Source organism: Glycine max, chromosome 9, assembly GCF_000004515.6.
Source record: "Glycine max cultivar Williams 82 chromosome 9, Glycine_max_v4.0, whole genome shotgun sequence".
NCBI lineage: Eukaryota > Viridiplantae > Streptophyta > Magnoliopsida > Fabales > Fabaceae > Glycine > Glycine max.
In genome coordinates this window covers 37,334,591-37,406,679 of record NC_038245.2, presented here as the reverse complement: position 1 = coordinate 37,406,679, position 72,089 = coordinate 37,334,591, and the positions used below count along the sequence as shown (strand labels likewise).

The window sequence follows — 72,089 nt, the reverse complement described above, 5'->3', positions numbered from 1 at the left end:
AGAGCTATTTTTATTGTGGAAAGTGAAAACTATGAATCTAGACTATATAACTATAAATAAATGTTTTAAGATTAAAAGTTAGTCGGTGGTTACATGACCACTTAATAAAGTCATCAAGTGCTTTTTTTAAAATAAAAAAAAATAACCATTCAAATATGATTTAATAGTGTAGATTTAAAGTTCTCATTTTTCAATTAAAAACTTCTGTCACTAGAATCTGGTATTTGTGGTGACTCTTTTGTTGTTTTAATCAGACTGGAGAGAACCATAATGCAAATGATTTTTTGAAGTCTGACTTTTCAATCTCTAATCACGCTGTGGAGTCCCTTGAAAAGGTACATTTGTTGCCTTTGTCTCTTTTGTATGGTTGGAATGTGTACACATGAATTTTCTAAAATTTGATAAGTAAATATGACATATATCACACATTGAATCTTCTTTTTCTGTTTTTACTAGACTAGATTAGTATCTTCGCATATTACTAGTTAGCATAATAATGTAAAACATATAAGAAAATTAAAATTCCCTTTTAACACATTTTTATGTCTCACTAACCCCATGTATTTTTTTACTCGATCTTCATATTGCAACAGTCTAACAGAGTTTGTGAGGTAATTATTAACCCAACCGAAGGCACATCAAATATGCCAGACGAGACCTCAACAAGCTCTAACAAGAGTTCTAACAAGGTAATAAGTCTCACCGAAGTAATTAAGTTTAGTTTTTAACAATTTGCACGGTAATTCTTCTGTATTTTTAATCCCCACAGTTTGCATGAAGAATATTTTCCCTTTGGTGAGTACAACTTAATGAACCAATAAAACTCTTCAAAGATTTTTTATATGGAAAAAACTTAAGATGCAATTTCTTATGTGGTTTTGGTATTGCTTTTCAATTAGAGTTGAAGTTTCATTTTGATAATCTATGTTGATTTTTAATGTGAATTTTTATTAATGTGAAACTCCATTTTTTATATAAAAAACAGCATAAAAGCACATAGGATTTAAATTTAATTCTTTTTTATACTTTATATATATATATAATATGAAAGATTCAAGTTTGTTTCACCCATATATATATATATATATATATGAAAGATTCAAGTTTGTTTCACCCACATAACCCAACTTCTGTGATTTCTAGATGGGAGGTGATGACGAACATGCGAACATGGAACCCTTGGACAGGTTCGTGATGAATGATGTTTCCTCAGGAAATAACTCGGCCACTGATGAGGCGAGTCAACATACTAAAAAATGTTCATGCTATTGAAATTGGAATTTGGAAATGCTTCTAATATTGAATTTTTACTTTAATAATAATGCAGGATTGGGATTTTGAACTGATTGAAGCCCTGTTCGGTGAGGAGAAAAACCAGGGAGAATGAGAAGGATGCTTCATGGACCATACGTTAAATGTGTGTACATATATTTTATATATATATATATATATATATATATATATATATATATATATCAATGATTCTTCACAATAATAATGTAAGAGAAAATGGGAATAGACATATATGAATGGATTTCTCTAAAAGCGGTTCCACTGAACAAGTAGGACTAACATTTCAAAATCAATAGTATAACGTTTAACAACACTGTTCACCCGCACTTATAACCTTCTCCTTCAATTCCAGTATCAAGTGGAGCACACTTATAACCTGACTTTACCAATTTCAATAATGAGGAGGTTACCAGTGGTGCTTCACGAGTATACCACATATGTGAGTACTTCACCCTAATTAACCAGCGCCAATAGGCGTTGGTATAGAATGTTGTGTAAGTTATACTCTTGATTTTGAAATGTTAATCATACTTTAGTGGAACTGCTTTTAAAAAATCCCTTTTTATACATTTAGTCCCATTTTCAAACATAATTTTTGTGAGGAATCAATGAACTGGATATATATATATATATATATAATGTGCATATTCTATTTGCAAAGTCCTTTATCAAACATTCAAACATATATATAAAAACCAACAATTCATTCGGTTTGTACAGTTTTCTCTCATTCTCTCCCTGTGCTATCTTTGCATTTGTCTACGGAATCAAATTCCAGTTCTCAAAATGCGTATATAATTTCATGGTCCTTGAAGCAACCATTTCATTCCCTCTAGTTTGTCTCGTCACCAAACAAGGCTTTAACAAGTTCTAAATCCCATTCATGCATTATTTTTAGAGTAAAAATTCCATAGAAATCTATTTGCTTTTCTAATATTAGAAGATTTTTTTTTTAAGTTTTAAAAATTTTCAAATGAGTACCACTAGATTTTGACATTCTTTTTAAAAAGTTCTAATTAAATACCACAAAATTTATTAATATTATTTAAATTTTTTGATTAAATTCTGTAAGACTTTTTTTATATCACAAAAAAGCTTTTAAAACTTAATTAATCTAATATACTCATGTATAATTTATTTAACTAACATATGAATTCAAACATGCACATTATTTTTCTTTCCAAAGACATAATTCTTAGCGATCCTCCACAACCCACCACATCGGGATGCTTCACGATTTCCACATAAAATTATAGGAATAGTCCATCATACCCATGGATTAACAAATTCTTTCATGTACATAACACACTTCACACTTGCCCCCACGATATTCTACCAGGCTGGCCCACCACACATATTTAATTAATAATATATTCTTCTTTCTTTGAAGAAATAATAATAGATTCTGCTAATAGCATAAAGCATCTGACCAATAAACCACAATTAATTCGTGTTAAAAAACGAAAAAAAAGGCAGCTGATTCAATATTCAAAATAGGTACCAAAAAGATGCAATTTTAAGGGAGAAAAGGTGCACAATAGAATGGAAAAGAAGGTCTCAATTGATTTTACAAATTGAAGGCACCAGGAGTTCTTTCATTCAATTTGAAACTGCGCAAAAAAAATAAAGGGTTTTTCATGCTACACCTTGAACAGTCTTGACCTCTTAATTTGCTTGATCGAAACCAATAGTGTATTGGACATATAAATTAACATTCACTTTTTTTTTTTGGTGAAAGAATCAACATTCACTTTTTTTGGGTGAAAGAATCAAGATTCACTTGTAAACAAAAGCTCCCAAAAAATTAATGAATTTGGCTTCACCTTAATATGTTCTAGCCATCTTAAAGCATCCAGTTATATATAAGAACATAATTCAATCTATCTTATAATTGATTCAATAGGGTTCATATGATTTACACCTTTAATTCGATTGTGATCATAGATACAAGATTATAACATATTATCACATGAGAATAAAGAGAGAAAATAAGATGATAAAAATTGTGCACCTGGTATAAATAATTGATTTGTCTTATTTTCATGAGATTTGAGCAAACCACGTAGAAAACTGGAATGAGAGAAGACTCTCGTGAATCATAATTGGTTGATCAAATCAAAGAGAGTATTAGTTGTCTAATGGGACAACTATTAAGTAAGATATCGTATGAAGGCAAAGACTTCATCAATTGAATATTCCAACCCATCATGGACTATTCAGAACAAGCTCAATCCAATATAGATATATATATATATATATATATATATATATATATATATATATATATATATATTCACCAATAGGTTAAGTGCAATCAAGAAATGATTTCGAGAGATTAATGTTTTGATTATTCTAATTAGAAAAATTGGAATCAACCACTATTATCATAAGTAGTTGAAAAAAAGCACTTCATACCTCTATTTTTATTATTTTTAAAAAATAGTAATAATAGTTTTTTTTTTCAGGAAAAATTACAGCAGTAATTATAGATTATCGTGATTAGTGTCATTTAATACAGTCTTATTTAAATTTTTTATTGTGAACTTAAAAATAAATGTTGATTATTTATAACCCTTTTATCTTTATTTTTTTATATTTTAGATTGTGTTATAAATATTTAAAAAATTGTTGGAGATGGAAATATCATTATTAGGGTAAAATATGTTTAGGTACTTGTAAATTTTGAAAAATATTAATTTTGTCCTTATAAAAAAATTTAAATTAATTTGGTCCCGGTAAAAATTAAAGATATTTTTGTTGGTTTTTAGTGGTAACTCCGTTAGACGATTCCTTGACATGTCTAAGAGACTTAATTACTTTTGCTCTTCATCTTCTCAAGCATACTTAAAAAAAAATACTAGAACTCAATGTTATTTCATCTTTCCTCTTAATTTCAATAGAAAGTGCGAGAAAATCACTCAGAAAATGACGAGAAATTGCATTTTTTTGGGGTGCTTAGCTGTCGGAAACTATTTAATTCATTTTGGGGGTTTTAACTCCTACAAATTGTTTAATTCATTTATAATCAAATTACACGTATAAGTTTGTTAGCTATGTCAAATTACCATCTAAGAACATCTCCAACGCAGGTGCTTCATAAGTTGCTTAAAATTAAGCAATGTTGCTTAACAAGTTTTTATCGCGAATCCTCTTGAAAGAGAGGGGTGCCTTCGGGAACGCGAACACAGGTGGTGCATGACTATCGTCAGCTTGTGCAATAAGGATTTCGATTGTGAAATTTCATTGCTCTGTTAAAAGAAGGATAGCTACACTAAGTCAGTATACTCAAAAGACATTGTCGGTACAAAATGGACATTGTAGAAAAAGAAAAAAGGAAACTAAAAATAGAAGAATATAGAATATAATAATGAATCAAAATCAAATAGAAAAAAAAGAGATAAGATACGTTTTCATGGTTTAGGCTACTCCGATTTCGCTCGCTGCTACTAAGGGAATCACTTTTGCTTTCTTTTCCTCTGGCTACTAAGATGTTCTCTTGCCTGTCCATGGATTCAGCAACAGTTCAAAAGGTTGACCTATATCGAAAATCCTCATATCTATGCTTATTTTCAAGTCCCCAAAGCATTTTGTCTCTTACTATGCCCTTCCTCGTCTCTAGGTGCCTAGGTATCTACCATAAGTTAACGGATTCTTTATCTACCTACTAATTACAATCTAAGATAGGAAATGGCACTTCATACACCTTAAAGTTTATAAGATAGGAAGAAAATAATATATATATAGATAATCTATTTAATCTGATCGATAAAATAATATGTATTAATATTCTCATGTTTAATGAATAATTGAATAGCGGGATTTTTTGAGATTTCATATAATCTATTCAATAACTTGATAGTGTGTTGCTTAGATAAGTTGCTTATATAAGCAATCGTTGCTTAACTCATTCTTATCAATTAAAGAATCCTTTTTCAATTACAAAATCTAATGCTGCTCAAGTTAAGCACTATTTCTGAGAACTTTAGCATTGAAGTAAATTTGTGTAAAGATTTTAAATATATGTGTCATTTAAGACTCACAAATTTAAGACAACTAACTTATTTAAGCAATCATGCATTTATAAATGCTCTAACAGAGTTACCACTGAGGATCAATAAAAATATTTTAATTTTACATCGACCAAATTAATAAAAAAAATTATGAGGATGAAATTAATACTTTTCAAATTTTACAAGAATTCTAAACATATTTAACCTTTATTATTAACGATAATTTAATTAAGAAAGAAATTTAAGCACATCTGATAAGAGTAAAAAATATGTCACACCTAATGGACCTTTTATGTAATAATAATAATAATAATAATAATAATAATAATAATAATTATTATTATTATTATTATTATTATTATTATTATTATTATTATTATTATTATTATCTACTTCCAAATATTTAATTTAATTATTTTAATAACCAAGTCACGGATCGAATCTTCCAACTAATATTTCTAAAAAAAATTAATAAACTAATATTTACCGATTAAAAAAATAAGTTGGATAAGTACTAAAAAAACAAACCAGATAGTACTTGGATAATGAAAGCGATTTTGAATAACAGAGAAAAAGTGTCGTCTATCCAAGGGAAGTGGGAAGACATGATGATGAAAGAGAGATTTTGTATGACAGATATCTACATGGAACTTAGGAGAAATGATGGTGAGGTTATGCCTTGGAGGAAATTGATGTACTGCAATGCAGCAAGACCTCGAGCAGTTATGACCTTGTGGCTCACTTGCCACCAAAAGCTTGCAATGCAAACTCGGCTTGTGAGATATGGAATGGTTGCAAACAACACCTGTTGTTTCTGTGATGCAGAAGAAACTATTGCCCACTTATTTTTTGGTTGTGCCACTATGAGAAAAGTGTGGAAAGATATTCTGGTGTGGATCGGTTTTCATCATGAATCAGATACCTGGGATAGAGAAATCATTTGGTTACTCCGCTACGGATCTGGCAAAGGGTGGAAGGCGGCTTTACTAAGGTTAGCAGTAACTGAAACCATCTACGGTTTATGGAACTATAGGAATGAACATTGCTTTGGGAAACCAAAAGATATAGATACTATACGAAATAACATTATAAATATGATAACATACAAGGGCTGGTATAGTAATAAGATGAGAGCTCGCATTGCAGAGCTGATGTTATAGGTTTAGAGAGGTTCTTTTGAATTTGGGTTGTTTGAACTTTTGGTTGTGTTGAGGCTGGATCATTGGATCGCCACGCTTTGTATTTAGTACTTTTTTGAATTAATATACTTTTATTAAAAAAAAAGCCATACAAAGTGAATATTTTAAGATCTAGACTAGGAAATTGCTTGGGGCACCCAACAAATTTCGTAAATGCCGAAAATACTCTTATGGTATTTTCGGTTATAAATAGCAGTATAGTTTTTTTTATTTATTTCTGTAGCGCCATTTTTTTTCTGAAAAATTTCCGTAAGTCAGTGTATGTTGCTTTCGTTAAGGGTCTTTTGGAAGCGTATTTGTTCTTCAGTGGTGTACGTGCGTTGGTGAGGAGTACACAGTGGATTTTGGCCGCTTTTCATTGCCGAAGAAGATGAGGTATGCAAAAAACATACGGATTGGTGATTTGTATGGGTCATACGGATCTCTAATCCGTATGACCCATACAGATTTTTTTTATTTTTAATTGTCAAATTAATTATTAATAATTTATTTAATTTATGTCTTTACTAATTGTTGTAATAATATTGATATAGTAATGATTAATAATTAAATCAATTTATATGAGAATGATTATGTATTTATTAGATTTATATGACATTTTAATGAAAAAGTCCTATAAAATATTTATTGTGTAAACAACTATATTTGTGTGAATTGAAATTGAATTTGTTAAATGTTTTATTAAGATGGATGAAGACTAGTGGATGTATGATAGTATGATGTCTGAAGAAGTTGAAACGAATGTCGAAAATGAGGAAGATGTTGGCGTTAAAGTTGATTTCTCTGATGCCTTTAATACTTTTGAGGTATTTGTGCAATTTGTTGTTGTTGGCACAATAATTATATTACATAGATGTTTACTCATGGCAAACCTGATTTGAATTGTGTTGTAGTTATTTGGTAGCCGTGATGAAGTTTTACAATGGGCTCGATCATTGACTCATGACATTGGATTTGTTGCCATTATAATGAGGTCAGACACCAATACCGGTGTTCGAGGAAGAGCCTCATTTCTGTTGATAGCTTATGAAAGGAGTGGGGAGTATATGCCAAAGAAACATAATTTGGTAAGAGCATGCACTGACAGTAGAAAATGTGGATGCTTGTTTAAGTTGCGTGCGAAGCCAGTTTCGGGAGGAGACGACTAGATGATGAAGTTAATTTGTGGGATTCACAATCACGAAATGACAAAGTCATTGGTTGGGCATCCATATGCAGGTCGACTGACAAAGGATGAGAAGAATGTTGTTGCTGATATGATGAAGTCCATGGTGAAGCCAATAAATATTTTGTTGATGTTGAAGGAGCACAATAACAACAATTATACAACAATCAAACAAATTTACAATGCCAGACATGCTTACCGTTCTTCCATAAGAGGGAGTAACCCCGAAATGCAACAATTGATGATGCTGCTTGATCGAGATCAGTATATTCACTAGCATGATAATGTTGTACGTGACTTGTTTTGGAGTCATCCTGATGCAGTAAAGTTAACCAATTCTTGTAATTTGGTTTTCTTGATCGATAGTACCTACAAAACAAATAAGTACAAACTGTCGTTGCTTGATATTGTTGGTGTTACACCAACAAGAATGACATTCTCCGCTGGTTTTGCTTACTTGGAAGGAGAACGTCTTAATAATGTTGTTTGGGCTCTAGAGTGGTTTCAGGGTCTTTTCATGAGAGCTGATGCACTCCCTGGAGTTATTGTGACTAACAGAGATTTGTCTTTGATGAATGCAGTGAAAACTGTATTCCCGGATGCTACAAACTTGTTGTGTCTGTTCCACATTGACAAGAATGTCAAGGCAAAGTGCAAAACCTTGGTTGCTCAAAAGAATGCATGGGATTATGTGATGGAGGCTTGGGGGAGTTTGGTTGACTGTCCCAATGAGAGTTCTTTTGAAGAGTACCTTAAAAAATTTGAAATGGCTTGCTCGCTATGGCCTATGTTTGTGGACTATGTGTGTCAAACATGAGTCATTCCACACAATGAAAGATTTGTGAAAGCATGGACAAACAAAGTGATGCATCTAGAAAACACAACCACTAACAGGTATGAATATTAATTTTTGTTTGTTTTCATTTGTTGAAGTGAATATTTAAATGACAATGATGCAATTGTTTACATGTTTTTGTATATTTCATTTGTAGGGTTGAGAGTACTCATTGGTCACCAAAAAGACTCCTACAAAACTCTGTTGGTGACATATGCAATGTTTGGGAAGCAATGAATAATATGATGACACTTCAACACACCCAAATTAAAACATCTTTTGAGACAAGCATGCACGTGGTTGGACATGTGTTTAAAGTAACCTTGTACAAAAAACTACTTGGCATGGTATTAAGGTACGCTTTAAATGAAATTGCTGCTGAGTATGAGCGTGTAGCTTATGCAGGCAAAAACCCTTCATGATGTGGATGTGTCATCAGGAGTACCCACAGTCTTCCATGTGCATGTGAGTTGTTTAAATATGTTGTTAGCTCCATATCACTAGAGACAATTCACATTTTTTGGCGGAGACTTAATTTTTCAGATTAAGGGTTAAGTGAGACACAGGTGACCATAACTGAGGAGATGGAAACCATATCGAAATGCTTTGAGTAGCTTGATGTTTGTGGTAAAATACATTTGAAGTCAAAGCTGCGAGATATTGCTTACCCTGATATGAACTCCATGTGTCCTCCTCCAGGAAAAGTGAAGACCAAGGGTGCTCCAAAAAAATCTGCTTGCCAAACATCAAAAGTAAACAAAATGCGATCCGTCTTATTGGGAGTATGTTGATGCATTACACTCTGTACAAAATAGTAATTTCTTAGTGAAATGTAGTGCATCATCATCTCAGGACCCAATATAGAGACAGAGTATTCCAATGTTGAATCAATTTCATCCTTGCATCCAAGATTCTATTGAAAACATTATTGATGTCAAAGCAGATGGTAATTGTGGTTATTGTGCAATAGCTGCGTTATTGGGTATAGGTGAAGAATCATGGTCATTGGTGAGGAACCATCAACATAAAGAACTGAGTAGCTGGTCCGAAGAGTATATGAACCTGGTTGGTGGCATAGAGAGATTTGAAGAATTAAAGCGTTCTCTACTTGTTGATGAGTTATCTAAGAATCATAATTTTATTATTATGTCATTTTTTTTGTTAAAATAACATTTTAAGTAACCACTATTTGTTGTTTGTTACATGTAGGTTACGATGGACAAGTGGATGAATATTACGGATATGGGATACATCATTGCTTCACGATACAACATAATCGTTGTTTCTCTTTCACAAAAACAAAGCATAACATTTTTTCCTCTTAGAAGTCAGTCGCCGCCAGATTCTTCTGTTCATTGTGTAATATGCATTGGTCATGTGTATGGAAATCATTTTGTACAGGTAATTGCATAATTATGAATTTAGTTAACATGCTAAAAATTTAGTTGCGTATCTAACGTTCAATTACCACTGTCGTTATGTAACAGGTTTTGTTACAAGACCACTATCCTTTACCACCAGTGGCGTTGCTGTGAAGTACACATTGTCATTCTCAGGCAAAGCAGTGGTCCACTTCGTACATAGCTAGAATGCAGCGTTACACAAGTTTGTCTAGGCTGAATACTGAATTTGTTGATTTAGGTGAACCATGAACATAAAATTTTATTAGCATTGACGTTTTTGTAAATTATTATTTGTTTCACATTCAGAATTTTGCTTTCAATCACTATTTTTAAAAGACTAATGATCTTAATAAAGAGATGAGAAGGAAGGCGCAAGGTACTTCTTCTCAGTCAGAGGTGCTTATTACTGAAAACAGGGGGAGAAGCCAGAAGAAGATGATGAAGGGTGATAGAGACGAAAGCAGGAGCAACTCTAGGTCTCAATACAAGAATGTTGAGTGCCATTATTGTCACGGAATAGGACATATCTAGAGGAAATTTTTTCTATGGAAGAAGGAGAGTAAAGACAAGAAGGGTAAGCAAAAAGAGAAGGATCATGATGATGACCGTGTGACTACTGCTATCAGTTATGATCTTGTTATTCTCCATGACCCTGATTTGCTTAATCTTGTATGTGATGAAAGCATCTGAATAATTGATAGTGGTGCTACATTGCATGTTACAGCCAGGAAGGAGTTCTTCATATCTTACACTCCAGGTGATTTTGGAGTCTTGAAGATGGGTAGTGATGGCGTGTCCAAGGTGATCGGTGTTGGTGATGTTTGTTAGCAAACCAACATGGGAATGCAGCTGCTACTTAGAGGAGTGAAACATGCTCCAGATGTCCGCTTTAATTTGATCTTTGTGCAGGTACTTGATGATGCTGGTTATGATAAACCACTTTGGTTTTGGAAAGTGGAAACTCACCAAAGGTAACTTGGTTGTGGCCAAAGGGGATAAAATTTCAAAGTTGTATTGGACGAAAGCTTTGGTTGCTAGAGACAGTGTGAATGATATGGATATGGATGCATCTTTGTGGCACCGAAGGCTTAGTCATATCAATGAGAAGGGGATGAATTGTTTAGCCAAGAAGGATATGCTTCCAGGACTGAAGAATGTAGATTTGGAGAAATGTTCTCATTGTATGATTGGTAAGCAAACTGGAGTATCCTTTAAGAAGCATCCTCTCTCCAGAAAATTTGAGTTTCTTGAATTGATGTTTTCAAATGTTTGTGGCCCTTTGAAGGTGAAATCCTTTAGTGGTGCTGATATGATGACTAAGGCATTACTAAAAGGGAAGTTTGAAGCTTGTTGTGAGATCGTCGATTTGGTGGTCACCTCCACATAGTTGTGAGGGGGAGATTTGTTGAGTTTTTTGGGCTCCTCTTCTATGTGGAGTAGAGGCCCAAATGAGAAGACTCATTTTGTCTCACTTATTTAAGTGGAGAGGGGTCAGGTTAGAGAGTGAGATATAGTAAGAGAGACTCATTTGAGAGGGGAAAACAATTACAAATCATTGAGAGAGAAAAGAGAGGGAAAATTATTATGATTTTCGCAAACCCACTAGAGAGTGTTTTTTTCAGATTGCAACTTTGGATTCGTTTATCATTGGATCAAGCTAATATTTCGCATACCCACTAGAGAGTGTTTTATTGGTGCTCCTCACATGTTCTTGCAAGTTTGGGGGAATTTATTTTTGCTACCTATTACTCTGTTATAAAGTTGTTATTGTGTTGGCTTATTTGCCCCATCAAAATTTGTTGTGATCTCTTCCGTTTGCATGATAAACATTTTGTTGCACTGATTTGCAGCAGGCCACGTTCTACATTTTATATGAAAGAAACATGACATGCAAATTGTTGGAACTGAAATGATCTTTTCCTATGAGACTCAAGTGGCATGGAATCATAGATCATAAGGCTTGTTGTTGAAAGTTTTATTTTAAAAGACAGTTCCCATATTTAATCATCTTCTCTGCAAATCTAGTTCAGAAATTTTGTAGACCCAAAGAGACAAAGAAAAGGGTGGGTAGAATTAAATAATTAAAGTGGGTTTGAAAATTTTGTAGACATGAAGTCGAAACTGCGTGGGTTCGTCGACGATGGGTTTTTGGTCGGAATAAGTTGTCAGAGGTTGAGTGGCATGGAAGGGGTGTGTGTTGTTCTGGAAGAGTTATACAAAAGGGGAGGGTTTATACGTTTTTTTGGAAAATTGGGGAAGAAAGAGACAAGGGAAGTGCATTTTGTAGGGTAGTTTGGGTAAAAAAAAAGGGAGTGTAATAGTATAAAAGGAAGGTGAAAATAGTAATTGCCTCAAAAAATTAATGATACATATGTTGAAATGCCATGAGTTATATGCTTTTGGGCTCCAAATAACAGCATTTATAAAATAATTTGGGCTTAAATGACTTACCGTAGTTATAATAAAAATTATTTTATAAATGCTGTAAGTCATTTCACTACTTAGAATGCATTTAATAATTTTAATTATATGCTTCAAACTATTTGGTAATAATTTTGTAGTACCAATTAATTGGCTTGTTGCGTAACGATCGATAAAGGGTATATAACTCTTAAAAAATAATACAGGGTAGAAGAGGTGAAAAGTAACTTGGTGAAGTTAGCTTTCTACCATCATTTTGTTCTCATGCCAATTTTTGAGTCTTTATTATATGTTACTAGATTAAAAATTATGTAAGTCTCACCACTTTGGAAATTGATTTTTTTTAATCATTAACTAGCAACTAAACTATTCAACCCAAATTTAGTGACTAATTTATCTCTCACTAATTAGTAATTGAAACTAATTAGTAATTTTAAGTGTTTTTCATTCAGTGATCATTGGCTACCTTCAAATAGTGACTAATTTTTTAATCTCTACAGTCAGCGATTGATTTTTCTGTTGCTAATTAGCAACTAATTTTTTGTTGCAAATTTTATATATAACGATTGATTTTTTCGGCTACTGAATTGAGTTAACTTTTAAAGATTAAAATTTTGGCCACTATAAATTAAAATTTATTTATTTTAATTGTTAAATAATTACTTGGGAACTGTTCAATTTTTGAAGTAACTACGCCCTACCTTATGGTCTATACATATGGAAAAAAGAAAAGATAGAATAAAGTTTGTTTCAATTATTAATATATTTTTTCAAATTAAACTGCCATATATCTTTTCATGGAGTTATATCCTTTTAAATATGCGCCTTTTAGTTTTAGATTACAAACAACAAAAATGGTGAGTCCTAAGCCTCTCTATTTGGGTTAGTTGAACTGGAAGATGTTGATATTCATTAGTGTTGGAGTTGGACCCTCCCATGCATGCATGGTGTTCTTGATTTCCTTGCCCATCATTTCAATTCCTATTCCATGGCGAAAGAAAGAATAATCACGAAGTGTTGATAACATGCTCCTCCTCCACCTCACGTAGCTCAATCTAACATATCAAAAAATTTGCAATAGTGATACCTTACTATAAAAGATATGGACCCTCTTATACAGGACACGCGTCACATCGTGCTGGCAGGGCCCGTGTTTCCCAACAACCAGTATGTGATACCATGCCACATATTGTGATTATTCTTGCACTAAAAATGTCTAACATATATTTCAATTTTGGGGTGCATATACTGTATAGTGGGAGGAAAAAGAGAAATAGACAAATTAAAATTTTTAATAAATGATATGATGTGATGTAAAATAACAAAAAATAGGTAAAACTTAATTAAATGTCCGAATATAATAAATATTCTTTAACTCGATATTGATATGATAAACATTTCATATGAAGAAAATGTTTATTAATTTAGTTTGTCTAACAAATTTGTAATGATAATATTTTATCAAGTTTATTTAAAAAATAGGTAATTTGATTTGAGTTATAAATAGTTATTAAGTTGTTTGTGTTTATGTATACTAGGAGATATATATTTTAAATAAAAAAGAAAAAAGGTTTAGAAGTTAAAAAAAAGTAAGAAAAGGAAGTAACTAACTAAAAAGTAGTGGAAGAATTATTGAACAAAATAAATTGATGGAGGGTAAAACGGTCTAAAAACATTATTAATAGTTATAGATAAAATGTGTGAAATCATGTTAAATTTACTTTCTTCTGCTATTTATATTTATATTTTGTGATGTTTGGCTAACAAGAGGTGAATCATACGTGAAAAGAAAAAAAAATCATAATGTGTTGAGATTTTGAATGTATGAAACCGGAGAAAATATATAAACTCGTCTTGGATACCTTCAAACTTGACAGAAAAATTGGTTAGTTTACATTTTATTATATTTTTACTTGATTTCATTTATAAATTGAGTTTATTAGAGATGCAGTGTTGCTGTAAGAGTTTTATATATACGGTCAATGATTGCATCCGTCTGTCTCATTTAACAATTTTCCCTTATTTGAAAATATAATACACAGATTTGGGTAGTTATATGTTACTCAGAGAGCTCAACCAAAGCCAGTAATTCCTAAATTAAATGAAGAAGTATGTAGTGACACAAAAGCTGTTGATGCAGACATTGAAGGAGAAGATGTTGATTCTATTAATCCAATGGTTGATCAAAGAACTCAGAAACAAACACAACTACCTGTTAGATTTCAGCACTTTGAAATGCTGTCAAATAATGCAGTAAATGTAGAAGGAGATTTGATGCACTTTGCTCTTTTGGTTGACATTGAGCCTATAGATTACTAAGAAGCAATGAAGGAGGAGGCCTGGAAAAATGTTATGATTGAAGAGCTAAAAGCAATAAAGAAGAAGCACACTTGGGAACTAACAAAGTTACCTTTTAACAAGAAACCAATTGAAGTGAAATGGGTGTTGAAGCTTAAACTAAACCCTGATGGATCCATACCAAAGCATAAAGCAAGGTTGGTTGCTAGGTGTTTTTTTTGCAGAAACCTAGAGTAGACTACAAGGAGGTGTTTGCACCTGTGGCCAGAATTGAAACCATTAGGTTGGTGGTGGCTCTAGCCAGCAAAAATAATTGGTCTTTATTCCATTTAGATGTAAAATTAGCATTCTTGAACAAACCATTTAATGAAATAGTATTTGTTACTTACCCTTCCGGATTTGAGATAAAAGGGAAAAAGAAAAAGGTCTATAAACTTCACAAGGCCCTGTACGATTTAAAGCAGGCTCCAAGGAGTTGGAACCTGAAGATTGACTCATTTCTGACCAACTATGAATTCTTAAGGTGCGGTGTTGAGCATAGTGTGTACTACAAAAGAGGAGTCGAGTCAAGCAAGGTATTGATTTGTCTCTATGTAGATGATTTATTGGTGATTGGCAGTGATCACAATGAGATTGAAAAATTCAAGAGCCTAATGAAGTCTGAGTCTAAGATGACAAATTTGGGGAAATTGACCTATTTTCTAGGGATGGAGTTTGTAAAAATAGCTGATGGAACTGTGATGCATAAGAGGAAGTACACAAGTGGTGTGTTGAAGTGGTTCAGCATGATAGATTGCAACCCAACAACTACACCAACGAAGTTCAAGTCCAAGTTGGAAGAAGCAACTGATGATGAATTGGTGGATCCAACATTGTATAAACAACTAATTGGATCACTGAGGTACCTCTACAACAATAGACTTGACCTATGTTATGTAGTTGGCTTGGTGAGTAGATTTATGCATGAGCCAATGAGACCACATCTCATTGCAGCAAAGAGGGTACTAAGGTACTTGAAGGGAACACATAGTCTTAGTGTGTTGTTTCCAAAGGCAAAAAAATAGAAGGGTAGAGGTTTGATGGGCTTCTCTGACTCTGATTGGCGTGGGGACAAGAGTGATAGAAGGAGCACTACTGGATACTTATTCAAGCTCTTTGATGCACCAACTTCATGGTGCTCCAAGAAGCAACCAGTGGTGGCTCTCTCATCATGTGAAGCAGAATACATAGTTGGTGCCTTTGTAGCATGTCAAGCTATATGGATTGACTCATTAGTGAAAGAGATTCAAGTTGAACCTCAAAAACTAGTGCAGATCCTCATTGACAACAAGTCTGCAATTAATCTAGCCAAAAATCCGATCTCACATGGTAGAAGTAAACACATTGAAACTAGGTTCCATTTCCTAAGGGATAAAGTTAGCAAAGACTTAATTGAAGTGGTGCATTATCCCACAGAAGTGCAAGTTGTAGATGTACTTACAAAGTCTGTAAGAGTTGAGAGATTTGTGCACTTGAGGATGGATCTAGGAGTGGTAGAACTATTGGATTAAGTGGGAGTGTTAAGACCATTGTAATCCAATAAGGACGGTTAGCAACTAACCAACTAATTTTTTATTTGCACTACTAAAAATCTTGGTTTTTACAACACACTAACAACTTCGGTCCGCCTAAAACGATGTTGTATAATAAGCGGTGGCAATTGGGTAATTATAAAGATAGCAAACAAAGACGGTGATGTAGAAACCCGTCTTTGAATCCGTGAATCATATCTTCGACAACATTCGTGTTGTCAACACGACGTGGTTGGCACATGATTATACTCATGTGCTACAGACAACACTCACGTGCGTCGAACCCTAGCCTTCGTCACTATACCCTCCAACAACACTCACGCGCCATAGCTAGCCTCGAACAAGACTCTCGCGCGCCCTATCTAGCCTCAAACAAAACCTCTGAAGACCTTCCTCAGTCACAGAGGTCTCCCTTCCTGAGTTCGCATCATCACTCAACTCCCACCGTTCGCGGCGGCGCACCCGTAGCCTGTCGTGACTCACCACTTTCGCGCGACCAAATTAGGTTTGTTGTAAGATTTCTTTTTGGTCCCTCTTTTACGGTTTTACCTATTTTCACTTTTCATTATTTTTTTTCAAAATAGACAAACAAGCAAACAAAGTACTTTGTGTGGTGTTTGTTGAAGTTATGAAAATTGGATGTTCGTGAAACTGATTATTTTATATTCAAACTGTTTTGAAGTGAAAATAACACAAACTACTTTGTGTTATTTTTAGGCAAGTAGGAGAAATGAAGTGATGCAGAGGTAAATACTGTTTGCTAATGCTAATTCCACGGGAACTGCTTTTCTGGTGAAGATAAACCTTTACAACCAAATAGTAAGTTGGTATTTCACTCCCCTGAGTATTTCATTGATCAATCTTGGTCTTGCTGATACAGTGTTTGTATGTTGTTAGTGTTTTTATTACTGCTTTGGTAGAAGTAGAAGCTAGGTAGGTGAATAAGTAAGGCTATACTTTTCTTTGGCTTTTTATGGCTTTACTGTTTCTATGCCTAGGTGAATAAGTAGTCATAATATTCTGATTAAGCTTTCTATTATACAATAAGCAAGGTTTAGTGTTTTGCAAAAAAAGTAATGCCTAAATTAGTGCTGAATAACCAGTAACCAAAGAAAAGCAGAGGTAAAACTTTTAAAGAATAACCAGTAACCAAAGTTGTATAAAGAATAAGCAGAGGTGAAGAAGCTAGGTAGGCTCTACTTTTGAAGTGGTTACTGGTTCAGTGTTGAATAACCAGTAACCAAAGTTAAATGTCCATTTACTCTTACTCTCATGCTAGTTCATAACATGTTATATGTTTGTTCCTTTTACAGCCTGAGAATCAATTCATTAGTTTATGCATGGAAACGTGTTAAAGAATGATAATTAAATCATTTTTTTTATCTAGTGTATGAGCATGTGAAATAATAAACGAGGTCACTGCTTGAGGGTATTGAAATTGAAGGCACTAGATAAAGAAAGAAAACAGAAAAAAAACGGTGAGAATTGAGATGGGAACGAGATCACAATCAACAAAAGAGAAACATGTTATATGTTTGCTCCTTTTACAGCAAAAACTTGTCCTGCTTTAAACTGGACCTCCATATGCTTATGTTATCAATTACTTTAATGAGTTTCTGTTTGCAGCAAAAATTATAAGGGCCCAATGATTAAATTTATTCCAGGTGCTTGATCGTGCCAACATGTAGCCTTTATTTGTCCATACTTCAAACTCTGCTTTATTGCCAAGTGTAGAAGCAGTTACTTCCCTTCACATCTTTATACAAATATTTAAGTAGGCTTTTCATTCTCCATAGGTCCATATAACCAAACTTGTCTTCCACCAAGTTCCAGTGTTTGCCTTGCATTTTCCTCATATCCCTATGGAAAACAGTTGCAACTTAGATAATGCTTAAGTAGATGTACTTGTATTGTATGATCACTTATATGGGAATTTTAGATTTGATAAATAGTTCTAAAAGAGAAGGTTCTGTACTACACCTTTTAGTTCTATAAATTGCAGTTTTCATTAAGTTAACTTTTATTTGCATATGAGCAAATGAGAAAACAAATAATGTCAATCCCATTCATACACAAATTTTACATGTTCAGAGAAAAAGAAATGCCTTTACCATTTTTTAGAAGACCCACGCTGTTAGAAATGCTCAAAATTGATGGGTCACAGCTTCAGTTATTTGAAACCCATTATAGTAAAGCTCCACTTGTGCTTGAACACACAAATATCTGTTTTTGATAATCACTGCCCACTCTGGTTTGTCATTTACCAAATTTCCTATTTTTGATTGGCTAATTATAATTCCAGCCTTAATTTTGCAATATGTTGCATCCCCTGAAATATGATGAATGAATTAAACATTAATTATATTTAAAAACTTAATTACTATTTTGTTTCTCTAATTTATTTTTAAGTTTGATTTCATCCTTTTATTATTAACATATTCAATTAGATCTTTTAATTTTTAAAAATGATTCAGTTAGATACTTTCATTTGTAGAAGTTTTAATAATGTACTTTATTTTTTTTATAATAGTTTTAATTTGATCCCATTTTTATTTTCATTTACTTTAAAAAATTAAAAAAAATAAGATCAGATTTGGTTTTAAATAGGACCAAATTAAATTTATTTAAAAAATAAGAGATCTAATTGAAACTTTTAAAAATAAAAGAATTAAAAATTAAAGGACCTAATTAATTTTTTTTTAATAATAAGATGATTAAACTAAAATTCAAAAAAAAAAATAGAAGAGGAAAATAGCGATTAAGTAAAAAAAAAGAAGCTAATTGCTCGTAAAAGGTGTTATGTGACATATAATTATGTGTGATATGCTAAGTGTCATCAAGATTAAGTTTATCAAACAAGTTAGTCTCTTTTAGCATGATAAATCAAAGTTTGAGATTTTTCATTTCACTTAAGTAGATGTGCTTGTATTGTATGAACTAATAAATATAGTCTTTGCTAGTTAAGAAAATCATGTGAATAAAGTACAGAACCTTCTTCACAATTGTCCAAACAACACCTTCAGTGCATGGTGGAGTTGTAAGAGAACCAACATATCTGTAGTACGGTCTGCTTTTAAACTTGATCTCTCTTGGGTTGATTACTCCTACATCTATATCCTTGTCCACACTTGATTTTATGTCATTGAGCAGCTGCCAGAGAGAATAAAGTTTTTGTTATAGAAAAAACAAATTGAAATTAATAACTCAGTCATTTCCAGCACCATATTACTCACTCAGTTACAATACATAAATTCGCAATTAACCACATAATCATTTTTCCAGCATCAAATTAGATTCTCTTTTATGACTTATGTATAATCATTGCGTTAAATAATGTTAATAGCAAGGTTTTAAATTGTGGTCACAATTAAAGCTTTGTATTCTTGATATTGTAGGAAAGTATGGATAAATATATCTATGCAGCTGATATGGCTATAATTGTAGATGCAAAGATCACAAAATCCTTGAAATTGCAGTCAAAATTGTAGTTGTGGACCATTTTTTTAAATGAAAAAATAGTTTAACCACATTTATTTACTTATAAAGCAAAGTACAAAGTTTCAGCATTGAATAGAATTTAGAAGCCCTTTTTTTCATTTTTATCTATAGACTGCTTCTTCTAAAATTTGAGATTCATAGAATCACAGAAGGGGCAAAGTTATCTTACAATTTATAGGGAAGAGAAGAGAACTATATACTTAAATTTACATATTTGCAAACATTTATCTAAACTAGATATAGAAACATGTAGTAATCTATACACTGTAGTAATGTAATTTTTTTTAGGGTTTTAGCAAACTATATAGGTATATTAATGAGGTTTGCTGATGAGTTCATGTTCATGTTGAGTGATGGACTACTTGAGACTGTGGGGATCTTGTTCATGTTCACCATTTACACAACTACGTAATTTGCTTTGTACTAATATTGACCAATCAGTTTCGCTTAATTTGCAGGACTACCAAAACTATTGAGCAATACCATCGTAGCTCTTTTACTCCTCAAGACGAACACGTTGAATGTGAAACTCAGGTACGCATGTGTTCACTAACTCAAGTTAGTAGTGAATTATTTTTCTTAGATAGAATTAATGCAAAAAGATAGCCCTGTCTACAACAATATATATATATATATATATATATATATATATATATATATATATATATAAGTCTTAACGATATGATACATCTCTATATATAACAGCAATCAATTAATTTGATCTTGTTAGTGAATATTTATTAATTTTTTGTTTTGGCTATCAGAGCTGGTACCAAGAGGTGTCAAAGCTAAAGGCAAAGTATGATTCTCTTCAAAGGACCCAGAGGTAATCACTTATGCCTATTCTAAAGAATAGACTTGTTTTAATATATATCTAATATCTAATACCTTCTGATGAATATATTATCATGTTTTCAGCAGTCACATGCATATGTATCTTAATCACAAACAAAAGGAGTTAATTAATATAGTAACAAAGGTTAGAAAATCATAACCACCCATGTAAAGTTAATTAACTTTCCAATGTATTGTTGTTTTAGGCATTTGCTTGGGGAAGATGTTGGACCATTGAACATAAAGGAGCTGCAGAATCTTGAGAAATAGCTTGAAGGGTCTTTAGCACAACCAAGGCAAAGGAAGGTGCGAACACATATTTGTAGAATTTCTCTTTATTGCTCTATGGATTCTTGATGGTACTATACCTTAATTAGGTTTTAAAGCATGTGCCTATAAACAAGAACTGACAACAATCTTTCCAGTACTTTAACTAGACTATGCATCATATTGTTTGTGATCATATATATATATAAAAGTGTATGTGTACGTATAATCACTGTTTCCATATGATATAAGGCTGAGGTAAGGGAAAAAAATGATATAGAGGAAGGAGTTTACTTGCCAAAAGATATGTAAAGTTAACTAGTTTTTTATTTTTCGTGTCAAAGTCCTTGAGATAGTTGGGATAAGCATGTTCCTTGATTGTTTGGGGCAGTGTTTGGGTGGTTCTTGTCTCGGTTTTGGAGGGATTCCAACCCCGACGAGAATTTGGGAGGGAGTTGATTGTATAGTGGGGTTTTTTGCTTTAAGTGGTATACAGGTTTTTGGTTGGATGTTAATGATGTTGGGGTATGTTAGGGTAGTGAAGCTTTACTAGTAGGATCAGTGGGAACTTTTGTGAGGACTCTTATGTTTTTCTTGTTGTGCAAGGTTCTCCCCACTCCTTGTGGGTATCCCTCTGCTCTATATATTAATATTATTATTTGTCTTCCAAAAAATGAACTTACAAAAACATGAATTTGAGAATTGAAAAATATAAATTTTAATTTGAAAAATTGAAAATGATAAATCTTAAACTTGAAGGACTAAAAATATATTTAAGGAAAAAAAATATGAAAAATTGTAAAATTGAGGGTGTAAAAGATATAATTATGAACAAACTTGAATTAAAAGTAACATTTTTTCATAGAAATTATGGTTGTACCATTTTCTAATAGCTAAGAGAAATAAGAAGAGGATAGAGGGAAGTGTAAAAATCAAATGAATGATATAATAGAAGAAAAAAATGAATTTAAAAAAATTATAAAATCTATTCATAAGAATAATATAATTTGTTTTCAAGCTCACTCCAAGCCCACTTCCAGCAAGGTAGTGAGCGGTACCACATATGCTTTGCTGCCAAAGTATGTGCGTGTGTCACAATAGAGTGTGCATTCTTGTAAACAATGTGCATTCTTTTAATCCCTTGTGAAAATTGCAACGATATAAACAATGTGCATTCTTTTAATCCCAACACAACATTCAATTTTCCCTTGTGCATTTCTGAGCATTTTCTAAGAGATGAGCATCTGCAGAGTCATTAGTACTGGTCATTTGACTACCAGTAGCTCTAATTTTCTTTTGTCCAATTTCATTCGGAAGTTCAGACTTGTCATCTTCTTCTGGAAGTTCAGACTTGTCATCTTCTTCTGGAAGTTCAGGCTTGACATCTCCATCATCAGCCTTTATATAAACTTGCTCATCACTGTGAAGTCAAGGATAAAAATCAGGGAAAAAGAACAAAGAAAAAAAAGTCAAATTTTGAACTCCTCATGTGATGAACATAAAACAAGTAACAATTAACACATTTATTTCGACAGAATATGCATTTAAATATCATAGACAATTGATGCAGTTTTAATAGCACACAAGAGTATCAAGAATATCTAGGCAGCAGCTCCTATGTCTTTCTGTTTAATTATGACTATTAGAAAACATCAATATTCAAAGGGCTCTTTGCAACTGGCAGCACGACTTTCATGATGATATTTTATGCCAACAACTACATCTTTCAGGCTTTAGAATAATATGCGGCTTTCTATCTATTTTGTTAAGAAGTGCCCCATTAGCTAGGAAAATAATCCAAGTAGTTGTTATAAGACTTGAGCAACCCTCTCCTCTCGAGCTAACTTTTATGATTGAGTTAGGCCTGGTCCATTTAATGGAAATACTTGATTTGGTAACTGTCAAGAATATAGGCAAGTATTATGGATTAAGGAAGCAGCGACTCCTAAAATCAAGGGGTGACTAATAGGGAGCTTGATTCTGGGTGGCCAATTCCTATTAATTAGGATGTTGATTGCAGGGTGATAGATTGACAATTAAACATTTGTATACCCTTAACCCATCCTTCTATTATAACAGATGCAGTAGGGACACTCCCCTTTCTTGAGGTGTTGAGTGTTAGACACGTTAATTCCCACACCAACACCAGTATGCCACATGTTAGACACTACTCATTCAATGTTCACTTAAAAAAAAAAATTATTGACCCAAATATACTATATGACTCAAACACTCAAGTCAACACCTCCATCTCCATATGGACAGACATTTTAAGAAAACTAGTATTATAAAAAAAATATTTAGTTTTTAGCATTAAGAAAAATTCACTTTAAAATGTAATATAAAATATTAAAAAACAATGTCTCTTAGTATGTTTTGTGAGGCTCATTATAATAGAAAGGTGCATATACAAGAATATACAAATATTGGTTACTATTTTAGATCTTTTATGTTTCTCATATGTATGCGTGTTTTATAGAAGTGTCCCACACTCCCACTATCCTATATTTTTTACATTGACCATGTCAAAGCATTTGTGTTAGTGTTGGGCCTAGTGTCCATGTTGGAGTCATCTGTCAGAGTATAATAAGCATGAGGAGTGAGGACTAAGGCACAGTGTGCTTCATCCCACAACATTTTTACATCTTCTCTTTCTCTCCCAACACAATGACCATGGAAAACTACTCATTTAATATAATACAAATTTAAATAATTTCTTATCTATAATCAGCATGCTTTCTCTTTCCACCAGCCACTTTGGCATTGTCCTTACAAGCATTTGCTTCAATTTCATCTCCTGAGATAATTTTATTATCAACATTATAAGGTTTAAAAACCGGTATAAATGCTTTGAAGCCACCAATATGATCAATGGTTTCCCACAGTCCAAGTGTGGACTAAAATAAAGAAAGCAACAGGAATAATATTCCCTGTATGGTGAGTACCTTTCAAAAAACATTCTTCTGAACTCAAGCACAGGACATCAGTTGCTTGATCTTTTGTTTCATTCTTGTCTGCACCATCAACTATAAGCACATTAAGATTATGACAATTAGTCTAGCTTACAGAAGAAGAGCACAAAAAGTTGATTTATGATATACTTTTCATTCAACCAAAAAGCTAGTGATATACAATTTAATTTACCAGATAAGAAAGAGCCCACTGACAAACCAAGTTGAAGACCCATTTCGGATTCAATTTTGGATGGACTAGTTTTGGTAAGGGACTCGTCGAATAACTTGGTTCCGTCAAAGCCACTTGGGTCATCCCTTGCTCCACGGACACTTTTCTTTAAATCATTATGCACTAAGGATTTAGAAGTTACGCTACAGGATATGTTGTTTGACAAAGACAGTTCCAGTTCTTCTTCCTCCATGATTCGTAACGTATTTGTCTCTGTCTTCACTTCCCCACTTTGCTGACCATTTGTGTCAGACATTAAAATACATGATTCAGTCATTGGGTACCCACCAACTTCAAAAGGCAATAGGATTTTCTCACTTGTTGCTGGAACCCATATTGTTTGGTTAACCATTGAAACAACAACAACTGTCTCTCCTGTATCAGCAACAGACACAGACACTTTTCCTGAAAAGGAATCCTTAGCATGGCATTCACTGTTACTATTATGATCATCTGCATTACATTCCACGGTTGTCCTCTCTACTGAATTGGATGTTCCTTTAGAAACTTCATCAACAACACATCTAAAACAAAACCCTGAATTAGAATACTATAAGATAGAAAAATATATCAAATCAGCAACAACACATCTAAAACAAAACTCTGAATTATAATACTAAAGGACAGAAAAAAATATCAAATTTTGTCAGCAAACAATTTTATAATTCATGTGATGGAAGCTTACCTAGGGATTTTGTTAAAGACACCCCTTTGCTAGTTAGTTTTATTTTGTTATTGGATAAAACACATTATTTTCATAGTTAATTACATCGTAAATAATTTCTAACTTTTGTTTAGATTACAATCATCCGACCATGATTTTTGTCATAGGGAACCATAGACTTTAAATTAGCAGCTACAACTTATTACACTCTATATTTCTATTTATAAGATAGTAGCCAATATGTACCAAGGATGTTAATAAATACAAACCATATTGAGCTTTGAGATTAAAGGAAAAGAAAAAGCAATTAGAAGAACAAAAATACCCAGTAGAATGACCAGTTTACCTGGGGCATAACCATGTACTGTCTGATGTACCTTCAGTATCAAATCCCACACAGAAGGCATGATACCAGTCAATAAAAGACACCTATTAGACTTAACTATGCTTCTAACAGTGTTTGTTATGAACTTATCACAAATACTTTGACAAGTTAGGAAACACTTTTTTCTGCCAAATGTCCCTTACAGATGAGGTCTAAGCCTATGCAAACATGCAATTACACATAGCTGACCAATCCAACCCCAACATCCTAGTCATAAAAGATAATAATAACCTGCTGAAATTTTAGTCAATGACATCTTAAACAAAAACAAAAATAATTTCAAACAATATATCTGAAACCTATTAACCTAATCTGTTGATTTAAGTTTACCATATATCACATGAATCACAGGCTATTGATGTATCGAGATCAGAATCTCCTTCAATAGTAGCCAACCCATTGCGAACCTTGCAGCCATCACCATCCAAGCAAATAACTGCCTACAAAATGATGAAATACATAAGGATTAGTGTTATGCGTTAAATGTTCAAAATGACAAGAATGTTGACAATTATATTAGTCCATGAACAAATTATCTGCAAGGATTTTCATTATTTAAAAATGTTGAGGAATTTATAAATGTATTAATTGTGTTGGAGAATCAACTTATGATAAGAATCAAAAGATATTTGCATAGAGGATATATGCTTATGCAAAAATACAAGAAATACTAGAAGTCAAGATTTTTTGCCTGCAATTCTAAAATTATATTATATGGAAAAAAATTACATTTTCATCAATGTAGTAAGAGGGAAATGACAGTGTGCTATTCTTCTCTTCAATGGACCAGTCATCATCTCTGCAATCATGAAGGAAAACAGTTAAGATTATATAAATTTATTTACTGCAAAAACATGATCAAACTGTAAAGCATTTACTCAAAATTGAGTAATGAAACTGTGAAGAATTTACTTAAAATTCAGTCATAGTGATGGATGGCTAGAATTATGCAAAATTCATGACTTTCAACTCTGTAACATCACATTTTTTTTCGTATATAAAATTTTAGAGAATAATGATGTTTTATAATTAAATAAATAAAGAAAAATAGTTATAATAAAACAATGGTTTGAGAGAAAATAAGAAGAGTATTTTATTATTCATTTGATGGAGAATAAAATAGAGTTTCTTTTTTTTATAAAATAATAAAAATAAATAAATAAAGTAAATAATAGGTCGTGAATACCCCTAGTTATAAATAGGGACATGCTAGGTCAGTTTTCAGACTGACTTCTCAGCCTCCTCTGCCTACCAATCTCGTTTTCTCTCTCTTCCACTCCCAAAACCCTCTCTTTTTCCCGCAGGCCATCAAACCTGTCTCAGAAAAATGACGATCTCAGACTCATTCACCGTTGGATCGTCGTGAAATTTAAACAGCATGTTTGCAACCCATTTCCGAGCATTCTCACCGTTGGTAATTTCGATATCACGTCTAAGTTAAGAGAAATACCCCTCGCATTGTAACATTTTTCTTTCCCGCAGAAACCCAGAGCTGTCTTGGTAAAACTACGATCCCGGTTTCGTTAACCGTTGGATTGTCGTAAGATTTGGATATGTTGTTTGAAATTCAGTTTCTCACGCTTTGACCGTTGGGATTTACGAGAAAATGTTCGTGGAGGGAGAAAAAGGAATCGCATGAAGATAGTCCAAATGGAGGCTTTAATCCTTTCTCCGTTTCTTTGACGTTTGGGAACTCTATCGGAGCAGTCGGAGGAAAAATTGGAGGAATCTTAGGGAACCGTTAGAGATGACGCTATCGCTGTAGGGAGACACGTGAGTCCGCTTAGAGATAAGGGATGAGTTATTCACAGTTGGAGATTAGTGAGAACATGTGTAGGGATCCTTAGAGGATTAAATTGGGGTTTTATTTTGGGATGTTTGTTAAATTGCAATTTTTTCTTTATGATTATAAATAAAATATTGATGTCCTAATGAAAATTGCTTGATAAATTGTGCTCTTGATATTTGTATATTTCGACCTATGATTTTGATATAATTGTATAATATTATTTGAGGGGTTTTAGTCCTCATGTTGTGATAGTCTTTTATATAAATTGTTATATTGAGATTATGAAATGATGATTCAAACTGTGAGTATGTGATAAATTGAACATGTGACGGATGATGAAATACATGTGTATTGAGATGAGATGTGTGTATTGAGTTGTGAACTATGAACTGTGCAATCACACAATTGTAAGACCCTTTAAGGGCGACGAGTATTGTGATGGGATCCACTGTGAGAACCCGACGAGTTAAAACGATTTTGAAAACAATTGAGTAAATGTGTGTATTTCATAGTTCATAGATAAAGTGTATATGATTCATGAGGTGTGATAACATGTTAAATTGAGATTATACCATTGTGATTGAGATTAAGTGTATGTGATAAATTGAGTATGTATATGATTGAGATATATATGTGCATTGAAGTGTTGTGTGCATTGAGTTGTGAACTATGAATTGTACAATCACACGATCATAAGTCCCTTCAAGGGCGACGAGTTAATGCTAAGTCCCTTTTAGGGCGATGAGTTGATGCTAAGTCCCTTTTAGAGCGACGAGTTGATGCTAAGTCCCTTTTAGGGCGACGAGTTGATGTTAAGTCCCTTTAAGGGCTATGAGTTAATGATAAGACCCTTAAAGGGCGACGAGTTAAAATTATTTTGAGAACAATTGAGGAGTCGTGTGTTTTGTATAGTTCATAGATAGAGTCTGTGTGCTAAAATGTTTTCTGGGTTGGACCTGAATCAGGAGGGAGGGGCCTTGACGAACTCTTCGGAGTGTAGGCCTTGGGGGTCACACGATTTGAGTGCTCCTTTAAGCCTATGTTGATCCTATATGGTTGGAGCATTCTCGCAAAACATTGTGACCCTGACTAGTCTCCCTATGATATTACCTAGTGAGAGTGACTTGACTTATTATTGTGTGGTTTGTCTTGTCATGTACTCCTAGGCGCCCGACGAGGTTTATGACTGACATGGTACCACATGCATATAGGCTTGAGTCTTAGCATAACTGTCGCATACGCTTGCTAATTGTTTATGAAATTGATGTGTTATTATGTCTTGATCGGAGTGTGTGATTCCTGTGTATAGTGATTGATGATTGAAAGGTGTGATTGATGATTGAAAAGTGTGATTGATGAATGACAAAGTGATGAAATAGTGTGAGATATGCTAAGCAAATTGTATTTGGCTACTATATGTTGTGTTGTTTCTCTCTAGTAGTTAGAAATGTGATAACTCACTCCCGGTTTGCTGTTTGTGTTGGGATCCTGTGATGATCTTGAACTTTGTGTTCGGGGGAGCAGATGAATAGGTGGATGACTATGAAGAACCTCATGTTAGAGGGCACGGGAACACCACGCTCTGATAGGATGTGACATTAGGATATAGGTTCTATATTAATTGTATGAAACTTAGATGGCCTTCTTTGAGCCGAGATGACTTTATTATTTATTTTGACAAGTTTGAATATGATGTAGAAGAAAGTGAATGTGAGCCTTTTACCCATTTGAAAGGTTTGTATTTAAAAATGTTTTAAAAAACTTTTAATTAATATTTGAATTTTTATTCCTTTATTAATATATATGTGAGGGGTAGAGGGTGTCACAAACTCAAACACCAATTCTGAAAATCCTAAGCTTAAATTGAGTAATGAAAATAAGGCTATCAATCATACACACATAATAGAGGAAAAGTTACCTGAAGAATGAATCATCTTCAACTTTATTGTTTCCAATGGTATCATATACCTTCACAATCATGAGTTTCACATGTTTAGTCAAGCACCAAATTTAATAGTGTTTTCAAGGTATTAGATGCATTAAAAACACAAAATTTCATAATAATATTAATCAAAACAACAAAGTAAATGGCCTAAAATAGAATTAATAAAGTGAGCAAATTCAATTGTAACCTGACGATTTATACTAAAGCAATGAAGATAAAGCAGCATTCCGCAATTTTATATCACTCACTGGAACACAAGTGATTAACTGAAACTCATTCTGGCAAAGTGGGCAAAGATTAGTGATGGTAGCCCAGTTGTCAATGCATATAAAGCAGAACCTGTGAAATAAATGTACCGAGTCAAAATTTCAGATATTTCAACATACATACTGAAAAATGAAGAAAATATTATCAAAATTTAATGGGACCAAGTGGAGGAAAAGAATGAAAATTTAACATAACGAAATCATGGTGCAAACTAATAGAGGCTCTCCTACAAGCATTTAATCCCAATACAACATTCAATTTTCCCTTGTAGCTTTCAAATTTAGCACCTCCATACAACAAAATAAGCTCCACCATTTTAAGACTAACTCCCCAAATAATAACCATATATAAGACTATTTTATGTTTCCTCCAGCATAAGAACCTGAAAAAAATTGTTTGTTGCTGTTGTATTCTTTTAAGCTAATCGTCACAGACCACCTATTTGATACTATGCCACTTTCCCTTTGAGCAAAATACATTGTATTCAACTTTTCATTGACACCTCTGTCTTCACACCAGGGCCTAATCCCCTACTCCACTAGCCACTGCCACTACTATCCTAATTTGACACAGTACATAATGTTATCCCCCTTCCTTTACATATCTGAAATCAATGTAAAGACTCCAATGCAGCTTCCCAACAATATCTAACAAGGCAATTCCATCGGAGGATTTTGACCCTTCAAGTTTTCGATAAGAAATTTTAATTTACAATTGTAATAAAATAGTGTTCCTACTTTCCCAACAATTTTTCAATTTACAATTGTAACATTAATATATTAATTGCTAAATCAATTGGGCTAATTGTAGAATATGCCAAATTGAATCACCGCACGCCCCACTAAATTAAATGCAAAATGAAAGCCACTCACAAACTTTTCACATGACAATTCACCAACAAATTTCTCATATCCATAATAAAAATCAAATTTACATCTTTTTTAAGATATAAATTCATTCTTTAGCAACTACAACAACCTTTAAATAAATATTTCATTGGCAAGTATCATAATTTGAATGACTCGGAGGATATTTCGGAGTGGTCGGTTCGGATGATATAACACTTCTCAAATGTGTATACTATATAAAAAAATATATATTTATTATAAATTTTAATTAATAATATACTAATTTGTTTATTAAAAAACGTGGGTAACAAGAAGCAAAAGATCATTGACTATACCTAGGCTTGAAACTGAAAGTATAACAAGCTATTAGTTAGCCATTTAGTTATTCCAGGTAGCACCAAATCATCTAGCACTATAATCCAATGGGAAGCTAATTCCTGTGGCTGTTAAGAAAGGTGATACTGTTATTTTGCCTGAATATGGGGGAACTGAGGTGAAGCTTGATAACAAAGAGTATGTATTTTTTTTTATGATATGTTTTATTTATTAGTTTATTTTATACCCTCATTCAATTCTTCAACTTGATCCTGAAGTTTAATATGGTAGATATAAATGTTTGAATGGAGTAGAATTATTCTTGAGGTCCTATATTTTTGTAAAGAAATTGTTTCTTTTAATGATTACACTTAAAATTTGATAGTTTTGCCTACATGATGCCTAGAAGATTCATATCTTGTTACAAAGTTGATCCCTTCAGGTCTAAGTGAGTAAATGTTATTGTGTGTGTGTGCAAATTGAGAGAAAGATTCAACGAAGAGAAAGCCTTACCATAAGGGCATGTAAGAAAGATATGAAAACGGAGAGAAAGAAACTGAAAGGAATAAAAAAAAAAGTTGGGTGTGGGGAATGAAGCCTGGTCCGCGAATCAATTTTTTTTTTTGTGTTAAGAGGGTAAATTTCCATTGGAAACTTTCACTCATCTCAATACTCTCCTCCTCCTCCATGACCTCGAGCCAGACAACATTCCTCTCAACCTCACCTTTGCAACGAAACATCTCAAGTTCTGAACCACACCCATGACATGTGTGTGTAGAGAGATCCTTCAAAATAAAGAGAGAACCTAGCTAGGTACGTAGCTACACCTATGATCCTGTGGTTTGAAGTTTGAAGTATAAACAAATGAAGGAAGTACTTTTGAGGGGAATGAAGTATACGGCTTAAATTTACAGTATTTCATAGTGTAAACTTTATACAAAGATACTAAATGTGTGATTGTCTCATACATGCCAATGACCTTTAGCTACTTTGCTAGAACTCCTTCCTATAGAAATATAGATATAGAAGATATTATGTGTTTTTTGTTTGTAGGTAGTTTCTGCTGAAAAATATGTTAGAACCAATGAATTGTCCCACGTACTGAGGAGTTCAATCTACACTGCTGTCTTTGCCTTGCCATTATTGTCATCCCAATCGTAGCTGTTATTTACCATATTTTTTAGGTTTGTATTTCTTTGACTCACAACAATGATAATTGCATGCATCTTTATATATGACGTGATGTATTATATAACTAAATTATGAGCATTGTGAGTGAACCTTAGTTTCCCGTTTGAAATTCTATACATCGATTAATACAGATAGTTTGTATTAATCGGTGTATTGAATCTTGAATTGCCCGTTTGGACAGTTTGGGAAGAATCTTTTTTTATAGTAGATTATTACGTATAGGTTAATTTTCTTTTCTTAAATTTGTCAACATTTCGGTATACTTCATTTCCCTTTGTTCTCTGAGTGCATACTTGAATGTGGTGGATAACAATACATCACCACTTTCATCTCGTGTACTTGGGGACTTAGGCGAAATGCTGCCAAAATTTTGACAAATTTAAAAAAGACAATTAACTTGTAGTATTCAATCTACTATAAAAAAATTACTTCCTGAATGGGATAGGGCCACACCTTTACTTAGAAAAGTGAGCTTCACATGCATGTTACATAACTTCATATGTGGTGCAGCAAACGGACAACATGGATCGAAGTTGGATGAGAGCATCACGCATCACTGCTGAGTATGAGACTGGGGTGGAACAGTTTCTCCAATTTACCGAAATGCATGCCCCCTCCTTGCACGGAAAATATTTTTGTCCATGTGTCAAATGTGCAAATGGTAGACACCAGTCGCTAAATGAAATAAGATCACATCTAATATGTCACGGGATGATTCCAAATTACACAAACTGGATATGGCATGGGGAATTGCCAGACAATCCAACATTGTCTCACACTGAGGCAGCCGATGTAGATACGGGTTGTCGTATAGAAGAAATAATTCGCGACCTAGGGCAGGATGGTTTTCGGCAAGCACATGCTCCTTTGTATGAGAAAATAGAGAATGATTCAAAGACTCCTTTGTATTCTGGGTGTACAACATTCACAAGGTTGTCTGCGGTCTTAGCTTTGGTCAACTTGAAGGCACGATTTGGCTGGAGTGACAAGAGCTTTCTTGAATTGCTAGTGTTATTGAAAAAATTGCTTCCTGAAGATAACACATTGCCGAAGAGTCAATACGAGGCGAAGAAGATCTCATGTCCATTGGGAATGGAGTACCAGAAAATCCATGCATGCCCAAATGATTGCGTGTTGTATAGAAATGAGTATGCAAAAATGCGCACATGCCCAACATGTGGTGTATCTCGCTACAAGGTCAACAACCATGAAGAGAGTGATGTTGCAACCGTAGAGAACAGTCATCCCGCAAAGGTTTGTTGTTATCTTCCAATAATACCAAGGTTTAGGCGATTGTTTGCTAATACACATGATGCAAAACAGTTGATGTGGCATGTTGAAGGCAGAAAAATTGATGGATTGCTCTGACATCCGGATGATAGTCCGCAATGGAAGGCATTCGATGCTTTGTATCCTGATTTTTGGGAATGAGGCCTGAAATCTAAGGCTTGGTCTTGCCTCCGATGGAATGAACCCTTTTGGTAACTTAAGCACCAGTCACAGTTCATGGCCGGTTTTGCTGATGATTTATAACCTTCCTCCTTGGTTGTGCATGAAGCGGAAGTACATAATGCTTTGCATGATGATAGCGGGACCAAGACAGCCTGGTAATGATATTGACGTGTATCTAACTCCGTTGATTGAAGACCTGAGAACAATGTGGGAACACGGGGTAGATGTTTGGGATGGGAATTTGCAGGAGACCTTTAGGTTGCGTGCAATGGTTTTTTGTACCATAAATGACCTTCCAGCATATGGAAATTTAAGTGGTTACAGTGTGAAAGGCCATCACGCATGTCCTATATGTGAGAAAAATACAAGTTTCGTTCAACTAAAACATGGAAAGAAAACAGTATACACAAGGCATCGAAGATTTCTGAACTAGTTCCATCCATATCGACGATTGAAGAAAGCTTTCAATGGATCTCAAGAAAATGAAAGTGCGCCAAAACCGTTACATGGAAAAGAAGTCTATGATTGTGTGAACGACATCATAACTATCTCTGGGAAGACACAAAAAAAACCAGCAGTGAGACAAACATCTGGAAGAAAAGGTCCATTTTCTTTGAGCTTCCTTATTGGTCTGATCTTGATGTTAGACATTCTATAAACGTCATGCATGTGGAGAAAATTTTTTGTGATAGTTTAATTGGCACCCTTCTTAACATTAAAGGCAAGACAAAGGATGGTTTGAAGTGTCGTCAAGACTTGGTTGACATGGGTATACGAGAGCAGTTACATCCAATAGCGAAAGGTTCGTGAACGTATCTACCCCCAGCATGTCACACAATGTCAACAAAGGAAAAGATGAGTTTTTGTCATTGTTTGCGGAATGTCAAAGTCCCTGAAGGATACTCTTCAAATATCAACAACCTTGTATCCATTAATGATCTTAAATTGGTTGGCTTGAAATCTCATGATTGTCATGTATTAATGCAACAACTACTGCCTGTAGCAATTCGGGGAATCTTTCCTGACAAAGTTCGGGTAGCCATAACTCATCTATGCTTTGTTTTTAATGCTATATGTAGCAAAGTCATTGACCCTGCAAGATTGGATGAATTGGAGAACGAGGCTGCCATTGTCCTTTGTCAAATGGAGATGTACTTTCCTCCATCATTTTTCGACATAATGGTTCACTTAATTATTCATCTAGTCAGGGAGATCCGGTTGTGTGGTCCTGTATTTTTACGCTGGATGTATCCAATTGAAAGGTACATGAAGGTGTTAAAAGGGTATACCAAGAATCAACACCGACCAGAAGCTTCGATTGTTGAAAGGTATATTGCTGAAGAATGTATCAAGTTTTGCTCGCAGTACATTGAAGATGCTAAATCTGTCGGGGTACTTGAAACTCGTCATGTGACTACACCAGGGGGCACGTGTACACTAGGCTACAATGTTGTGACAATGACTCGCCACGAGGTCTCACAAGCGCATCTATATATATTGAATAATATAACATAGGTCATTCCATACATAGATGCCCATAAAAAAGAAGTCGTTGCACTTAGCCCAAAATTCAGCATGATGAGGGTTTTGCAAGAGCACAACAAAACTTTCATGAACTGGTTTAGACACACAATATTTGTTGATGAGGCTACTTCCAAAACATTACGATTGTTAGCTCTTGGGCCAAATCTAAATGTTTCGACGTGGAAAGGGTATCACATCAACAATTATTCCTTCTACACTAAGTCACAAGATGAGAAAAGCTCAATGCAAAACAGTGGTGTGACTGTTGATGCTGATTCGGATCACTTTTGTACTACATCAGACAACAATCCCATTCGAGCATCCATGCATTACTTTGGAGTCATTGAACAAATCTGGGAGCTTGACTATACTGATTTTAGACTGCTTGTGTTTAAGTGTAAGTGGATCAATGCCCGTACCGGTGTCCGGCAAGATGAAATGGGATTTACCTTAGTGGACTTCAACAAGGTGGGTTACATGGACGAACCTTTCATTATGGCACAACAAGAAAGACAAGTATTTTGCATCAAAGATCCTTACGATTCAAGATATTCACTGGTTCTATAGGGAAGACCTAGTGGTTTAAATGACGCACATGATCCAACGATGCTTGACATTTGTGAGACACCACCTTTTTCAACAGCTATGCCTAATATGAATGATTCACACTACGTTGACGATGTACACGCAAATCGTAAGGATCATGATGAAGGACTGTGGGAGAACATTCATATGTAACTAATTCTTATCAATGACATGTAATAACCTTATGCCTTTTGTGTTTTGTTATTGATTAATGTTCATATATTTCCTTAAGTAAGTTTATAAATTTAGTACATTTTTGTTTATAACATACTTCTTTTTCTTTGACAGGTTCATGGAAACCCCACCAGGGTCCCCTTCGCAGTCAAATATTTAGTCACCAGCGAAGTCTAGGAATACTAGAAAATCAACAAGGCTACGGAGGTTGACTATACGAGCATTGGATCAGCCAAAACCAACTATTTACGTGGATGCCGCAACTGACCGAGGATCGGGCCCATACAAAGAGAAATTCCACAGTTATCTTGGGGTCGTGGCCAGAGAAAAAATTCCCAATGTACATAATAGCTGGAAAGATGTTCCAGACACGCTAAAGGACCTAGTATGGAATGACATTTTGGTAAGTGATTTTAATATTGAGTACATGTTGGTTTATTTGCTCCTAAAATTGAATGGTATGCAATTTGTCAAACATTTACAAAACCCCTTGTAATGTAGGCAAAATTTGATATCCTAGAAGCATTGAATGCAAAGAAAAAGGTCATGTCCACTGTGGCCAGTAGATGGAGGCAATTTAAATGTAACCTGACGACTAGATTTGTGTATGGTAACTTCGAAGGTCAACATGAAGCTGATCCTCTGGTCAAATATGACGTAGATAAAGAAACTTGGGAGCAATTTGCCGCAAGCCGCAAAACCCCTAACTGGCAGGTTAGAGGTCAATATCTTTCAATGTTTCAAAAATAAATTGGTGAATATAAATCCAACTTAATCTTTGATGATTCTTAAATAAATTACTGCATCACAGGGAATCAGGAAGAAGATGCAAGGGATCCAAAAATACAATGATTGTCCCCATGTACTTTCTCGGGGGGGTATGATTTGCTTGAAAAGAAGATGATGGATGAGAAGATGAAGAAAAGACAACATGACACAATGACGACTAAGAATACACCAAACTCTAGGGATCCCCCATCTCCCATTCAAAGACATGTCAAGTGGGTGTTGGCACGCACAAAGCAATATGGACAGATGACATCTAAGTTGGCACAAGAAATATCTGATAAAATTGTGAGTTGCTTGTTCAATTTCTATTACAATGTACTGAAATTGGAAAGAATTGTTTGTTTTTGATAATTTTATGACTTGGTTGTTCAGATTGTAAGTTAATTGTACATTTATAATTTGTTTCATGTAGGCCTCATTGGAAGAACAAACGAGACAGGGTACCTTTGTCCCCCATGGCCGTGAAGACATACTGAACACTACCATCGGGCGACCGGATCATGGAGGCCGTGTTCGGGCAGCGAGTTCTGGGGTCACAATAAGTCAATACTTTGGAAAGGCAGCACGTGGCTCCAGTTGCTCATCAGGCTCGATCAGCCAAGTACAGTTGGCTGAAATAATAGGAGGCCTACAGGAACAGTGGAAAAATGAAATACAGGTATTGAAACATGAGTTGAAGGAACAAATCATACTTGAGATGTCATAAAGGAGAGCGTCGATCCCAACACATATTCAGCCAGATATATATGTGTTAGGTGCACGAGTGAGCACAAAAGGGAGCAATGCGGAGACTGTTGTCAACCCATGTCCGCCTAATCATGTTGCTCCTATCGAACCCCCTATGGGGTTGTATGTCCAGTGCCAAGATTCAATTCAGTTGGTGGCCTTGGGAAAAACATATGATGGAGGCTCGACCATACACAATGTGGCTTATGCAGATGATGTCGTAAGGGTTAGTGTTGAGCAAGTTATTGACAGTGACGCTGAGGTCCCATTCCCGACATCAGAGATTAAGTGTGTTAAGCAGGCCCTTCACACATTCATTGCATGGCCAACACCACTGGTTAAAAAAATCTATATTGAGGTATTTTACTTTTTATGTTTTCCAATTCTATACATATGTACCTATATCATAACATACTTGCTAACATTACTATAATTGTTGGTTTCCTTAAATATTTAGCATGAGGGCACCGGTCTAACTAAAGACACTGAAGCTGTTGGACCGATCAACGATGTTGTCATAGATGACCCCTTGCGCGAGTTGATTAAGAGCCTAGTTGACATTTATGAGAAGCCTATAGAGTTAGTGTGGGATTTAACTAAATTTGGAATTCTAAATGCAGCTGCATCATTGTTCGTAACCTGTGCTGATGTGAATGAAATAATATCAGGCGTACAATGTTTGAACATAACTATACTACAATTATGGACCATGTAAATATATTTCATGCCATTCACTAATATTGTATGTCTGTTGCGTTGTATACATGATGTTAACTGAATTTTTCAACTGTTCAAAATAGGTATATGGACGAATTGAGTCAAAGAGATGGTCTAGGATCGGTGTATGGATTCCTTGAGCCGCAGGCTATACTAAATGCAAATGATAGACGTGGACAATGTCAAGAATACATTGAAAAATGGCTTAAGGAATCGAACCGACATGTCTATCTAGGCGCTTATTTGAATAAGTAAGTTGATTGTGTTGTGCTATAAGTTAAATGATGTTTGTGTTATTGATACATCACTGTTGTACACGCAAATGTAGGGGACATTGGCAGCTTATTGTTTTGTGTCCTACTAAAAATATTGTCGTCTGGTTTTGTTCTTTGCGTAGAAGGCCAGATGTTCATATAAAAGCTACAATTAACAAGTTAAGTAACTCATTTTAAGTTGTGGAATTTTGGTTATAGAACCCGCGGTACTATAGTAGTGTTGCCCACATTAGCTAACAATTTTAATGTTTCTTTTACAGTGCATTTAAGACTTTGGAAACCAACAGTGAGGGGAAATTTGGTCACAGTACACCGCGGTGGATTGAACTGAAGGTTAGTCGTAAATTTTGAATTTGGATGCAAATGATTTCCATTTGGAAAACATGTTAATGGTAACGTTGAATGATTTTTCTCATTCAATGTAGAGTCACGTTCAAAGTGGAGCCTATGAGTGTGGCTATTATGTCATGCATTGGATGTGGAACATAATCGTCGGGCAGTTGAAGACTAATTGGACGCTGGTAAATTTTGTCTTCATTTTTTGTCTTCATTTTGTAGCACTACATAACTAATTACTTGTATTTTATATTGTGTAGTGGTTAAATGATGGCACGCCGCTAGACATCGACACGATCACAACATTACGGAAAAAATGGGTAGAATATTTTGTAAAACTTAGAAGCATCCAATGTACAAAGTTGTAGTTAACATGCGAACAATCACTTTGGTGTTTGTCATGTATTTCATTAAGTGTTAGAAACAATTTACCTGATGTAATGACTTTTATGTGTCAATAACAATAGATATTTACACAATCTTGTTTAATTCTCCCTACAATTTCAGGTTGAGTTGGTTCTTGCCCAGTTTAGAAGAGCTAACGGGAAGGTTGATGAACCAGCTGTCAGGTTGAGTTGTTTATATTACAACTCTAGATCTTTCAACAAACCCCATGTCTCTGATGCTTCTTTGACTCTCTCAACAACCCTTTTGTTCAAGGGGTAATTTGCCAATATAAGTGCGAGAAGGGTAATTTTACATTCAAGAATTTCATTATTGCTGTCTAAGAATTCCTTGTCGACTTTGATATTGTCATACTCTTTTTTTTAACCCAGATATTTTCATACTCTTAATCATTTCTTTTGTTAGATACATACTCTTAATCATTTCTTTTCTACAATACTTTCACACCTCTATTCCATAGTAAAAGAAGAGGACCGAGAAATAGTAAAGTATTATGATATAAATGTTATTTTTTTATCAGCACTTTTATGTTAATTTAATGTTTCTATTGTGTATATATGCATTCATATGTAATAGGAATGTCATTTTTTAAGGAGAATTTGTACAAGCTTCAGGATGAAAATGTAGAACATATGCCTATCGGGTTTGAAGTATGTATAAATTCTTTTGAAACTAACCTTGGATACAATAATGATGTTTACTTAGGCATTTTTAACTACTTTTTAGTTGAACATACAGTAATATAAGACATAATTCATTTTGCTATTACTTGACTCAAATATTTTACTTGTGGGATACAATACCGAGACAAGTTCTGCACAAGAAGCCTACAACACTGCTCCATAGTTTAGAGGGTATGCCATACTAGTACCTTTGGGTAAGAAGCATTGTGCTTATAGCTTGTTACATTATTCTAATGTCCTGTTATATGAAGCATGGATTGTTGCTTTTGAAATTGAATATGGACAATGGGTTGAAGAGAAAGAAAGGCGGAATGAAGAACTTAGACATGCATTGGCTGCTACTATGGAAAAATTTAAGGCACTAGAAGGTTTTGTAAACCAGGTAACATAACACTAGATATTGGTATTCAGGATTTTTTGCATTGGTTTTGTGTATGGACAATGACATGATTAACACAATTTTTTGTCGACCCTCTTAGCTTGATTTCGCTTGCATGGCCCCACGCCATTCCAACGGCACTAACTTGCTCATATACATATAATATCATGTACATATATATGTGTGTGGTTATGGGCAACTGCAAAATTGCATTGCCATGTAGATATAGGAATTATTAGAACAACTATGTTATTCATATATCTTTTTCCACAGTGACAATTTTTATAGAGGGTTCTAAGAATATGAATTTGAATATTTTTTTTTATATTATTAGTCGATGTTTCTCTAAAACACTTTTTTGATGCCAAAAGATTAAATATCTCAAACAAAAAATTTACGATTCAATGGTCCAATAAGCTATAATACTATTTTTAAATTTAAATTTAAGTTAAATTCAATTTCACACAACTGTGTCTTGGAAAATAAGAGCTATTCTTCACTTATATACACTTAGAAGTCCATATAAAATATCTTAATTATGACTATTATATCATCTATTATATCTTTTTTTTCTCTTACTTATATAATTTTTGTACGAATTGTTCTACAAATAAAATTTCTAATGGCAACTTAAGCAGCAACACCAGCTAGCAAATTTCACTATAGTCATATTCTAAAGTTTTTTTTCATTCCTTTCTTCTTAGTTTTATCATGGGTAATTAATCTGTTTTCTTGAGATTCTAGTTGTTACATTTTCATGAAGATATAATTCATTTGCAAATAAAAACTTGTGGATTAAGCCTAAGAAATAAAAACTTCTATTATAAAAGGAATTTCTTAGTACATTTAAAAAAGGAATTTCAAGATATCAGAGTACATGTGATGATACATATATATACACTAGTGTAGCACATTACTAGGCGGATAACAACCAAATGGAAAACAAAAGGGCCTAATCTCTATGTTCTGGTACAACTGAATGATGCTCAACAAGATATCTTGATATCAATATCATAACAAACTTGCACATATATATGTTATTAATTCATATACATTGTTATATTTAACAACATCAGGTGATCCAGTGAAGATGACATCAGTCAGTATTGAAAATAAGCTTCCTCTTGCCAAAAAAATTGAACAATTGTCATACAACCTTACTACATTGCTGTCGTGTCTTCCTGTAAGAATCTTTTGATATTATGTCCTTTGGTCTCTCTGTCTCTCTGTTCTTTTACTTGATGTTAAGGGCTATTGGCTATATTGTATCTAATTTTAGTTAATTGACAAGAATAACAAGCTTTTGGCATGGATTGAGCTCCTAAATTATGGTAACACACTAACACGTACACAATTATGAAGCTTTCTTTTTCACCTTGTTGGTAAACCTTATGGTTGTTAAAGTATCCCTCTTATTTTCTAGATTGTAGTAGTATATGTCTTGTATTTTTCCTCTTTCCCTTTTCCTTGTCCTATTTTCTAGACAAATTCTTAAAGTCCATATAATATGGGATTATATTGAGTTATCAATCTGTATTTTACTGTGATATCTATTATCAGGAGTTGGCTGATATTATACCAAGGGATACTCTTCTTTGGAAGCTGAAACTTCTCAAATCAGTTGTTGCATATGCTAATTCGCGTATTCACCAACTAGTAAATTTCTCTACTCAAGTTTTTTTAATATCTTATATAATTTTATTTATAGATAATTTTATCATATTATAAATTATTTATTTTAAATAATCTCAAATTATTCTGCAGGTTAAACATGTTTTTACATCGGTGCTGACGTCACCACCGATGAAGAAATATCATATTTCAACATCGTTTCTTTCTGCAAAACGATGTAGAAAATAGGAGATCCACATCGTTGCTTTATTAAAAAATGGCTTAGAAAGCGCAACTTACTACATCGGTGCGTACGTCAGCACCGATGTAGACAATAGGGAATCAACAACGTTTCTTAATTAAAAAAGGATGTAGAAACTAGTCTTACTACATCGGTGCCTACGTCAGCACCGATGTAGAAAATAGGGGATCAACAACGTTTCTTAATTAAAAAACGATGTAGAAACTAGTCTTACTACATTGGTGCCTACGTCAATACTGATGTAGACAATAGGGGATCAACAACGTTTCTTAATTAAAAAAGGATGTAGAAACTAGTCTTACTACATCGGTGCCTACGTCAGCACCGATGTAGAAAATAGGGGATCAACAATGTTTCTTAATTAAAAAACGATGTTGAAACTAAGCTTGTTGCCTTTGGCGACGTATTTCTAACTAAGGCTTCTACATCGGTCAATAATATAGCACCAATTTAGAAAAAAAAAAACAGCTTACTACAACGTTTGTTTATGGACCGTTGTTGAAATTTTTAAGTTTCAACATCATTATAATAAAAAACGGTCAAGCACCATTGTTGAATCGCGATTCTGACCAATGTAGAATACGCGCTTTCTAGTAGTGTTGGTTATAATAACTTGCTCTTTAGTTTTCTGTTTTACTTTTCCTTGTGTGTATAAATACACACCTCGCAATATAATTATGTGTGCAGAAAACAATTTACAATCAATAATAGTTTCTGTTATCTTTCTCTACTAATTTTTTTTGTTTTACTATGTATCATCTGTTGCGTGCTTGTATGTATCATCTGTTGGCTCTCCAACAAAAAGTCTATTTCGGAATTAGTTTGAAGTAAATTAATGGGGTATATTACAATTAGTTTGAAAGAACGTTTCTACTTCAAATCATCCTCTATCTTATTCTTGAACTATCTTAACTTAATACAGACAATAATATTCTTATTACTACTTAAACATTGCTTAACTCATATAGTATACAAACACATGTCATTTAAAAATTCAAAAAAGAATCATCTTCAAATACAATTTCAAAATAAAATGATAATCAAATCAATATATATTTTATACTATTTTTTAATGCTTATTTTAAAAAATAATTAATTCATTAATATTAATAAAAGTAGTGCATTTAATTAATTTTAATTAATAATACCATAAATTTAAATTTTATTCCTAAAAGATCTATAAAACTAAATAGTTTAAGTAGTCAAGGGTGGATTCAGGAGTGTACAAAAGGGGAGGTCGAATTTGTTTTTACATAATTATTTAAATATTTAAGTTCTAATAAATAATAATTTTAAAAAATATTTATTATTAATTTTATGGATAAAATTAGAGACAAAATTTATTCCTAAAAAATTTAAGGATGATAAATATTGTTTTTTATGGAACGTGACTTATATTGTTATTAGGCTAATAAATATATCAACTTACATGGATAATGAGTGAAGTCTCATTGATAGAATTCATACTAAATTAAGGATATAAAGAAAAATTAACAATTAATACATAAGGCGATTTCTTGTTTCTTATAATTAGGACAAAAAATATCTCTATTCGTTTGGTGTAGTATCTATGTTTCACCGGTAGTGATAAAGGTAAACATGAGATGTAGGATGAGTAAAGGAAATAATATTCGTGTTTGGCAAAAATTCCATCTTGCATTTTCGGAAGTAATTCACAAGCATGCTTTTGATGCTTTGTTTTGCAAAAAAAACCAAAAAAAAAAAACAAAACAAACAAATCTTTTAGAATTTGGTATCCCGTTGTCAGAAAATGTTATTACAATCTAGATCATTGAAAAGTTTACATTGAGTTTAGTCTGGAGGCAAGCTAATCAAGTTCATTTTCTAGTAAGGGTGTTGAGATTTTATACTAGTTCCCATGTTCACGAGTTTATTCATAAGTGTGTTGATGCTATTATTATGAATGAAATAATGAGTTTTTTTGTTAAAAAAAATGTAAGAGATCAGAGATAGTATTTCTTATAAAATGCATGAATTTGTATTTACGTAGTGTTTGATAGGAGGAAATTTTTATTATACTTGGAAATCATGAATCATGTGAATGATAAGTTTCATATAATTTTTTTTATGCACAATTAAGTTTGTATTTCTAAGATTTGGATTATATATTCTTAAAAGTATTTATATGTTTCCTTTAGGAATAAAAAGGAGTTAGGGGTGACAAAAACACGTTAACCCCGTCCACCCTGCCACCAACACACAAAAAATGGGTCAATTCGTCTTACCCGCTTTTCTTATACAGGCTTAAAGTGGTGACTCATCCTGTATTGGTCGGATTGATTAGCCAAAACTAAAATATTAATAATAAATATATTTTAATTAATTTTATCAATAAATATTAAATAATAAATGCTTACCAAAAAATTGAGTGTACTAATAATTTATTTTAGACAAAAAAATAAACTAATTAAAAATTAATAAATATCAAAATAAATATTAATTTTTTTTAATAAAAAAGGATTGATGGGTTGGTTGGTCCTACTATTTTCATGATAATTGGGAAATTTGAGTTTAATTGATAGTCAATTTTGATTAAGAATAATCAAAAAAAATTTATTGTTGTTTTTAATGAAATAATGATGAATTTAATATCAAATTAATTTTTTATCAGCAGGATTTAAAAGAAGAAAATTACAAGTGTTTTGGAAGAAAATTAAAGCAAAAATATGAAGAAAAAGTCTTGAAGAAAAAGTTGAAGATTGGGACAGTTCGTTTAACGCACAAGACAGATCCAACGTGCCTCCTCGCTTAGAGGTCAGTTGAAGCTTATCGCGAAGAAGGCCCACGAAGAAACCGAAAGTCACGCTTAGCGCAAATCTCACGCTAAACGTGTGATCACCGCCATACTCGCTAAGCCTAGAAGGCTCGCTTAACGTGAGGTTGTGTGAATTTTAAGCTACCTTAGGCCTATTAAAGGAGTAGGAAGAAAAAGAAAAACTCATCGAGACTCAGAGCTCTCTAATAAATACATCCAAAGCCTGAATATCTCAAATATGAAAAACCCTCTTTCTATGTCCATTGTCCTACTTTTCTCATGATAACTGTGAAATTTGAGTTTAATTGATTGTCAATTTTGACTAAGAATGATCATAAATCCTTTACTGTTGCTTTTAATGAAATAATGATGAATTTAATATCAAGTTAATTTTTTATCAGCAGATTCAAAAGAAGAAAATTACGAGTGCTTTGGGGGAAAATTGAAGCAAAAACGTGAAGAAAAAGCCTTGAAGAAAAAGTTGAAGATTGGGACAGTTTGCTTAGCGCACAAGACAGGCCTAGCACGCCTCCTCGCTTAGAGGTCAGTTGAAGCTTAGCGTGAAGAAGGCCCACAAAGAAACCGAAAGGCACGCTTAGCACAAATCTCACGCTAAGCGCGTGATCATCGCCATACTCGTTAAGCCTAGAAGGCTCGCTTAGAGCGATGTTGTGTGAATTTTAAGCTACCTTAGGCCTATTAAAGGAGTAGGAAGCAAAAGAAAAACCCATCGAGACTCAGAGTTCTCTAATGAATACATCCAAAGCCTAAGTATCTCAAATAAGAAAAACCCTCTTTCTATGTCCATCTTCCCCTTCTCCTCCTCTATCCATCCCTCTTCTTCTTCTATCAACATCAGCCCCTAAAGTGTAAAGTCTCTCATAACAATGAGAGGTTAAACCCCCTCTATTGGGAGCCTAACTGCCAACACCCTTGTAATGTAACTTCTTTTACTATCTATTAAATGCAATTTATGTTTTAACTGTCTCTTTTCTATTCTTTATTGTATTTTATGATGTAATCATCCATGCGTTTGTTTAGGGATTATACATTGGGAAATTATAATTTCTAAAGAACCGGGAAGAGACATCTAAACAACTCATTGGTAGGGATAGAATAATCTTGTTTTTCCTATGCATACATCTTCCAACTTCATGCAATTTACTATTTTACTTCTACAAAGGGATTTGGGAGAGAGAATAGATAAATTAGACTCTTCATCGTGAGGGATCAGGGTTGAGTTTCTTAGTAGATGTGGGTGGAAATTGGAATGGAATAGCATTAAATAGAGAAATACCTTAACATTACATCAAAGGTAGTTAGGCATGCTAGACCCCAACATATTTTAAATTCTGAATTTACCTTTAAGCATTCAAACACGTTGTCATCATCTTTATCTTCTATCTTTATCATCTTTTACTTTAAATCTTTATCTTATCTTTTACATCTCTTTATCTTCTATTTTAAATTCATCTCTTGCTTGTAAATTGGGTTTGCACCAGCTCAAGTACAAACAAAGTCTCTGTGGATTTGAAACTCGAACTTTCAAGTACTTTACTACTTGAGACAAATTGGTGCACTTGCCAATGATTTAACATCTCACAGCCCATTTTTTGATAGGCTAAAATGGGATTGATTCAAGCGGGTTGAAAACCTAACCCGAAGCACAAAAAAAGTCAAATAAAACTAGTTGGTCCGATGGATATATCCAACCCATTTTGTCACCCCTAAAAGGAGTGACACTTGTAATTATTTTGAAACAAGAGGCATGATAGATCTTATAGGATGTTAGTGTAACAACCCTTTCCTAGTAACATATAAGAGCTAAAATAGAATTTTGGCTCATCATATTATTATTATTATTATTTTAGTTTACGTTTTAAGTTTAAAAAATTCTACTTTATTTTAAAATGTCACTATTAGAACAAATTGATTTTTTGTTTGTTAATTTACCATACTAACTTGGTCAATTTAGTAACACATAATAAAATGTGAGAAATATCATATTAGATGAGCTTTTATTACAACAACCAAAATTAACATCGTTAGTATGGAAAAAAAACTAATGCAAAGACCAATTTTATATAACAAAGACACTTTAAAGAGCCAAAATAAAAAATTTTATGCTTATGGGATAAACTGAAACCAAAATATAAAATGAATATAAATGATTCATAATTTAGCATGGTATGGCTATCTACAACTATAATTAATGCATGGCGGCAAGTAAGGAAAAACTTCAGATCCAGTACTAGAGAATATGTATTTAATATCATTAATTTAACATCGATTATATGTAAAATCAATGTTAAATTATATTTGGCAACAATTTTATAAATAAATAAATGTTGTTAACATCAATTTTTATCAAAATGGATATTATTTAATGCTTGTTAATATCAATTTTGAGGATAACCCATGTTCTTCAATTTGCGTTAACATCAATTATAAGCAGAATCCCTATTGTGTTTTTACTAAATCCTACTCCCACTCAATCCGCTTACTTGACATGTTCCTAGGCATGGCAATGGGGTCCGAACTTGAGGGATCCGTCCCGATTTTGATGGGGAAAACCCGAGTTGACTGGGGTTGGGGTCAGGTTTTCCCCGACCGCCAAAGTCGGGTTCAGGGTCGGGGATGAGATTGTTAATACTTGACCTGATCCTGCTCTCGAACCCACCCCACTAATAATTAATTTACAAAAATATTCTTGTATATATATAACACACTAAAACTTGAAACTATTAGATTGAATTTTATGCTAATATTGGATTATATTTTATGTTGTCATGCACAATCTAAAAATATGTTGTGGTTGCTATTTAAAATTGTTTTTTTTTCATTCTATAAAAAATTATATTTTTTATAAGACTTTATAAACATGTCAGGGGCAGAGCGGGACGAGGAAAATCTAACCCTCTCGGGGGTGAGAATGAGGGTAAATCTACACACTACTAGAAAAAGTTGATTTAACATCGACGGATTAACATCGGTTTTGTCAAAAACCGATGTTAACGTAAATCCGGTGGCATAATTGTAAATAATGTGTATTTCTTAACATCGGTTAAAACCGATGTTAACGAAGGCGATTCGTAAACATCGGTTTTCAGAAAAACCGATGTTAACATATAATCAGTAAACATCGGTTTTTTTGAAGAAAACCGATGTTAACGTTGACATCAATTTGTTAACATCGGTGTTTTATTGAAAACTGATGTTAAACTTACATTTTAAATTGTATTTGACTCGACCTATTTCGCTCGCGCTCCCTTCTTCTATGTTTACCCTCTCTCGCTTTCTTCTTCTCTGTGAACCCTTTCTTATTGAAAACTGATGTTAAACTTACATTTTAAATTGTATTTGACTCGACCTATTTCGCTCGCGCTCCCTTCTTCTATGTTTACCCTCTCTCGCTTTCTTCTTCTCTGTGAACCCTTTCGCGCTCTCTTCTCCATTGCACTGTAAACATCGAAGGCTGTTGTTCTCCATTGCACTGAAGACCGTGACAGGTACGCTTCGTCTACCTGTGTTGTTCTATCGAAGGTTGTTGTTCTCCCTTTCGTGCTAGGTCTATTTCTGGAACCCTTGGTTAAGTTAAGGACCTTTTTTGGTTTCTGGTGCAAGGATTGGCGAATTGGTGGTCACCTGAGGTACATTTGACTGGTAGTACGTGGTGTTTGTGGTCTGTTGAGTTACATTTCACCTGAGGTACAATCTCGTCGGCATTGTCGTTGTTGTGTTTGAGGTAAGCTTCATGTCTTCATTGTAAGTTTGTGCTTCCGCGTACGTGGTGTTTGTGTTCTTTCTTCTTATAGATTGTTAGTTAGTTTCTTAAATAGTTACTACTACTAGCTAGGGTTTCCAATGCAGGTAGTGTTGCTTGGAAAGCTGTGTATCCATTAGGTTCTGGTCACTATTTTCCTCAGTTGCTTCTCCTTGCATCAAAAGGTATGTGCTCCTTGTTGTGTATCCATTAGGTTTTGCTCTCCGTTTCCAGCAATGTACTGAATGTGGATGAATATGAATAACATTTTTTGTTCTTGTATGGTTTTTTTTTTTTGCACAGCAGAAATCAGTAGTATTATATATGATGTGCTCAGATGACTTTTCCCTTTGTCCTATTAGCTATTTCCTTTTTTTTATTTGGAAGGCATAAAATATATTATATTATTAAGATAGTCAAAGCAGTACAAGTGGTACTGAATTAAAAGAAATACAAGCACCTCTGGTGCTGCCCTCCAAAAGAAATCCCAAGCTAAACCAGTGGAAAAGGCAACCCCACATAGTTTAACCAAAGGATTCCGATATGTTGGAAGACCAGTGGTTAAAACTAATGTCGAAACCTTTCTCTTTAGTTTTGAGCCAAGACCAAACTAAGAACATAGCCTCTTCCAAGACTTTATATGAGTCAAAAGGTTTTCCTTGAAATATCAAAAGATTCTTATGTTATCTAAATGTCAATGGAGTTAGGATGAAATAAAGGAAATAAAAGACACTAATGTTGTAAGTCGTAGCGAAACACAATTTGTATGAGTGTGTTTATACTTTATATGATCTTTGATGAATCTCTATATAAAGGGGCCAAGATATGTTTCCACCTTTGAGTTTCACTTGCTCAGTTGGAATTAGAATTTTGAAGGGTTTATACTTCATATTTCAGGATTGGGAGCAATCTTGTCTAAAGTTGTACTTGCAACGTTTTCCACAATAAGTTCTCAGATCGGAAGCCTCAGCATTTGCTCGAGGTGAACAGTCGTCTCCAAAGAAATTAGATCAGAAGCCTCAGCCATTTGCTCGAGGTAAGCATTAATGCCCATTATAGTGTTTCCCTTTTAATCAATGGTCAAGTAGCATTAGACAGGGCTTTTGCATCAGTAGAGGATATAACTTTTTTACTAATACATGTATATTTACTAGTACCCATATAATGGTTCCCTCTCAGACTAGTTCTGTCTGATTCTGGAACCATTCCTATGGTACTCATACTGCTGTATTATAGTACCTCTGGTACTCTTTTCCATATTTATAAAATATTATCTTTGTTGATAAAAAAAATAAGTACACAGGCTCTTGCAGATATTTGTGTATAATAGGGATGATGATCAAACCTAGTAAAAGGAAAAGAAAATTATATATTGTCTTGCTAAATAGGACTGTTTTAAACAATAGAAAAGTGGTGCTATGATATTTTAACTATAGGCTTAATTATGTTTTTAGTCCCTCAAATTCAAAAAATGTTCATTTTAAGTCCCTCAGCTCAAATAAAACTTAGCATTTTTTACAATTTAACTTTTGGAAATCATGAAGCATGAACAAAAGAGGTAACAAGTAAGCTTCCTGTCAGAATTGCCTCTGCCACAGTGCAATCGAACCTACCTTGTGCTGTTCAAAATGACATATACTAGAATATATATGTTTTCTAAATATTGAAGCAAAGATAAACTAACCTGTGTTCATCCTTTGTCCATGCAATACCCTTTCGCCATTCTTGATCTGATCTTGAAGCCTTAGTTCCATGATTAGATTCATTGTTACTATTCCAAGAGTGGCCTCCCTTCTTGCCAGCTCCTTGGCTTGTTGAGCCCTCTGGAGAAGAATTATAAGATGCTAAAGGCACACAACCAGATTCAATCCGGTTAACATCTTCAACCAAGAGCTCATAGTGGTATTTAATCTCTTCCAAGGTTTTCCCTGGTACATCAGCCACAATCTTCTCCCATCGGTCTGAAGCATCCTCAAGATGAATTGCCAAGGCATTTTCAAATGCTTTATCTTGTTCTTTGCTCCACTCAGAGCTACTACCAACTTCATCCATAGTCATAAACAAACAATGTAGAAAAAACGAGAAGACTATAATGCACAAAAGAGCATTCAAATTGCTATATTCCATACTTAAAAAAAAATCCAAATTATCCATAGCTCTGCTGATAAGAACAGTTTTAAGTGCATAGGACCACAAAAATATGTCTTTCCACCACCACAACTACAACCTATAACTGCAGTAAACGCCACTTTCACTGAACACATTCAACACCGTCATACTTTGTTTTCTATTCTTGCTACATCAGTCAAAATCAAAGCCATCAACCCTGAAGACTAACAGCAATAAACAAGGGCCCAAGGCCCAGCCTGCATCACTAAGACTTTTAAGATTAAAATTTCAGAAAGACAAGAATGTAATTAAAATGTTATAGTGATAACCATAGAAGAGATTGTTGCAAAACATGTCCAATCTCAATAGTTTGATCAAAACCCTAGTTAGAAACTCAGTTCAACATACCTCATAATAGTAAAATCTACTATAGACTCCCTTCAGTTGATGTAGTTGCTGACTAGAGGCAAGCTGATATCCATCTTCTCCATTTTGGGCAGAAACCCAACCTAAACAGCATGTAATCCAAAAAAGACCAAGACACTAAATCATAGGCCTTTTTGAAATCCACCTTGAAGATCATCACTGGCTTCTTACTTCTCCTTGCTTCCTCAACCACCTCATTGAGGATCAAGATACCATGGAGAATATGCCTTCCTTTAATGAAGGCTGGCTGCCTTTCATCAATTATCCCATCCATGACAGACCTCAATCTGTTAGACAGCAGCTTGGCTATCACTTTATACATACATCCTATCAAGGATATAGGTCTATAATCATTGAAGGAATGAGGGTGATTCATTTTAGGAATTAATGCCACAAAGGAAGCATTGCTGCCTCTAGGAAAGCTGCCATGAGCATAGAACTCATCCACAAATCTTCTAAACTCTGGATTCAGCACATCCCAAATTTTTTTGATAAAATTGAAATTAAGGCCATCTAGCCCAGGGCATTTATCACCTCCACAGCTCCACACAGCTTCTTTGATCTCTTGGTCAGAGACAGGGACAGTCATCTGCTCCCTTTGCCCATGAGAAATAAAATTAAAAGGAACCCCATCCAAATAAGGTCTAGAGTAGTCCTGTTCAGTAAATCTGGTATGAAAAAAATTAGCAGTTGCATTCTTCACTGTATTGGGTTGCTGGACCCACACACCATCAATAAAGATGCCTGGAATAACATTGAAAGCTCTCCTGTAATTTATTATTCTGTGGAAATAACCAGAGTTGCAGTCCCCGTCCACCTGAAAATCTGAGTTATTCCACAAGCACAACAATCCACCTGATGCTTGAATTGAAGGAACAAAATCCCAAGACACATAGGAATCTCCCGACATAGATTGGTAGATGAGCTTATTAAAAGACTCCTTTTTTGTTTCTTGAATACACACAAGGTCCACCTTATGCTTCATATCCTGTATAGACATACCCTGTATAGACACCCTATAGGCTACAAACACTCCCTACATGGATATCCATTAAATAGAATTATGGTACACTTTGTTGATAAAACTGAATTAATGAGAGTGATTCTGCCCCCCATAGATAGACTTCTTTGCTTCCATTTTGCAAGCTTGGCTTCAAACTTCCTTATAATAGGCTGCCAAACACTCCAGCTCTTAGAAGACACCCCTACCTTGCAAGTATTCTGTTAAATAATGTGATCGAAGTAAATTTTTTATTAGATTTAATTAAATAAATGTTTAGTATTTTGTTATTTCCTATTAGTCTGTTGATAGCTAACTGGAATAAAAGAAAAGCTAAGGTCGAACCAGTTGATAGCTAACTGGAATAAAAGAAAAGGTAAATTGTAGGGAATAATTCTCATATCTTTTTATTTCATCATTACCCCTTTTTATAGCCATTTCATACAAGATATTTTGCTAAGTTGTTATAACATAATTTTGAAATTGCATAACCACACAGGTATCAAGTAAAACGTGGAAAAATCTTTACGCGCGAAGTAGATGGAATTCTAGAATCTGCTATCGGGCTTCCAGCTCCCCTGGTCCTTATACAAAGTCACTGAGGTACTTGGGCCTGTGTGTGTTGCGTTTTGGTCTGTTATTGCATCTGCTATTTGTAGTCATGATTTCCTCTTGGTTGGAATTATTGTCTGATGTTGTTATCTGTGTGATATCTGGTACTCCTGTTTGTGTGTTGCTATCATCTACATGGTTTTTTTTCCGGCAAAAATATATAAATATTTTATTATGTAAATAGTGATGAAGTACCATAGGTACTTTGTACATGGATAGGATCCCATAGATATGGTTCCTTAGAAAAAACTAATACAGTTTAATTAGGAACCAGATTATGGCTAATACATCTGCTAAAGCCCCAATAAAAATCTACCCTCTAGTGATACAAAAAGCCTTGTTCGTGTAGCATTCGATCTGCTATGATGCATGAAGTGGTCTTTTGGTTCTTTTGGGAAAGCACCCACTGATTTAACCCATGAGACTGTCTCCCACCACAAGGGAAGTACCTTGCTGCAGTTGAAGAAAAGGTGCGCTGCATCTTCATCCAAATTGTTACAGAACGGGCACAATGGATCAGCTATCTCCACTTGTCTTCCTCTTAAATTCATCTTCGTTGGTAAACGGTCTTTGATGAGCCTCCATGTAAATACCTTTGCCTTAGGTGGTATTTTAAGTCTCCACAGAAGCGAGAAACTCCCATCCTCTGATTCCCCCCTTATTTCCCCCAGCAGAAACATATATGCAGTTCTGGTCGAATAGATTCCACTCGAGTCTTGCTTTCAAACCCATCAGTCTGCTCCTTGTTGCTGTACTGCTAGCCCTACTGTTTCCTCTAGGAATTCAGCAGCCATTGTAGCTTCATTATCAAATAAGTTTCCCCTCCATTTAAAGTTTCATTCCCACCGTTCCTCCTTATGACTTCCCAAGAGGCTGATAGGTTGCTGTTGTTGGTTAGAGATTTGATACAACGTAGGGGATTTAGAGCCATATTACTAGTTTGATTTTTTATTTTTTGCTCAGCAAAAATAATATATTATATTATAGATGAGTACGAGAGGTACTAGATAATACAAATTTAGAGCCATATTACTAGTAGTTCGGGACAAACAATGATACAGTAGCTAAAATAATCCAAACTAGTCAAATAAGACCTGGAGCAGATTCTATTCCTAAGTTGTTGTCCTAAGAAAAACATCTTTGAGATTTGAGGACCATTGATTGAAATGTAAAGAGAAATTTTTTTTCCAAACATCTGAGCCATGACCATAAAATAAACACTGCATCTTCCATTAATTTCTGGCCGTGAAAAACAGCATTGGAGAAAATAATGTTGTTCCTATGCTTCCAAATCGAGTAAGTGAGAGCAAACCACCACCACTGCCATCTTTTTCCCTGCAACCCTGCAGAAGCTCCACAAATATGCTGAATAAACTGCAAGTGACAATATTAGAAACACTATTAATAATTATAGCAATCATTGTTACTGCACAGTATTTTGGTCTACTTTGATGATATTATTTTTATAGGGAACTCTCCTATTTTAATCCAACAATTGATCACTCGATTGAAATTAGTCTTGGCCCTAAAACAGCTTGACCATCTTGATTACTTTTTAGGCATTGAAGTAAAGCATCTTTCTGATGGTTCTCTACTTGTCACTTAGAGCCAATATATTTACAATCTTCTTGCTAAATCCAATACGACTAATTCTAATGGCATCTCATCTCCCATGGTTAGAGACAAAAAAAACTCCCAAGACAGGGTGCATAATATGTTTTTGATCCTACTCTGTATTGTTCAGCTATCAGCACCTTAGAATATTCAACCATCTTTCTGATGGTTTTGTTGTTTGTCTCCCCCCCTTTCCAATTCTATTCTGCCTCCCTCAGTTACTCACATTCTTTGCCTTGCCTTGCTTACTAGTCCTATCCAGGCATTGGGGCTAAATAATAATAAAGATCAATCGAGGAGGAAAACTAAAACTGCAGAGAAAGGCTTATCCAAATGGTGAAGGGAAGTCGAAGTAATTTCTTTTCTTCTACATCAAAATTATCCACTTCTATTCTTGAATGGATAATTTGCAATCATGTAAAAGGTACAATACATAGTGTAGGGGTTTCACAAATCCCTATGGGTAATTACAGAAATAAGACAAGAAAAAAATAGCAGAAAAATTAAGAAATCCTAATCTAATAAAAACAAGAAATGATAATTAAGAAATCCTAATTATAGAAATAAGACACACACACACCACAGACACATACACATACAAAACCACACACACACACACACAACCACAAACAGACACACACACACACACACACACAACAACAACAACAAATAGCCACACACACACACACACACACAGGCATATACCCAACGACAATAATAAAGCATAAGCACCCTTCAAACCCAGCATTTTAAATTAGATACATAAATAACTGTTGATGTCTATATTTGCCTGTAATTAAATTTTACCTTTTGTATGTTCTTGTATGTGATCAGTGTAATTTGCTATATAAACAACTGTTGTTCATGCAGAGTGAACCTTAAATTCCCATTTAAGACTGAATGCAATGACTCTTGCGGACAGTTTGCATTAGTCATTGTATTTAGTCTTGAATTGTCCGTTTGAACAGTTTGGGGAGACTGGTATTTTTATGTTAGATTCATTCGTGAAGCTTATTATTATTTTCATTAATTTGATTAAATTTCGGTTCAATGCATTTCAAGTTGTTCTCTGAGTGCATACTTGATTATCGGGAAATTCATTTCACCAATGTCATGTCGTGTACTTGGAGACCAATGCGAAATGCTACCAATATTTAGTCAAATTTTTGTAAATAATGGTAACCTTGACGTTTGAAGCTAACATAAAAAACAGTTTTCCTAAATGGGATAGGGCCACACCTATAAATAAAAAAGTGAGATTTTCATGCATGGAATTGCTTAGATGGATCAAATTTGGATGAATGAAAGTCGCATGAGCCCAGAATATGAGGATGGCGTCGAACAGTTCTTGCAATTTGCTTCAAAAAGAGGTCGACCGAATGAAGAAGGAAAATATTATTGTCCTTGCATCAACTGTTTGAATGGAAGACGACAATTACTCGATGACATACGGGACCATCTATTGTGTGATGGGATTAAGAAGAATTACACAACGTGGATATGGCATGGTGAAGTCATAGACATGCAGAGTGGGTCCCAATCTGAACCGTTTGACATAGAAATGGGAGATCGGTTATAGGACATGATTCGTGACCTTGGACAAGAGTCTTTCCAGCAAGCACACGCCCCTGTGTATGAAGGATTGTAGAGTGATTCTAAGAAGCCTTTGTATGCAGGGTGCAAGAATTTCTTAACCCTATTGTCTACTGTGTTAAGTCTGGTTAATATGAAGGCCAGGTATGGGTGGAGTGAAAAAATTTTCACCTCACTGCTTGAGGTAGTGCATAATCTGCTTCCAGAGGACAACACATTGCCTAAAAGTTACTATAAGGCGAAAAAGATATTGTGTCCGATGGGTATAGAGTATCAGAAGATTCATGCTTGCCCCAATGATTGCATATTGTACAGGCATGAATTCCAAGAAATGTCCAAATGCCCTATCTGTGGGACTTCACGGTACAAAGTGAAGAATGACGAGGAAAGCAATTATGATGAAAAGTCACAGAAGGGCCTGCCAGCAAAGGTTTTGTGGTATCTGCCTATCATTCCAAGGTTTAAGCGTCTTTTTGCTAACGAGGACGACGCAAAAAACCTTACATGGCATGCAAATGGAAGGATTTCTGATGGAATGGTCCATCATCCGGCAGATTGCTCCCAGTGGAAGAAGATTGATGGTTTGTATCCGGATTTCGGGAATGAGCCAAGAAATCTTAGACTTGGACTAGCCAGTGATGGAATGAATCCATATGGCACCTTAAGCACTCAACACAGTTCATGGCCAATTCTGCTAGTAATTTACAATTTGCCTCCTTGGTTGTGCATGAAGTGAAAATACATGATGTTGTCTATGATGATATCGGGCCCAAGACAGCCAGGAAATGACATTGATGTTTATCTAAGTCCGTTGGTTGAAGATCTGAGAAAGTTGTGGGACGAGGGGGTTGTAGTGTTTGATGCGTTTCGCAAGGAGACCTTTGAAATGCGTGCAATGCTTTTTTGTACCATTAATGACTTTCCAGCATATGGGAATCTCAGCGGTTACAATGTTAAGGGTCATCATGCATGCCCCATCTGTGAAGAAAATACAAGTTACATACAACTTAAACATAGGAGAAAAACAGTCCAAAGTAGGCATCGCCGCTTTCTAACACCCAATCATCCTTACAGACGAGTGAGAAAAGCTTTTAATGGAAGTCAAGAGCATGATATTGTGCCGATACCGTTGACTGGTGAGCAGGTATATCAGCGGGTTCAACACCTGAATACTGTATTTGGGAAGACCCAAAAGAAGGATAAAAGTCAAAGTTGCATATGGAAGAAGAGGTCCATTTTCTTTGATCTTCCGTACTGGTGTGATCTTGACGTTAGACATTCTATTGATGTTATGCATGTGGAGAAAAATGTTTGTGACAGTGTGATTAGGACGCTCCTTAACATTCAAGGCAAGACGAAGGATGACTTGAATACCCGTCAAGATCTAGCTGATATGGGTATACGATCACAGTTGTATCCAAGGTCTGATGGGAAGAAAATTTACTTGCCCCCAGCCTGCCATACTTTGTCCATGAAGGAGAAGATAAGTTTTGTCAGTGTCTTCGTCGGGTGAAGGTTCCACAAGGATACTATTCAAATATTAAGAGCCTTGTGCAGTTGAAGGAGTTTAAGCTTGTAGGGTTAAAGTCTCACGATTGTCACGTGCTCATGCAACAATTGTTAGCCATGGCTATACAAGACATCTTGCCAAACAAAGTCAGGTTAACGATAACTCGCCTGTGCTTTTTCTTCCATGCTATATGTAGCAAAGTCATTGATCCAGTCATGTTTGATGAGTTGGAAAATGAGGCCGCAATTATACTGTGCCAGCTGGAGATGTATTTTCCCCCTGCTTTCTTTGACATCATGATTCACTTGATTGTGCATCTGGTCAGAGAAATCAAATGTTGTGGTCCTGTTTGTCTACGGTGGATGTACCCAATTGAGCGATACATGAAGATCTTAAAAGGGTATACAAAGAATCTATATCGTCCAGAAGCATCTATTGTTGAGAGGTACATTGTAGAAGAAGCCATTGAATTTTGTTCAGAATACTTAGAGAAGGCTAAACCTGTTGGGCTTCCTGAGTCTCGGCATGATGACAGAGTGGGTGGTAAGGGTTCAAGAGGACTGCATGTGATCACTCCAAGTGTAAAAGATTTGTTACAAGCTCACTTGTATGTCTTGAACAACAGTAATGAAGTTTTGCCATAAATAGTTAAGCATGAAGCTTTAGTGTCAAACAGAATAATCCGAAAATGTCAAAGAATTGGATGTTGAAAAAGCATAACAAGACTTTCTGTGATTGGTTTAAAGATACAATCTTTGCAGATAAGAATGCCTCAGAAACATTAAGAAAGCTAGCAGATGGGCCTAAAAGAAATGTTATAACCTGGCAAAGATACAACATAAACAGGTATTCATTTTACACAAAAGCACAAGATGACAAAAGTACAATGCAGAACAGCGGGGTCACCCTAAGGGTTGAATCTCAACACTTTGCAAGTGTCAATGACGCCAATCCCTGTGTAGCTTCCATCCCTTACTTTGGGTTCATTGATGAAATTTGGGAGCTTAACTGTGTGAAATTTACGGTATGTGTTTTCAAATGTAAATGGGTTGACAGCAACACTGGTGTGTGCACCGATGATATAGGATTTACGCTGGTAGACCTAAAGAAACTTGGTTACCACAATAACCCTTTCATCATGGCAGAACAAGCTAGACAAGTATTTTACGTGCAAGACCCTTGTGATGAAAGGTGGTGCGTGGTTCTGCAGGGCAAAACAGTTGGTGTTAATGTAGAAGATGATGATTCATACATGGACACCTGTGTTAGTCCTTTGACCGCTCAAATCACTCGTAATGTTTTCGGAGAAGAAGAAGCTAACGACGTTCATGCTAATCGAAATGATCATGATGAAGGAGAATTGATTAACATCGTCTAATGTAATTTTCTACAGAGACAGAGGTCACCAAAGCAAGTAAGTGACAACTACATTTTTCTCTGATTGAGGCATCGGTTTTTTGTTTTAGATGGTATCCTTAGGACTTCATACAGCTCATGTTTGTCGCCAGTTTCATCATCCACCGCCATTTTCTTCTCTGTCTTCTCACGTTTATTGTTGTTAAACCCATATTTATGCTTTCTTCCCTTCATGTCTTGTTTTATCACAACTTTAGCTGAATCTCCTATCTTCAGCATAGTTGAATCTCCTGTCTTATTCTCTAATGACACACTTTGATGGCCTGTATCTCTTTTCTTCATATGTTCTAGTGCTTTAGCTTCAGAATGCATAAAGAAATCAGAATTTTCCAGTGATCACCAAAGGCTTCTGCATCAGCATTGGCACTCTCCACCCTCTTTGGTTTATGCTTTTGTGCTGCATTCCGTGCTTCCTCGTTATAAATCTCAGCTTTATTAGAGGTTGCACTAGAACGATCAACACCAATCTGTGCTTCTTCCTCGTCTACCAGCTCAATATCTTTCCTTTCAACTTTTGTTTTGTAAATTATAGTGTAGTTTACAAAAGAAAAGGTGAAACGAAAGATATTGAGCTGGTAGAGGAGGAACAGGCACGGATTGATGCTGATCCTTCTAGTGAGACCTCCAATAAATTTGAGAATTATAAGGAGGAAGCACGAAATGCAACACAGAAGCATAAACCAAAGAAGGTAGAGAGTGTCAATGCTGATGCAGAAGCCTTTGGTGATCACTGGAAAATTCTGATTACTCTATGCATTCTGAAGCTGAACCACTAGAACATATGAAGAAAAGAGATACAGGCCATCAAAGTGTTGTTGGATCGAGTGGCCTCAGAATAATTAAGAAAGAGGGGGTTGAATTAATTATTCCTAAACCTTTACTAATTAAAAAATTACTCTTTTAAGGCTTTTACTTTTGTTGTTAAGAGAATATGGAGTAGAAGAGAAACTTAACAGAAAGTAAAAGCGGAAATTAAAATGCACAGCGGAAAGTAAAAGAGTAGGGAAGAAGGAAACAAACACACAAGAGTTTTTATACTGGTTCGGCAACAACCCGTGCCTACCTCCAACCCCCAAGCGACCTGTGGTCCTTGGGATTTCTTTCAACCTTGTAAAAATCTTTTTACAAGCAAAGATCCACAAGGGATGTACCCTCCCTTGTTCTCTTTGAAACCCTAGTGGATATACCCTCCACTAGAACTGATCCACAAGAGATGTACCCTCTCTTTTTCTCAGTCAAACCCAAGTAGATGTACCCTCTACTTGTACCACAAAGGATGTACCCTTCAATGTGTTAAGACAAAGATCTCAGGCTGTTACACCTTTGATACTTTGTGAATGGGGATACAAAAGAATTCTTAGGCGGTTAAACCTTTGAACGCTTTTGTATTAGGGAATGGGAAGAATCAAAAGAATTCTCAGACTATGTCGTTTTGAATTCTTTGACAAGGGAGAAGGGAAACACAAAAGAATTCAGGCGGTTAGTCCCTTGTTCTTTTGGAAAAGAGAGAAGAGAGACACAAAAAGAATTCAGGCGGTTAGTCCTTGGCGAATTCTTTTTGGCAAAGGGAGAAGAGAATGGAAAGATGAATAGCACAAGTTTTCAAGGTTTAGAAAACCAGAAAACTTCAGAAAGCTTTTAATACAAAGAAGAAGAAGAAGAAGTTCAAAGAGATTCAAGGCTTGTAAAGGATTGTATAAGATTTTTTTTTTTGAAAAGTAAAACAAAGCCTTGCTTTTATAGACTCTTCATGTCTGGTCAAGAAGGTCATTCAGAAGAGTTATAACTTTTAGAAAAACTTAAAACCCATTTGAAAAAGTCAAAACCTTTTTGAAGAGTTACATCTTTTGATTTTTCAGAAACAGTCACTGGTAATCGATTACCAAATAAGTGTAATCGATTACACAAAGCTTTTGAGTGAAACAATGTGACTCTTCACTTTTAAATTTGAATTTCAACGTTCAAGGACACTGGTAATCGATTACCAAAACATTGTAATCGATTACAGCCTTTTGAAAATATTTGGAACGTTGTAAATTCAGTTTGAAAACTTTTTCAAACTCATTTTGCTATTGGTAATCGATTACAACAATATGGTAATCGATTACCAGAGAGTAAAAACTCTTTGGTAAAGGTTTTGTCAAAAACTCATGTGCTATTCAAAGTTTTGAAAAAAAAATTTAATACTTATCTTGATTGAGTCTTTTCTTCATTCTTGAATCTTGAGTCTTGAATCTTGATCTTGATTCTTGAGATCTTGAGTCTTGATTCTTGATTCTTGATTCTTGATTCTAGGCTTTCTTCTTGAGTCTTGAATTCTCTTTGATTCTTGAACTCTTGACCTATTCTTGATTCACTTGAGATGTTCTTTGATTCACTTGAGTTGTTCTTTGATCTTTTGAGCTTTTTGTTCATCACCTTTGTCATCATTGTTATCATCAAAACACTTTTGAATCATTGTTGATTCATCATGAAGCTTTGCTTCCATAAGTGTGTCATTGGAGAATAAGACGGGAGATTCAACTATGCTGAAGATAGGAGATTCAGCTAAAGTTGTGATAAAACAAGACATGAAGGGAAGAAGGCATAAATATGGGTTTAACAATAGCAAACGTGAGAAGGCACAGAAGAAAAGGGTGGTGGATGATGAAACTGGCGACAAACATCAGCTGGATGAAGTCCTATGAAGATCATCCTCATTCTCAAAGAGGGGAACGAGCAACAATTTGAAGGTTGTACATTCAGGAACTAAAGAATTCAAAATAGCTAGTAATAAGAGGGATTTGTTTTTGAGATTTTCGGAGCACCAAGAGCGGCTACGCAAGAAGCTTGCACTTGAGGAGGGAAGGATATTTGCAGCTAATGAACAACTTTCTTAACTATTTGTCTTTAAGATTTTACTATTTCTTTTTGCTAATATGTAAATATAAATGGTATAAGGGTATCGCGTAAAAACATGGTCTATATTTACTTCTAAGATTGTTAGAGGTAAAAATGACCATGTCCATAAGCCATAGCCTTATAATATTTATATTTACATATTAGCAAAAAGAAATAGTAAAATCTAAAGGACAAATAGTTAAGAAAGTTGTTCATTAGCTGCAAATATCCTTCCCTCCTCAAGTGCAAGCTTCTTGCGTAGCCGCTCTTGGTGCTTCGAAAATCCCAAAAACAAATCCCTCTTATTACTAGTTATTTTGAATTCTTTAGTTCCTGAATGTACAACCTTCAAATTGTTGCTTGTTCCCCTCTTTGTTTTCTGCAAAAAAGAAAATCAATATCAAAGAAAACATGGATGAGGTCCTAAGGATGCCATGTACATGTGTATTTATGAAGATATAGTATTTATATTTCATCAAGTATACATTGACTGTTGATTACATGTAATAGACTTTTTATAACATGGTTGCCCCAAATACAAATTAAAAAGCACAACTACCAATCTTTCAGAGTCCTTTGGTTAATTTGTCTTGTCTCCTTATGTGGTGGGGTTTTGTTTAATAATATTATACTTTTGTCTTCCAAAAAAAACTTATGGCTGATCCTCTTTTCATTAATCTTATTTTGTATGTCATTGTATAAAAGATCATGGGTTTTCGACCTGCCTCCACTCTTCCTCCTCCTCCTCCTCCTCCTCCTCTTCCTTCTCTTCCTCCTACTTCGGACACATTGGCTTCGCCGTCTGCCGTGAAGCGGACACACAAAGCCTCACGTCTACGATCATTGTCCACTAGACCACCTGGTGCTTGTAACATCCCATTTTTTCGTATATAAAATTTTAGAGAATAATGATGTTTTATAATTAAATAAATAAAGAAAAATAGTTATAATAAAATAATGGTTTGAGACAAATAATAAGGGTATTTTATTATTTATTTGATGGAGAATAAAATAGAGTTTCTTTTCTTATAAAATAATAAAAATAAATAAATAAAGTAAATAATAGGTCGTGAATACCCCTAGTTATAAACAGCGACATGCTAGGTCAGTTTTCAGACTGACTTCTCAGCCTCCTCTGCCTACCAATTTCGTTTTTTCTCTCTTCCTCTCCCAAAACCCTCTCTTTTTCCTGCAAGCCATCAAACCTGTCTCAGAAAAATGATGATCTTGGACCCATTAAACGTTGGATCGTCGTGAAATTTAAATAGCATCTTCGCAACCCATTTCCGAGCATTCTTACCGTTGGGAATTTTGATATCACGTCTGAGCTAAGAGAAATACCCCTCGCCTTGTAGCATTTTTCTTTCCCGCAGAAACCCAGAGCTGTCTTGGTAAAACTACGATCTCGGTTTCGTTAACCGTTGGATTGTCGTAATATTTGGATATATTGTTCGAAATTCAGTTTCTCACACTTTGACCGTTGGGATATGCGAGATAAAATTCGTGGAGGGAGAAAAAGGAATCGTATGAAGATAGTTCAAATGAATGCTTTAATCCTTTCTCCATTACTCTGACGTTTGAGAACTCCATCGGAGCAGTCAGAGGAAAAATTGGAGAAATCTTAAGGAAACGTTAGAGATGATCCTATCGATGTGGGAAGACACGTGAGTCCGCTTAGAGGTAAGGGATGAGTTATTCACGGTTGGGGATTAGTGAGAACATGTGTATGGATCCTTAGAGGATTAAATTGGGGTTTTATTTTGGGATGTTTGTAAAATTGCAATTTTTCCTTTATGATTATAAATAAAATATTAATGTCCTAATGAAAATTGCTTGATAAATTGTGCTCTTGATATTTGTATATTTCGACCTATGATTTTGATATAATTGTGTAATATTATTTGAGGGGTTTTAGTCCTCATATTGTGATAGTCTTTCATATAAATTGTTATATTGAGGATATGAAATGATGATTCAAATTGTGAGTATGTGATGAATTGTAGAATAACATGTTGCTTTGAAATTACAATATTGTTATTGAGATTGAGTATAAGTGTAAAGTTGAACATGTGTTAATTTGTGAGATATGTGTAAACATGTGATGGTGGATTGTGACACTATGAGATGTGAAATTGTGAATGAGTTCTAGTTGTGGATAAGTGTGTAGTTAACACTTGATATGAAATTACTTGTGTTGTAAGCTATGAATTGTACAATAACCCGACCAGCGTTATCTTGAGAAAAGCGTTGATGCGCAGTGTTAAAGAGAAAATGTAGGTTTCCTATTTAGGAACCAATGTTAAATCGTAGCGCAATTGTGTTGAACGTGTTTAAAAACGAGTGTAAGGTCGTGGCTATTGTATAATTCATGAGCAGTGTCTGCATGCAAAAATTATTTTAGGGGTTGGACCTGAATCAGGAGGGAGAGGCCCTGATGGACTCTTCGGAGTGTAGGCTTTGGGGGTCACCGGGTTTGAGTGCTTCTTTAAGCCTATACTGATCCCATATGGTTGGAACATTCTCTCAAAACATCGTGACTCTGACTGGTCTCCCTATGATCTTACTTAGTGAGAGTGACCTGACAAACCCATGGTGTGGTGTGTCTTGTTATGTACTCCTAAGCGCCCCAGGGTGGTTTTTCACTGACATGGTACCACATTGCATATAGGATTGAGTCTTAGCATAACTGTTGCATATGTTTGCTAATTGATGTGTTATTATATCTTGATCAAAGTGTGAGATTCTTGTGTGATCTGATTGATGATTGAAAAGTGAATTTTGAATGACGAAGTGGTGAAGTTACGTGAGCTATGTTTAAGCAAGTGGTATCTCATTTATATAATATGTATATTTAATTGTCTTGTTTCTCTATTAGCTAGGAATGTGATAACTCACTCTCTGTGTGTTGTTGTGTTGGATCCTGTGATGATCTTGAACTTGTGTTTGGGGAGCAGATGAATAGGTGGATGACTATGAAGAACCTCATGCTAGGGGACACGGGAACACAACGTTCTGATAGGATGTGATATTAGGATATAGGTTTTATATTAATTGTATGAAGCTTAGACGACCTTGTTTGAGTCGAGAATACTTTATTATTTATTTGGACAAGTTTGAATATGATGTAGAAGAAAATGAATGTGAGCCTTTTTCCCCTTTGAGACACTTGTAAAAAAAAATGTTTTAAAAATACTTTTAATTAATATTTGAATTTTTTCCTTATTAGTATATATATGAGGGGTAGAGGGTGTCACATTTAGTGCTCAAAGTTTGAATATGATGTAGAAGAAAATGTATGTGAGCCTTTTTCCCCTTTGAGAGACTTGTAAAAAAAATGTTTTAAAAATAATTTTAATTAATATTTGAATTTTTTTTCCTTATTAGTATATATGAGAGGGGTAGAGGGTGTCACATTTAGTGGTATCAGAGCAGGTCGAACCTTTCGGCCAGTGTGTTATGTGCTTACCATATTCTGGCGTGCACTCTGTGTGGTTACTTATGAGTACTTTTGTTGAGCATGCTTGAATTATTAATTGTATTTTCTCCTACATGATTAAATAGGACTTAATAATAATGCTTGTATGTGCCTTGCATCCTTAATGTCTGCTATACCATAAATCTATTATTGAGTCATGAGTTATGAGACTGGCCATCTCTATAATTTGCGAAGTGCGGTTGGACATTATGGCAAGCCATTGGATGATGTAAGTAGTCTTGATATTGATTGATAATGTGTTAATGAACCTTTATCATCCTGTGTGTATGTTGTTAGTTAGCTTATTTCTCCTTTGATGCGTGGATTAGTGTTGCAAGAACCTTTTGGACCATATATATATTTTGGGTGAGTGTGTCTTTCTTGATGTGTAAACGCATGACTACTTAACTCCCTTTATTTTGTGTGTAGTCGTGAATGTAGTTATTGAAGCTTGTGATTCCTCAATACATCCTTATTAATTGTTTAATTCTTACTTCTTAAATTTACGTTGTATACTTGTTATAGGAACCTTATAATTCTAAGTATATATACTTGTAGTATGGTGTTCTACCTTAATTGCATAGATAGTATGGTTGTTTGTGATTTCTTGCTCTTAGTAATGCTAATACTCTATAGTTGGATGACTCATATCAAGTTATATTTCATAAGGAATACTCTTTTGATCGTACCTTCTAATTCTAGTGCAACCTATTCTTTAGGTTGCGTGCTTAAGTCAAATAAATTGATTACACTTGAAAGCCTGAGTATAATTAATTCTCTGTGTTATGAGACTACATCAAACAATTGGATTACTGATGTTTCTATCACAATCAAGCGATTGTTAATGTCTTCATATGGGTGTACATTGTGGTCATGTTTTTGTTTCTAGAATTCATTGAAATATTGTTGTTGATTCTGAATAAGTGATCATTTTTTTTATTCAAAATTATTATCTCCTAATCAATCGAGTGTTCATCTTGTTATTAGTTGCTCATCTTCCAATCATGTCTAGTTAAACTGGTTGATAATCTTTCTTGTTGTACTTCTATTACGAATAAAGAGAGACTTCGTCCTTGACAATCACGTTAAGATGTTTTGAGAGGAAACACTTGAGTATGCATTATCCTTGTTATTGTTGGATCGAGTGGCCTCATAATAATTAAGAAGGGGGGGTTGAATTAATTATTCCTAAACCTTTACTAATTAAAAATTACTCTTTTAAGGCTTTTACTAAATTGTTAAGAGAAAGAGGAATAAAAGAGAAACTTAACAGAAAGTAAAGGTGGAAATTAAATGCACAGCGGAAAGTAAAAGAGTAGAGAAAAAGAAAACAAACACACAAGGATTTTTATACTGGTTCAGCACAAACCCGTGCCTACCTACAGTCCCCAAGCAACCTGCGGTCCTTGGGATTTCTTTCAACCTTGTAAAAAACCTTTTACAAGCAAAGATCCACAAGGGATGTACTCTCCCTTGTTCTCTTTGAACCTAGTGGATGTACCCTCCACTAGAACTGATCCACAAGAGATGTACCCTCTCTTGTTCTCAATCAAACCCAAGTAGATGTACCCTCTACTTGTGCCACAAAGGATGTACCCTCCAATGTGTTAAGACAAAGATCTCAGGCTGTTACACCTTTGATACTTTGTGAATGGGGATACAAAAAAATTCTCAGGCGGTTAAACCTTTGAACTCTTTTGTATTAGGGAATGGGAAGAATCAAAAGATTTCTCAGACTGTGTCGTTTTGAATTCTTTGACAAGGGAGAAGAGAGACACAAAAGAATTCAGGCGGTTAGTCCTTCCTTCTTTTGGAAAAGGGAGAAGAGAGACACAAAAAGAATTCAGGCGATTAGTCCTTGGTGAATTCTTTTTGGCAAAGGGAGAAGAGCATGAAAAGGATGAATAGCATAAGTTTTCAAAGTTTAGAAAACCAGAAAACTTCAGAAAACTTTTGGTACAAAGAAGAAGAAGAAGTTCAAAGAGATTCAAGGCTTGTAAAGGATTGTAAGAGATTTGTTAGAAAGACTTGGAATAATTGATTTTAAAATGCAAAACAAAGCCTTGCTTTTATAGACTCTTCATGTCTGGTCAAGAAAGCCATTCAGAAGAGTTATATCTTTTAGAAAAGCTTAAAACCCATTTGAAAGAGTCAAAACCTTTTTGAAGAGTTACATCTTTAGATTTTTCAGAAACAAACACTGGTAATCGATTACACAAAGCTTTTGAATGAAACAATGTGACTCTTCACATTTAAATTTGAATTTCAACGTTCAAGGGCACTGGTAATCGATTATCAAAACATTGTAATCGATTACAGCCTTTTGAAAATATTTGGAACGTTGTAAATTCAGTTTGAAAACATTTTCAAACTCATTTTGCTATTGGTAATCAATTACAACAATATGGTAATCGATTACCAGAGAGTAAAAACTCTTTGGTAAAGGTTTTGTCAAAAACTCATGTGCTATTGAATGTTTTGAAAAACTTTTTAATACTTATCTTGATTGAGTTTTTTCTTCATTCTTGAATCTAGAGTCCTGAATCTTGATCTTGATTATTCTTGAGATCTTGAATCTCTTGAGTCTTGAATCTTGATCTTGATTCTTGAGAACTTGAATCTTGATTCTTGTTTGTAGGCTTTCTTCTCGAGTCTTGAATTCTTCTTGATTCTTGAACTCTTTGACTTGTTCTAGATTTTCTTGAGATGGATGTTCTTTGATTCTCTTGAGCTTTTTGTTCATCACTTTTGTCATCATCTTTTGTTGTCATCATTGTTATCATCAAAACACCTTTGAATCATTTTTGATTCATCATGAAGCTTTGCTTCCACAATCTCCCCATTTTTGATGATGACAACTTCTGAAATCAAGAAACACACACACACTTTTTCCTAGTCGATCACTCTTATAAATGCTCCCCCTTTGTTTTTGAATTTATGCTTATCTTAAAAAATAAGATGATTACTCATGTGAATTCTTGATTTAATCCCATTTATCTCCCCCTTTGGCATCAACAAAAAGCAAAAGTGCGTATCAAATAAATTTAATTTAAACATCCATACAATGTTCATAAAAAATATCAACCAAATCATGAAGCAAGAACCATGAAACCATGAAGCAAACAACCATGCATAGATAAATTAAAAACTCCACATAGTCAAATAACATACTTAATAATTGTTCAAACACCATGCAAATAGGGAAATAGTAAATTGTTCAAATAGTATAATAATATTGCCAAAATACAAGGCTGAAAATCAAAGTACTAATATTAAAATATAAGTCTAAGATGATGGTGGCGGCGGTGGTGGAAGATCAAAGCTTGACCGGATGTAAGATACATCTTCTTCAACCTTAGTCATTCTTGACTCCATTTCATTGAAGCGCATATCCACTTGCAGTTCCAAAGTATCAAACCTCTCACCAACAAAGGTTTGAAGACCATCAAACTTTTCCAAAATCTTCGACAGAAGAGTTGAATCTTCTCCCTCATGTCCTTCTTCACCAATGTTTCTAGCACCCTTCTTTACCCATGATCCATCATGCTCCTTAGTATAGCCAAAGGATGCTATGACTGAAGCGCCTATAAGGAATGATCTCTTGATTGGAATATAAGGTTCAAAATCAAGAGGGATGTTGAAATGTTGAAGGAAGAGGGTAACAAGGTGAGGATAAGGCAATGGGGCATTCAATCGCAATGCCTTATGCATGCGATATCTAACAAGATGTGACCAAACAATTTGTAAACCTTTATGAAAGGCCCACATGACAATGAGATCTTCTTCAGAAACCTGGGCAAGGTTTGAAGATCTAGGAAGCAAAATGCGAACAATAAGGTAATGGAGGATGCGGCTTTCAAAAGCCAATGAACCGGCAAGAAGTCTTCCGGTCATATCCGCTTGGTTGGTGCAAACCAACCGGCGAGCATCATGCACAGAGAAATCGAATTTCCATTCATCAATCAGTGCACCCTCAAAAGGCACACCTTCACTAGGCAATTTTGTTAAATCATAGAATAGGGATTGGTCAATGACCATCTTAATCCCATAGATTTTAGACATTAGAACATCTTCATGAATTTCTAAATTTGAATAAAAAGCTTTAACTAACTCAGAATAGACAGGTAATTTCAGAGACATGAATGGAATAAGATTGGAGTTTTCAAATGCTTGGAAGCATTCAAAATTCTCATTAGAGAATAACTCCATATCTATGAATTTTGGGTCTACAATGGAACGAGAGGAAAAGAGATTTGTGTACCGTGTACGCTGTTCCTCTGATGAGGATAATGACCCAGAGGGAATGGAGGGAGGAATTGGAGCTTCCTGTGACCCAGAATGCTGCTAACTACGACTCGAAGTTCCTTTGCGCTTTTTCGATGGTTCCGCCATTTGAAGAGTTTTTTTGGGATTTCAATCGGTTCAAATGAAAGATATTGAAAAAAGATGAAGTTTGGGCTTTGTGGGGAGTGATTTGGATAAGAATTGAGTGAGATATGGCTGGAAGAAAAATTGGGGGCGAGGGTTTTCGAGAGAATGAAAGGTTGGAGGTTTCAGAATTTGAAATTTGAATATATAGGTGCAGGGACGCGTCGTAATCGATTACACAAATATGGTAATCGATTACCAGAGAGCAACTTTGCCAGTAATAACTGCTTGTAATCGATTACACTATTATGGTAATCGATTACCAGTGGTTATTTTAGCCAGAAAACAAAAACAGAAAGCTTTCTAGGAGAGAAGAAGTTTTGAAAACTATTTTTTTTAAAAAAAATACTATATTTGAAAATACGTTATGACTAATTTTCAATTATTTACATATCATGTCATGCAAAAATATTCAAATCATGAAGATAATCAGTTTTATCACGAACAATTACAACACAAGTATGAAGAATATTGATTTTACTTGATTAAATGAATGAATATTTTATGCAAATAGAATGAAATCAATCAAGCAAATATACTCATTATTTCAATCAATCAAAAGACAAACAAGTAAAGAATTGTTAGTCATCATAGTCAAATTGTTTGAATGAAAATTTCAACTTTAAGAGAAATTTTAATAAGATAATGGTTTTGATATTACCTTTTTCAGGATTGAAGTGTCTATATCTTCAAAGATGAGAATCATTCTTTTTCTCCTTGTTTTTCATCATTGAGAGATGTTCTCGTCACTTTCATAATCTTTGGTTAAAAGATTAATCTCCTTTTCTGAACTATCGGATGAATCATTGTCATCCCATGCAATGTATGCTTTCTTAGTTCTTCTTTCATCAAATCTTTTATTTTCACTTTTCTCTGGCCATTCTTCATTTGATGGACAGTTGGCCTTGATGTGACCAATTTGATTACATTTGTAGCACCTAAGGACTTGAGAATCATCTTGTGATTTTCTTCCATTATTGAAATTATGACGCCTGTCAATTCTTCTTTTCTTGATGAATTTCTAAAATTTCTTAACAAAGAAAGAAAAATCTTCTTCATCATCTGAATCTTCTTCTTCGTTTTCTTTCTGTATTGAAGATGAGGCTTTAAGGGCTATGCTTCTCTTCTTTTTGTCATTTTCTTCATTCCTATTGAGATGTTGAAGTTCCATCTCGTGTTCCTGCAATTTACCAAACAAAGTGGCAAGAGACATGGAAGATATATCTTTGCTTTCAGAAATAGCAGTTACCTTGGGCTGCCATTCCCTACTTAGACATCTTAATACTTTATTAATTAAATCTTCATTGGGAAAGATTTTTCCTAAGGATGCAAGATGGTTTACTATATGTGTAAATCTCTTTTGCAAACTATGGATATTTTCATTTGGGTTCATCCTAAATAACTCATATTCATGGGTAAGGGTATTTATTCCAGACCTTTTTACATCTGTGGTTCCTTCATGGGTTAACTGAAGAGTATCCCACATATCCTTGGCATTAGTACAATTTGACACTCTAAAGTACTCATCTATCCCTAGGGCTGAAGTGATGATATTTTTGGCTTTGAGATCGTACTGGATTTTTCTCCTATCTTCTTCTGTCCACTGATCTCTTGGTTTTTTGGTTGAAGTACTTGTGCTTACATCTACTATAGTGGGTATATGTGGTCCTAATTCTATTGCTTCCCATATATTTAGATCTATGGCTTCAATGAATATTTGCATGCGGGTTTTCCAATAATGGTAACCCTCACCATTGAAAATGAGTGGTCTGTGAATAGAATTTCCTTCAGGAAATAAGGGATTTGAGGAGGACATCCTACAAGAAACCTGCTCTGATACCACTTGTTGGATCGAGTGGCCTCAGAATAATTAAGAAGGGGGAGTTGAATTAATTATTCTTAAACCTTTACTAATTAAAAATTACTCTTTTAAGGCTTTTACTAAATTTTTAAGAGAAAGAGGAATAAAAAAGAAACTTAACAGAAAGTAAAGGCGGAAATTAAATACACAGTGGAAAGTAAAAAAGTAGAGAAGAAGAAAACAAACACACAAGGATTTTTATACTGGTTCAGCACAAACCCGTGCCTACCTCCAGTCTCCAAGCAATCTGCGGTCCTTGGGATTTCTTTCAACCTTGTAAAAAACCATTTACAAGAAAAGATCCACAAGGGATGTACCCTCCCTTGTTCTCTTTGAACCTAGTGGATGTACCCTCCACTAGAACTGATCCACAAGAGATGTACCCTCTCTTGTTCTCAGTCAAACCCAAGTAGATGTACCCTCTACTTGTGCCACAAAGGATGTACCCTCCAAGGTGTTAAGACAAAGATTTCAGGCTGTTACACCTTTGATACTTTGTGAATGGGGATACAAAAGAATTCTCAGGCGGTTAAACCTTTGAACGCTTTTGTATTAGGGAATGGGAAGAATCAAAAGATTTCTCAGACTGTGTCGTTTTGAATTCTTTGACAAGGGAGAAGGGAGACACAAAAGAATTCAGGCGGTTAGTCCTTCTTTCTTTTGGAAAAGGGAGAAGAGAGACACAGAAAGAATTCAGGCGATTAGTCCTTGGTGAATTATTTTTGGCAAAGGGAGAAGAGAATGAAAAGGATGAATAGCACAAGTTTTAAAGGTTTAGAAAACCAGAAAACTTCAGAAAACTTTTGGTACAAAGAAGAAGAAGAAGTTCAAAGAGATTCAAGGCTTGTAAAGGATTGTAAGAGATTTGTTAAAAAGACTTGGAATAATTGATTTTAAAATGCAAAACAAAGTCTTGCTTTTATAGACTCTTCATGTCTGGTCAAGAAAGCCATTCAGAAGAGTTATATCGTTTAGAAAAGCTTAAAACCCATTTGAAAGAGTCAAAACCTTTTTGAAGAGTTACATCTTTAGATTTTTCAGAAACAAACACTGGTAATCGATTACCAAATATGTGTAATCGATTACACAAAGCTTTTGAATGAAACAATGTGACTCTTCACATTTAAATTTGAATTTCAACGTTCAAGGGCACATGTAATCGATTACCAAAACATTGTAATCAATTACAGCCTTTTGAAAATATTTGGAACGTTGTAAATTCAGTTTGAAAACATTTTCAAACTCATTTTGCTACTGGTAATCGATTACAACAATATGGTAATCGATTACCAGAGAGTAAAAACTCTTTGGTAAAGGTTTTGTCAAA

General features: G+C 34.5%; 2 protein-coding genes, 1 long non-coding RNA gene, 1 other non-coding gene and 1 pseudogene across 4 annotated transcripts in view; 2 read left to right on the top strand and 3 right to left on the bottom strand.

Moving 5' to 3' along the window:
* LOC102662017 (two-component response regulator ARR2) overlaps positions 1 to 1,387 on the top strand; it is a 6,889-nt gene extending 5,502 nt beyond the window's left edge. The window contains exons 6-8 of the mRNA XM_006588184.1: positions 255 to 335; positions 1,144 to 1,236; positions 1,328 to 1,387. Of these exons, the coding sequence (XP_006588247.1) occupies positions 255 to 335; positions 1,144 to 1,236; positions 1,328 to 1,387 (234 nt within the window). The remainder of the gene's footprint in view (positions 1 to 254; positions 336 to 1,143; positions 1,237 to 1,327) is intronic.
* Positions 1,388 to 20,009: 18,622 nt separating this feature from the next.
* LOC102660729 (agamous-like MADS-box protein MADS3) lies at positions 20,010 to 20,937 on the top strand (annotated as a pseudogene).
* A 4,416-nt stretch (positions 20,938 to 25,353) lies between these two features.
* LOC112997780 (uncharacterized) lies at positions 25,354 to 29,093 on the bottom strand. The gene is made up of 4 exons (XR_003262858.2): positions 29,009 to 29,093; positions 28,734 to 28,783; positions 25,756 to 25,825; positions 25,354 to 25,466 (listed from the first exon to the last, which is right to left on the bottom strand). It is a non-coding gene; the product is annotated as an uncharacterized lncRNA (long non-coding RNA).
* Positions 29,094 to 30,751: 1,658 nt separating this feature from the next.
* On the bottom strand, positions 30,752 to 30,927 carry MIR166M (microRNA MIR166m). The gene has a single exon (NR_126700.1). It is a non-coding gene; the product is annotated as a microRNA MIR166m (primary transcript).
* Positions 30,928 to 49,494: 18,567 nt separating this feature from the next.
* LOC100789096 (transcription factor SRM1-like) lies at positions 49,495 to 49,890 on the bottom strand. The gene has a single exon (XM_003533183.2). It carries the CDS (start codon positions 49,888 to 49,890, stop codon positions 49,495 to 49,497), a length of 396 nt encoding a protein of 131 aa, XP_003533231.2.
* Positions 49,891 to 72,089: the final 22,199 nt, after the last annotated feature.

Bases quoted from the DNA above. Each gene is read 5' to 3' on its own strand.
- LOC100789096 (XM_003533183.2), bottom strand. From the start codon at position 49,890: ATGGATGAAGTTGGTAGTAGCTCTGAGTGGAGCAAAGAACAAGATAAA.